Raw genomic sequence first — 72,089 nt, 5'->3', positions numbered from 1 at the left:
GCAAGTTGCAGCAACGTGGACTGACTGTGAACGCCGCCACCCACGATACACCTCGACCCTGGAGTGGTGGCTCCTCTGTGCCAAACCAGCAATCCGTAGGACACTTATGCGATATGGCAAGGACGTGACTGCGTGGCATCGACAGACCCTCGATTTTTACTACGCGGCACTCAGGGACCTCGACGCCTTACCCCCTTCCCCGGAGAGACAACATGACCAAAGCAGAATCAAGGCTCACATACTATCATTGACGAAGCGTCGACTAGAAGGTGCAGTAGTCCGCTCGCGACGGCACGACCGAACGGTTGCAGAGGAACCCACTATGCACCACGTTGTGGCGGATAAGCGCCGACAACGTCAACATTTAATCACACAACTCAGGACACACGACGGTCGCTTATGTACGACCCAAGCAACCATAGTAAAGGCGGTGGAGGATCATTTTCGTCATCTTTACAAGGAAAGAACCGTCATTGACGAGGCCACTACTGAAGTGTTACAGCAGATAACACGTACTATCGACGAGGCTACCGTGAATGCACTAACAGAGGAAATCTCACTCGAAGAAGTCGAAGACGCCGTGGACAAAGGTGCTGCCAATAAATCTCCTGGACCTGATGGATTGCCCATCGAATTCTACCGGACTTTCCGTGACCTCATGATGCCTCGCTGGGTTATAATGTTCCGCGAACTTATGTCTCCAGACTGTGTTGTGCCGCCAGCGTTTGTAGAAGGTCTCCTCATACCAGTACACAAGCCAGGTGGAGGGCTATCGATTAACGACTATCGGCCGCTTACAATGTTGAACGCCGATTACAAGATTTTCACCAGGATTATGGCGAGCCGTATTAAGACGACTTTGCCGATGATCCTCGCTCCAGAACAGACGTCGCAGGGGGGAGAAGCCAACATACACACGGCCACCGGTGACTGCAGGGACTTAATAGCGATCGCTTCTGCGTGCCGTCTGAGAGCGGCGATCGTCTCCGTCGATTTCAACCGCGCCTTTGATAGAGTGCACCAAAACTTCCTCCTACGAGTGATGGACTGTATGGGATTCCCCCCGGGCCTCATCGACACCCTACGGCGTCTTTGGACCGCAGCCAGCTCACACGTCCAGGTCAATGGAAGGACGGTAGGACCAGTACCCATTAAGAGGTCTCTACGACAGGGTTGTCCCCTTTCTACCTACCTTTATGCAATCGCACTCGAGCCACTCCTAGGGGGCCTTAACCACCGCCTATCTGGTATCACGCTGCGGGACGTCACCTTTCGCTATAGGACATACGCTGACGACCTGCTACTGCTGGTTCGTTCCAATGACGAAGTTCAAAGCGTACTAACCTGGATTGAGCGATACGGACAGGCCGCAGGCAGTCTTCTGAACATCAACAAGTCGGCGGCGTTGGACATTGGGCGTGGTCTCGGACCGGAAGCCCTCGCTCCCCTCCCACCAGTTTCCGATCTGCGATATTTGGGCATCACGTTCAAGAAAGATGTACGTCAAACAGCTGCAGCAAACTACCGACGGTTATTACAGATCATACGCGCAATGGTGCGACAGAACCTGCTCCGGGACTTGAATCAGCTACAACGTGTTGAATACTTGAACCTCCACGTAGCATCCAAACTCAACCACGTGGCACAGGTCCTCCCACTACCGCTGCAGATAGGTCGCCGGCTTCAGGCGGCCTTCAGTTACTACGTTTCCGCAGGTCATATCTTTAAAGTACGATACGACACTCTTACCCTCCCAGTGCACAAAGGAGGGCTGGGATTGGTCAACGTCAGGGCGAGAGCAGCTGCCCTTTACATGAGCAACATGAGGAAACGATGGAAAAGTCAATATACCTCTCTCACGGGTCGTTTACTACAGGTTGTGATGCCAGCCTCTAACGTCCCGCCGGTGTCGGTTGCGCACGTCGCACCACAGCTCTCCCATGTGTCGACCTTCATTCTTGATTACAGCTATGTCAGCTTGAACCTCTCCGCCACACGTCCACCGAAGGCGAAAGATTTTTATACTAACCTTCTGCGGGCTGTTCACCATAACGTGGTGGAAAACAAGTACCCTACGGTTCACTGGCCAAGAGTGTGGAAAACGATACACCACCACTTTCTGTCATCCACGGTGCGTTCGAAGTGGTATCAGATCGCCAACAAAAAATATGCCACACGCCAGCGACTTCACACTATCGGACTGGCAGACTCCCCTTATTGCCCAGATTGTCACCTTTTGGATACTGATGAACATCGTTTTACTTGCGCATCATCGTCCGGAGTTTGGCGACTAACACAGAAGATACTGGCTTGTTACCTCCGGGTTACACCTGATATGATTGACCCGCAGACCCTACTCTGTCCCGATGAAACTTACTTTCCGGCTGCAAAATATCATGCGCTTACATGGTTCAAGGGACTTACCGTCGCCTACATCTTTAGCGACGGAGAGAAAGAGCAGCTTGATTACTGGTGGTTCCTACAAAATGCTCACAATGCCCTCGAACGCACACCGAAATACCGTACGCTCTTCGCAAATTATTTACGCAGCGTTTTCGTTAACCCCCCACTCAGCTGGGGAGTGCCAGGCTGTGGTTAATGTGCTGTGCCGCATCACACTAACGGCTCAACGTTCTGCCTTGTCAGCCATGACCAAAGGAAGAGACAAGCTGCTGCAAGGATACTGTTTTCCTTGCGGCACTAGCGAAGCAGAGTGCCTCCGTTGCCGATGCCCTTCAAAGGCGCTATTGGAGATTTCAGATAACGATGGCAAGGCTCCAAGTGGAACCAGTTACATTATTGAAGAACCTTTTAGTTAGAATTACATCAGTGGTTTATATTTTTATTTTTTTGATTACTCTTTTATGCCACCTTTGTTGTTGTAACACTTACTTGTAACACTTACTTACTAGAATTCTCATTTGTACACGCTCCCTAAATGTAATCATATAAAAAGATAAGAAAAAGTGGCGACGAATAGCCCTAACCTTGATTCCCATACTTCCCCTGGTCTATAGGCAGCTCTCTGGGGTGGGCTTACTCAGGAGCCAACGCCTGAAGTGGATCAGATTTTTTTTGTTATAGGATGACAAGTGGCGGTGGCACTTAGGTTTCTTTTTTATTTTCTTATTTTTTATTTATTTATTTTTTTAGTTCCAATTTCCTAATGGGCTTTTTAAGGGAAAAAAGTGGTCCAAAAAGGGGGTAGCGTCTAAAAAAAAAAAAAAAAATAATAATAAAAAATAATTAAAAAAAAAAAACAAAACAAAAAAAAGGGGAAAAAAATAAAAAAAAAACAATAGAAAAAAAATAACAAAAAAAAACAAAAAAAAACAAAAAACAAAAAAAAAAGTGGTAGCGTCTTTGATTCATAATCAAAACGTCATCTGTCCCGGGTTCGATCCTCACCACAACCTAAATTTTGATAAATAATCAGCATTGGCGGCCGAAGACTTCCGGCATAAGAAGTCAGCCTCATTCTGCCAACGGCCTTGTCAAAGAGGGCGGAGGAGCGGATAGAGGTTCAGGGCACTCTCTTGTCCTAGGGGTGGGAAATTGCCCCTAAAGGCGGAAGAATCAGCAATGATCAACGACATGAGGATGCAAAAGGCAATGGAAGCCACTGCATTAAAGACACGTAACGTGTATCCACAGGACATGTGGCCTGTAATTGAAGAAGTGTCATGATGATCTCTCCATTGGCAAAAGAATCCGGAATAGTCTCCCATTCGGATTTCCGGGAGGGGACTGCCAAGGGGGAGGTTACCATGAGAAAAAGATTGAATAATCAACGAAAGGATAGCGATCTACGAGTCGGGGCGTGGAATGTCAGAAGCTTGAACGTGGTAGGGAAACTAGAAAATCTGAAAAGGGAAATGCAAAGGCTCAATCTAGACATTGTAGGGGTCAGTGAAGTGAAGTGGGAGGAAGACAAGGATTTCTGGTCAGATGAGTATCGGTTGATAACAACAGCAGCAGAAAATGGTATAACAGGTGTGGGATTCATTATGATTAGGAAGGTAGGGCAGAGGGTGTGTTACTGTGAACAGTTCAATGACCGGGTTGTTCTAATCAGAATCGACAGCAGACCAACCCCGACAACGATAGTTCAGGTATACATGCCGACGTCGCAAGCTGAAGATGAACAGATAGAGAAAGTGTATGAGGATATTGAAAGGGTAATGCAGTATGTAAAGGGGGACGAAAATCTAATAGTCATGGGCGACTGGAATGCAGTTGTAGGGGAAGGAGTAGAAGAAAAGGTTACGTTACAGGAGAATATGGGCTTGGGACAGGGAATGCAAGAGGAGAAAGACTGAGTTCTGTAACATGTTTCAGCTGGTAATAGCAAATACCCTGTTCAAGAATCACAAGAGGAGGAGGTATACTTGGAAAAGGCCGGGAGATACAGGAAGATTTCAATTAGATTACATCATGGTCAGACAGAAATTCCGAAATCAGATACTGGATTGTAAGGCGTACCCAGGAGCAGATAGAGATTCAGATCACAATATAGTAGTGATGAAGAGTAGGCTGAAGTTCAAGACATTAGTCAGAAAGAATCAATACGCAAAGAAGTGGGATACGGAAGTACTAAGGAATAACGAGATACGTTTAAAGTTCTCTAACGCTATAGATACAGCTATAAGAAATAGCGCAGTAGGCAGTACAGTTGAAGAGGAATGGACATCTCTAAAAAAGGGCCATCACAGAAGTTGGGAAGGAAAACATAGGTACAAAGAAGGTAGCTGCGAAGAAACCATGGGTGATAGAAGAAATACTTCAGTTGATTGATGAAAGGAGTAAGTAGAAACATGTTCCGGGAAAATCAGGAATACAGAAATACAAGTCGCTGAGGAATGAAATAAATAGGATGTGCAGGGAAGCTAGGACGAAATGGCTGCAGGAAAAATTTGAAGACATCGAAAAAGATACGGTTGTCGGAAGGACAGACTCAGCATACAGGAAAGTCAAAACAACCTTTGGTGACATTAAAAGCAACGGTGGTAACATTAAGAGTGCAACAGGAATTCCACTGTTAAATGCAGAGGAGAGAGCAGATAGGTGGAAAGAATACATTGAAAGCCTCTATGAGGGTGAAGATTTGTCTGATGTGATAGAAGAAGAAACAGGAGTAGATTTAGAAGAGATAGGGGATCCAGTATTAGAATCGGAGTTTAAAAGAGCTTTGGAGGACTTACGGTCAAATAAGGCAGAAGGGATAGATAACATTCTATCAGAATTTCTAAAATCATTGGGGGAAGTGGCAACAAAACGACTATTCACGTTGGTGTGTAGAATATATGAGTCTGGCGACATACCATCTGACTTTCGGAAAAGCATCATCCACACAGTTCCGAAGACGGCAAGAGCTGACAAGTGCGAGAATTATCGCACAATCAGCTTAACAGCTCATGCACCGAAGCTGCTTACAAGAATAATGTACAGAAGAATGGAAAAGAAAATTGAGAATGCGCTAGGTGACGATCAGTTTGGCTTTAGGAAAAGTAAAGGGACGAGAGAGGCAATTCTGACGTTACGGCTAATAATGGAAGCAAGGCTAAAGACAAATCAAGACACTTTCATAGGATTTGTCGACTTGGAAAAAGCGTTCGACAATATAAAATGGTGCAAGCTGTTCGAGATTCTGAAAAAAGTAGGGGTAAGCTATAGGGAGAGACGGTCATATACAATATGTACAACAACCAACAGGGAAAAATATGAGTGGACGATCAAGAACGAAGTGCTCGTATTAAGAAGGGTGTAAGACAAGGCTGTAGCCTTTCGCCCCTACTCTTCAATCTGTACATCGAGGAAACAAAGATGGAAATAAAAGAAAGTTCAAAGGATATCAATGATACGATTCGCTGATGACATTGCTATCCTGAGTGAAAGTGAAGAAGAATTAAATGATCTGCTGAACGGAATGAACAGTCTAATGAGTACACAGTATGGTTTGAGAGTAAATCGGAGAAAGACGAAGGTAATGACAAGTAGTAGAAATGAGAACAGCGAGAAACTTAACATCAGGATTGATTATCACGAAGTCAATGAAGTTAAGGAATTTTGCTACCTAGGCAGTAAAATAACCAATGACGGACGGAGCTAGGAGGACATCAAAAGCAGACTAGCTATGGCAAAAGAGGCATTTCTGGCCAAGTGAAGTCTACTAATATCAAATACCGGCCTTAATTTGAGGAAGAAATTTCTGAGGATATACGTCTGGAGTACAGCATTGTATGGTAGTGAAACATGGACTGTGGGAAATCCGGAACAGAAGAGAATCGTTGCATTTGAGATATGGTGCTATAGACGAATGTTGAAAATTAGGTGGACTGATAAGGTAAGGAATGAGGAGGGTCTACGGAGAATCGAAGAGGAAAGGAATATGTGGAAAACACAGATAAGGAGAAGGGACAGGATGATAGGACATCTGCTAAGACATGAGGGAATGATTTCCATGGTACTAGAGGGGGCTGTAGAGGGCAAAAACTGTAGAGGAAGACAGAGATTGGAATACGTCAAGCAAATAATTGAGGACGTAGGTTGCAAGTGCTAATCAGAGATGAAGAGGTTAGCACAGGAAAGGAATTCGTGGCGGGCCGCTTCAAACCAGTCAGTAGACTGATGACCAAAAAAAAAAAAAAAAAAAAATACAATCAACACGTTAGCTGCAACAGTTTTGGTATTTGAAGACTTTGTTACAGAGATGAAAAAGCAATTGCAACTTCTTTTGAGAGAATGGATGTGTCATATCCTCTCAAAGTTTGTTTACTGCAGAACAATGCGGCCAAAAAACGCGAAATTTTGTAATTAGCTAAGTCGATTCGACGGAAATTACAATTACTAAAAGCACAGCATTTTGTGTGTGTGAGAGAGAGAGAAACCTATCTCTCAGAGACAGATCAAGCCTGTTACTGAAACTTTTGAATGATTCCCAGAAATAAACAAATATGCAAGTAATTGCAAAGAAGTCGGTAATACTTACAACTCCGATGAATCTCTCTGCAATACTGAGTAGATGAAACACACAGATTCAGGAAAAAAGAAACACTTATCTTAAGTGCACTACCTATCAATTTAACCAAGCACACAGTACTTTAGGGGGAAATAATTTAAATGATTACCTTGCTTCCTGATTATAATAGTCGTAAAAAGTTTGAAATTTGGCGAATATTTAGTGAAAAGATTAAAAATTTATGTGGCAATATCATATATGACCAATAGAGGCAAGAAAAATAATGATGCAACAGGAGGAATAAAAGGCCCACACAGAAGGAAATACAGAAACCTTTTAAACCAACGTCGGACGAACATGATGCTGCTGCTATTACTGATATTGAGCATAAATAGTGGATCATTTATCCGCGCAGTAGATGTACTATGGCGATCTTCAAGAATTCTTTGAACAATTTGCACTGCTGACAGCATCGACTGCTACAGGAAATACTGCTCATATGAACGAAATAATATCATCCATTTCAAATCCCTAAGGAAGATAAGTTGATGAACAATAATTATGGAGACTATAGGTCAAGAATTCTACAATGCATCACACATGATAAATCTGCATACGCATGTTATAATATGTAGCGTGAATGACTTGTGACATGCTGATTTTGTGGTTAGAAAGCAACATTCTTGGAATACGTTTCAAATAACATTAAGAGTCATTGGTACATACTCCAAATTCGCTAGGACATTGTCTGTAAAAAACAAGCAAGAGATAGTGATTGGACTGGCGATGTATCAATTACTGCACGCTGGGGCGAATTATTGTCATGTAAATACTTACACCAATCGTATTGGTGATTGTTATAATAGATTTTTGAAAGCAGTGCTGGACCTTTATGTTATGCACTGATATGCAACTTTCTTCCATATGAAGGTATGTATCAAGAAGTGTGAATGTCTTTTCGTCTTCTTGTATCATACAAATGGGCACCTATTCTTTCACAAATAATTGGGCAGTGTAACCAAACATCGAAAAATAAACGTGAATCCAATTGACGTTCATGATGACAAATTTCTAAGTACTATGTACAGTCATATTTATATGGTTGCTAAGTGCAAACTGAAATTTAATGTACCTAGGTGATTTCGTATTCAATTCTAAATACAGTATTACACTTGAGAAATGATACCTGTTTGACTAATTAGTATGGATACTTACAGTAGGCAAAGTACACCAAAGTTATCCGAGAACATACAATTTTAAGCACAGCAGAGGTATCAAAATACGAGGAAGTTTCTAGATTGAAGATTTACAAAGAAGCATCAATCTTGACGTATTTCTCTAAGGACATTTCGTCAGATGTGAGGAGAACAATCTGTTGCTTTGGTAGTTTGGTTTCCTTTCATCATACGACAGTTGGGTGGTCATCAAAGAGGTGGTACGTGAAAGGCTCATAAGCCTTAGAGCTTCTTAGCATGAATGGTAGGAAGCATATCAGTAGCAGTATTTCCAACGATTTACCTACACAATTTTATATTCCTATATATAACTATTGTGTACTGGGAACAAAACTAGAAAAGTGCTAGAATACGCTGACAAAGTAATTAATGTGTTGGATGAAGCTTGCAGAGAGCACAATATCACGTACACTAAGAATACAGATCTGCCAGAACATCATGAAGCATAACAAATTTTTGCTGATGAAGCTAAGTGAATGCAAAGAAGAACAGATACAGATAGGAGAATGTGTTTTTCATTTGCCATAGACTAAACGATGCACAACTAACTATAAGGGAGTCCACCGATAAATTTTTGGCAAGTTATGGATGTCACGCGCTGCCCAATATATGTAACCCAAGAAGATTTAAAAACATGCATTCAGTCAACATTGACAACAAAGAATAAAGAGATGATAACCCCGGACTTCATTGGCTGCAATACTTTCGTGCATAATTACAACGAAAGCAAAACTTCCAGCTGGGTCATTTTCTGATGGATCGGCAGTCATCTTCCGAACAGTGGAAAAGCCAAAATGTGCTGAAGAACTGTTTCAGGAGGTGAAAAGGCACCAAAAGATGACGGAATCCGTCGCTATCGGAAAAGAACTGTATTTAAAAGCACACTGATATTGACTGGGATTGTTGATACTTCTAGCAATACTGCTCAGCAGTCCACTTACAACAGCCAGTCTGCTTAAGTTCTTCATACCAAGAAATCGAAGAGTGTTTGCGTCAAATGCATTCGCTAAAACGACTCGGAAATCGAAAGAATGTGGAATGGTAAATATTGATGTTGTGGGAGATACTGGCACTGACAGAGTGGCACGAATTACAAAAATAAATAAAAAGAAAAATAAAGAAAAAGGGAAGAGTATCTGTTACTGTGGTTCATTTGGCGACTTACACCCAGCTGAAGTGCATTACTCACTACCAACTGTTATGTGTCGTACAATTTTCTTTTCTGCCAAAAGTCTGATACACACACGTGTGGCCATTTATGTCTATGTTCCTCATGATGTTTGCAGAGAAGAGTTACATATAAAAAGGAGGCACTACAAATCCATTCACCAACAGTGCTTCAGATATGATGTTGTAAGCTCTGACTTTAAAAGTACAATACCTAGTTCTATGTAATAATTACGAGTAAATTCTACTAATTTATTTGAGCAAAGGATGTTGTAGTGTCACATCGATTGGTTAGGAAATATCAACAGTATTCCTAAGTTAAACTATAAACTGCTAGAAGGAGGTAAAACTAAGTGAATACTCCACGGCCACGACAATATTGGTGATTTAAATATTTATTTAAAATTGTTTTAGAAGGGTTGTAGGTTTGAGAAAAATATTTTTATGCTTAAAATTGAAACATGGACAACAAAAGGGTCAACATCTGTGAGTACCTATTAGTTTACTCAAAGGAACAAGGTTTGAAACCGAATCTTGATCAATTTTGTCAGTCATCAAACCAATAGAGATACTGCTAGTTAATACACTTCACCTCAAACGCGATATTGCATTGAATGAATAACATACCGATACATTTCTTTCGCACAAGCTATGGATTCCTTCGTACAGTAAGTCTGGGATATAAAGTAGTTGAGATACTAGCCAACGCCTAATACCAGCCAGTACTTCCCATACAGTAGACAATCTGGAATTGAAGATTGTAGACAAACATGGGTATCTCTTCGGCCGCCATCGAGAAAAAGTCAACAGTTCTTGCTTCAAGCAGCACGATGGTGTTATGGTATAAGATTTAACGTCAGTCTACCTGGATGTAGTAACACTCCCTAATTTGAAATCCCACAGTATTTTGTCTCAGTGAAGTTGCCCCAATGGACTCTGATGAATGCATTGGACAACAAAAACATTTCTGTACAAAAAATGTGTTTGAGATGAATTTAGTAACAGTACTTTACTTTCAGAATTAATTTTAAGGCATTCAGTACCTTGGTCAAGAGCTTTTAAGATAGAAGTATGGCCACCTACTTGTTCCCTGCCCTGATTTAACACACCTTTAGTAGAACCATCATCTATCTTACTTAAAATTTCTTCTTTGTACATATATATTTCTCTACCTTTACCTATAATTATTTTATGATTCGCTATTTACTCCATCAATGTGTTCTGATCAACCTCAACTATACTAATTCGATCATCGCAGTAGTAAAACACTACTCTTATCTAAATTGCAGTTCTCCTCTATTTTGAGTTGTGAGATAGACAGAAATATTCGAAATACATACTTTCACTAATGTGATCATTTAATTCATAAATGATACCTAGCCCTATGTTGTTCTTTGCGCTCCGTTCATTTAGTTTCTAATGTCTTACAGCTAGCTGCCGATTGTTCTTATGTTTTCTACTGTTAACCTATACTTGTTCTAGATGTTTTTTCAGCTCACTAATGCTGGCCTTCTGTTCTCATGAAGTTGTCTCTAGACCTTTCAGTGATATTTTTGAAATAATGCTTCTTATAACTGATCGTAACTTTTAGCATCAGTCGCACTTAATTATGCCTAGGCAACTTTTTGAAGTGAAGTAACTTGCTGCATACTTATCTGAAAACAGTTGGAGGAAAATGGGACAGAATTTAGCTTTGACAGCTTTTCATAATCATTGTTTGTGTCAACTCAATAACTTTGTCCAGAATGGTCTGCACTTACAGTATCAGTGACACAACCCAATTCCTAAAACGGAGCACTGTCGTTGCGTGTCCTTGTAACTTTTGCTTCAGTAATTACTCTCTTAATTACATCATGAAAAAGGTTCGGTACACTTTCTTGAAGCTCAAAGGAATTCATGATGCCACTAGTATTCACTGACGACTAAGGAGAAAGACTAATGGTTCTCTCAACACTTTTTATCCCTTTCCTAGTCTTTGTTTCTATCTGGTGAGCGGTGTCTTCATCAATCGTAAAAAATATGTTTCTATGTGTGTATGAAAGAGAATCAAAGCAAACAGAGAGAGAAAGAGAGATATAAGATGTCCTATTATGCTACAAGGCAAGTTAGTTCTCCACATTTCTTCACACTATTACAAGAGATTATCAAGGATAAATACACAAAAATCACACAGACTACAGTTACTTGTCTCCTAATCAAAAGGGAAGCCAAGCAAATCTCAGAAGTCAAATTTTACACCTACGTCCCCATAAAACAGTAAAACGTTATCCACTCAGTACCACTAATCATCAGTAGCATGCAAGCCACAAGGTCAACAGGGAACAACCAAGAAAGTTAGTGTTCATGACTCATAGAACACCATCCAGAACATCAAACCACAGAAAATCTTCGTAGTTCACGTAATCCTAAAAATTTATTAAATCGATAAAATTTTAGGTAACATTACTTCCACTGATTACCACCCACGAAATACAGAAGATGACTATGAACTTCACTGTATAGAATAGTCTCCCTTGAACCACGAGGGTTGAGTGAGGCTGGGGATTTTGATACGCATTTCCAAGTACACCAAAAGTTCCAGCTGCAAATTATGACAATATCACTAACATTAAAAAATCATTTTACAAGGGCACTGACAAAATGCAGTATTAGGAAACAGCCCACATAATGAAAAGTATGAATACAACTGCACTATTACAAATCATCAGCGAAACTACATACAAAGAAAATCAACTAAACAAACACATTTCCTAGTAATCAATAGCAAAATAAAGAGTGAAATGTCTCACGATAACCTGAATATATCCTAGAAAAAAATTAGAAAATTCTAAGGAACGGAGCAGCAGAAAACCCTAAGGGAAAAAGCAGCATATAGAGCACAGTGTTTCAACTGTCATCACTATCTCATTCTTCATCACAGCTCTAATGCTGTTCACTATGTTGTTCAGGTTCAGTGTCGCAATTTTCGTCTCCAGTTTCCAAAAGCTCTCACTGAAATCCTACGTAACTGAAATGTTATCTCCTCAGAAAATATACATGGAATCCTGTCTTAGTATACATCACAGCACAAAAACCAAATGCAAGTTAAAAGCTTATCCGAAGATATTCAATATGAGGACTACTTATTATGAACTAAACTTCCCCACAGATCCGTACTGATCATCACCAAATACAGACTACAGGAAATCTGTTAGTTTATGGTGCTTACTATCCCATCACTCCAAAATTACTCTCGTCACTTCTGTTTCTTTAGCAGAAAATTTAAAACCACTAAAATTACTTGTAACACATGAAAGACAATTGATAATCTTGGTTTGACTTACAGGATCATTGAATGAATAGGATGTAAGACTACGTAATGTGAGGTATATCAAATTCCAGAGATTTAGAGTTTCTAGATCACAGTATAGCAACACTTGGTGGAAGCATGTATCGATACAATACTTGAAACGGTATAGAAAATTTCGAAGATAATACAGTAGTACATTACACACTGCATAAATAATAATCACCAGTAAAATGTTCTCACCTGAGTTATTCAAGGAAAAAATCCACACACTGAATAAAATCAGGGTCTACATCACTTATTTTCTGTATTCATGTATATTTAATTCTGAGATAGTGAGCTATTTGAAGTTAACCACAACGCTAACTAGTGAGTCCACAATAAAGCACAAAATTTCTGAAAGTTAAGAAATCCAGTCACTAGTGAATTTGACGATTTCCCATGTAAATAATCCAAAGGTGCTTGGACGATAATTAATCTCGACAGATTTCATGCAATTGAAACCATGCTGACAGCATTTCACAAATAAATAGTCAAAGGTTCCAATGAACCTGATAATCTACATGTGAATAATCAGAATATTACAGGTATAAATACTCGAAATGATGGGAAAATGAAAGCCTATCATCATATTGAAAAATGTTACAAACTATTCAGTTCAAGTGTTGTAAGTTTTGTCATGACATTATCCCATTTTCAGCCACCGGTCTCTGAATATACTAATAAGTTTTGAAAGGGAACTGTATTTCTCTAGGTGCTACAGTCTGGAACCGCGCGACCGCTACGGTCGCAGGTTCGAATCCTGCCTCGGGCATGGATGTGTGTGATGTCCTTATGTTATCTAGGTTTAAGTAGTTCTACGTTCTAGGGGACTGATGACCTGAGAAGTTAAGGCCCATAACGCTCAGAGCCATTTGAACCATTTTGTATTTCTCTTATGCATGAATGTGTGTCTAGTTTCACCTTCTAGAAAAAATTCGTAGAAGTTAATCCATTTGATATCTGTATACTATGACGTTAATCATTCAGAAAAATAGCTTTCAACTCCTAACAAACAATGACGAAATTTGTGTTGAAGATACTGATCTGATTATGCTGTTCCCTCAAACTGCGTGTATCAGTGAACGCCTACTAGGGGACTTATCTGATAGCTGTAAAGCAGGACAATGTGTGGTGAAGTGAGGCAAATCATTCCTTAGTGTGCTGGAATAGTAAAAAGGGAAAGAGACTCCACAAGCAAATCTAGTACTGAGGCAGGCATATAAAGCCATGTGGTTGCAAGCAATACATACATTTCCCCCCAACTTGTACTTTATGCACAGTACCATAGTAGCCTAAAACACCAATTTTGTTCAATATGTTTGACCTTTACTAACAACTTACTTTTTAAATGAGTACTGATGTGTATGTAGGATACAGAAACAAAAGAAAACATCTTTTGCACAATCTTAGCAACATTAACGTATTTTCCATAATGTTTACACCAAGTGGAGTGTACTTTTTGACCACCACAAAAGTTTTTACAAATACAAATATCGATAACTGTCTTTGATTTTCATTCAAAACATACATTTAAAGTTATATAGATGTGTAAGGAGGATCCTGAACCTGAAAACATGAATATGACATTTGTTGTAAAAAAGCACATTCACTCTCAAGACCAAATTTTTTGATTGATGTTTTAATGAAAAGTTCAGAACATTTATGAAACCCAATGTAAGACATCATTAAAAACGGTAAATATTAATTTTTCAAAATTTCAGGATGTAAAGTAGCAGATTATGATATGAGAAATTTCAAGAGATGGGAGCGAAGTACCCCGTCCTTGGTAGGGCATGGGTTAATCAAACTAAACTTCTTAATACAATGAAGAGACGAACGCAAATTATGCTACAAAAGCATTTTAACGCTCAAAATTCAGAACGAGGTAGATAACCGTATGTGGTTGCTTTTAACTGGCGTCTAATAGCACACAAAAATTATTTATAATATCTTCCAGTTGAGAGAGAGACAGTATAACTGTCACCAGCATTCACGTATATGACAGTCGCAAATGGATGTCGTCACCTACTTGGCAACATGGTTCCGAACTCGTCACAGATAAGATCTTTCTTTACAATTTGTCAAACACAGTAAGCAAGAATTCATTCCGTATTCACGTGCTTGATTCACAAAATTAGACTGTCCGCAAGAAGCGAAAGTAACACACTTAAAGTGCACACATTAATCTAAAAGCAGGGACCTCTCCCTAGTAATGGAACCGCATGGTGACACATACGACCTGCATCGTTCGTCTGAAAATTAGGACCGAACGTCCACATTACACAGGAGCCTCACTGATAATGCGTTCCCGACGAACCACACAGTCCCAATCCGAATTTTAGTGGATGACTAAGTTTCGACTCCCACACAGCAAAGAATATGAGCTCCAGAAAACAAACCACACGAAACTGCCCAGAGATTCTGAAGGACCTGACTGGAGTCTCCGTGCACTGTATTGCTTGTGCTCTCATGAAAGGAGTTGATCCGACACTTCACAATATCAACTGTATATGTATCATGTTTGGAGGTGACGGTGCGCAACCAGTCCAGTATTTTTCGATGAGAGTCGATAATTGGCTAAAAATCGCTTCTAGGCAACCCAATTATCAATATCAATAGGCATTAAGCCCGCAAGCTAACAAAATCCGTATAGGATTTAGACCACTGTCGATATGGTGCATCGTTTCAAACTCTACGAGCAGACTAATACATAATCTAAAATCTTTACCGGCGTATGGTATGATCAGCATCCTAGTGTAGACTTAGGAAAAACAAATCATTCTATTTGAACCACAAACCGTTTATTTAGCGCATGTTGTTCCAGTCAAGAGAACTGGTTTGTGGGATTGAAGGGACCAGACTGCTATGGCCATCGGTCTCAGGAGAAGTATCAGAAAAGTCTGCTAGATACCCACCAAATTGTGCAAAATTTTCTTATGTGCCATTAACGTTGCGAAGCGATTTTCGTGCAACAGTGAAAGAAATGTTGTGAACAGATGTTTGTTGGCAGCCTTCAATGGTAATCAATGTCGGACGTTTGTGAAAAGTATAGAAAATGGAGTACAAGAAGAGCGTAAAAAAATTATTTGCACTTTGTTGGCTGTGAATGTGGAGGCGAAAAATTTTTAGGACTCGTGAATGATCTGCAAACTACCACGACTGACCATTAGGAAAACGGTAAAGCAGTGATTCCCTCGTTTTAGGAAACATTATTGCGTATTAGGAAACGTTAGCAAACCGTTGCTCTACTACCGTTGAACAGTAATTATACCTGATACGGCGCATAAAACACACATTTTAAGTTCGTACATCAACTCAAACACTGTTAGAAACCATAGAAGGTAATTAAGAGGAAACCTATAAAATAAAATCTATGTATTTTTTCTTCTTCATAAGCAAACAACACTGACTCCATTCATAGCGATTTCACAGCATTTTATTAAGTCAGATCTTACCACGGGAAAAAATTACAGAAGTGATTTGTCTTGGTAAACGCAACTGTGTACTACATTACATGCAATACGAAAGCTTCTAGTGGAAATGTGGAGCAACGTGAAACAAAATTTGTGATTTTGAATTCAGATTCTGTATCGCGCGTATAAATTTACTGTGTTAACTTGTGATTCAATGGAGAAACGCACTGCAGCTTGTAGTGTTATGGCTTTCCCCAGTCTACTATTTCACTTGCACATGATTCAGAAGGGCACACTAGACACACTAAAATGAAGTATTATGATTTTGTCCATTCGCATTCTCTGACTAAAGTTTGATTCAGTGCGAACATAAAGCCTTTCTGAAAGTAGTTGTGTTTCTGGAGAGCTTCGATTATTGAGACTGGTGCAGTGAGAAATTTAATCCCATCTCGTACGTCAAAGCGAAGCTGCCGACCCGTATTTAGTTTGATTTTACATGTGTAGCAATGCATATAAGTAATCTGAGTGTGCCCATACTTTCCGATTAAATCGGTGGAGCAGGATACTGCTGAATTTGTCTCTCCCGTCGCACTTCGTTAAAAGGATGCGGATATAGGTCAAGCCATGAATGTGACGAGATGAATGTTTCTCTTTATTGGAATCTTTAGAAATCACCATGCGAGATGTATATTCCTCCCACACTACAACATCAAGCAACTACTACATTGTAAACGATCGTCATAAGGTCAGGCTTCACGGTGGGCTGTTCCAACGCTAGCCGATCAGACAAGGGTGCCTGAGGCGCAGGTTGTGTAGGCAACCCGCAGTGCCCACAAGTGGACGTGCTTGCCCTGCTGCTTAGGGGTGGGCTGGCATGCTGTAACAGACTGCTCTACGACTTACAAGGATAACACAGTAGGTGCCTTAACCCGATCTCCCAGAAACTTCACTAAGTGTAAGTGGAGTCAAAATAGGTGAAGATGTACTACATGTACCTTTTGCTCTAATTAACAGATCAAATGAAACCATGGATAGCGTCACGGTTTCACACTTTTGAGCGTTGTGCTCGTAACCAGATTATTATTTATATTTCTGTATTTCATTTAGCCACTCATGTTTGTAGAAGATTACTCTACGAAAGTTTTCCAGTGTATGTTGGAATAACGATGTCCTTATTCGTCTAGTAAGAAAATTATTTGAAGTTTTTTTCGGTGAAATTCCTATAGTCTATTCTGATTCGTAATCTACTATACATGGTTTCCATGAAATTATTGCCATCATGTAAAATCTTAAGCACCGTTAATTACGTTCCTTTCCCAAATGAGACTCACGTGAAGTAATGTGACTATGGGAAACCTGCCTTTGCAAAACGCTCGTGGTGTTCAAAATTACTGCTAGAATGTATCTGTCACTGGTATCACCCACGAGAATGCACCAATACAATAAATATAAGAACAAATAATAAGAATTTAAAAAGCTTATAACCCCCTGATATCTACCAAATTCACTTACTGTGAAACCCAGTTGCATCTTTACAATTAACAGAACACCCTTGTGTCCCCTAAATTGATAAGAAACATTTATATAGGAACCTTCCACGAATATGGGTAGATAAATCCGGTTTCGAAGGGGGGGGGGGGGGTACAAAACTCAAAGGCTGCGGCGCTAGTCACTGTACCTCCGTTAAGAGAATTGCGAGTTGTAAAGGCATCTAAACTACGTCAAAAACTTGAACGCCGTTCCCTCAGAAACGATCGAGCAATTTTTCAACAGAAGAAAAGCAGAAGAAGAGAGCAAAGAAGGGAAACAAGAAATGGGAAAGGAAGAAGAGAAAGACGAAAAATCGAAGGAAAGGAAAGGAAAAAGGAAAAGATAAAAGATAAGAGGAAAAGGTAAGAGAAAAAGTGAAAGGAGAGTGTAGAGATGGAGAGGGAAGAGATAAAGAGTAAAGCGACGAGAAAGACAAGAAAAGTATAACACAGAGGCATAGAAAAATTGTAGGTTTCCGCTCGTATTTACACAGTTTGCACCAGAAATATCAAACATAGAACACCTGGGCAAAATGAGAGAATGTTCACGACATCACAGAAAAGGGAGAAAAGGCAGTCGGGAAAATCAATGAGCAGGTGAAATACAAAAGAATGAAGCTTCATGAGTTGGGGTTGAAAAGAGAAACCATATAGCTGCGTTTGGTACCAACGATAATTAAGAGGCAATGTTCGGAGACAGAATGTCGACCTTTCGAATTTTATAAATTCTTGGGAAGTGAGCTGGGCTACCAGCTCAGTGATTTGTACGACACTCCCTAATACACAAACTGCGAATTAACTGACTGTTTGGTTCAGAATGTAATGAAGAAAGAAAATTAATGTGTGGAAATTTACGGTTGCACTTGTAGTTCGTTCTCTAAATTACAGATGATTTTTATGGAACAGTCGCAGTCCATGATGTACATGAGTGCTGCCATCACAGTATCTGCTTGTAGGAGCTGTACCGATAAATAGCTATTTGCTATAGTTAGTAGTGAAACTGAGGTGCCTTTTGAAGAGAAAGATTTAGTACACAGAACCTTAGAAATGCTTTCAGTCGGAATGTTCAAATGTTCAAATGTATGTGAACTCCTAAGGGACCAAACTGCTTAGGTCATCGGTCCCTAGATTATCGGACCCACATGCAAGATGTGGAGACAGTGACGGAAGTTACTAGCCGACACAGCTCCAGTGGGACTGCGTGGGCCGTACTTGCCTTCGCCTTTGGCGAAATACACCGCACCGCTGCAGGTGCTTTTTGCGACTGACGAACGGATGTCACCAACGTGTTCAAAAGGCCAGCAGATTCCACAGTCGGCTGCGTTTGTACGGACACCGTGTGGCCTTGAGGCTGGCCGGAATGCTTCATAAGCATGCTGGAATAAACACCTGTCAGTACTAACACCGCTCCACAGAACGCTCCGGCGTGAATCAGCTCCATCCTATGCCATTCTTCTCGCCCATCCTGATGCGTAGCGATTCTGGAATAGGTGGGGTAATTTCAAGCTACTAAAACATCTTTCACTCCATCAGAACGGCAAGTACAGAGATCGTATGTAAAATATGTAGTTGTACTGTACCACTAGCCGCCCAGGGTTGCGGCGTGGTCTACGGTGTCCTGTCACGGCTACTGCCACCCCCCCCCCCCCCCCGGCGGAGGTTCGAGTCCTCCCTCGGTCTCGGTCGTGGGTGTGTCTGTCATCCGTAGCGTAACTTAGTTTAAATTGGTTTAAGTAGTGTGTAAGCTTAAGGGCAGATGACCTCAGCAGTTTGGTCGCATATCGCATAAGGCCTTACCACAAATTTCGAAATTTGCACCAACAGCAGTTATTTGATATTGCATTATTAGGCAACAACGTTCCAACCACTTGGGACCGGTGACCTCGCTGTTTGGTCCCCTCCCGCAAATCAACCAGTAAACCAATCCAATTACGTCTTTTCCACGGCTGTCGCATGAAGGATACCAAGTACCACTTGTGCATGTATAGGACAGGGCACCAATATTCATATCTTATTCCGTAGATATCCGAACTTCATTGTCTGGTGTTATGAAAGTAAACAATTAACAACTAACCATAGTAGGGGAGAGCAGGGGAAAATGATCTCTTTAAAGTGTTGCGCGCTATATTCTGCTCAATATTCAAAATATTCTCAAGTCTATTGAGTATAGGATTAGCATGCAGGGTATTTCAAAACTATACCTACAACGTTTAGGGACAGGTTCCCTAACGAAGACAAGAAACAAAAGTCGACTAAATATAGGTTCTAAAACGTGTATCTTAAGAGTTATGAGCACTTATTCATCTTCGGTACTATGAAACAGATCTCTTCTATTGCAAAGAGTTTGCTTTCCATATTTTTGGAGGAGACAGTGTAGACAAAAACAAGAAAAAAAAGCCCAGTTAACATTAGGTCTAAAACGCACGCTTGAAGAGCTAGAAGCACTGTTTCTTGTCCGCTAATGTGAAACATATTTCTGCACAACAGGTGCTCATAGCTCTTAAGGTCGGGTTCAAGAGCCGGAGTTTACTATATATTTTTTTCTTATTTCGGTTTAAAGAACCTATCGCTAAAGTTTGTCTATTTGATTTTGAAATTCGCTGCATAATTCACCTTTTAAAATTTTGAAACTTCGATGTAGTTTAGAATAAATGCGTAAATAACCCTAAAGGGTCATTTTACTCCTGATCTTTGGCGTGAAATGTTCCTCAGGACTATGATCTTCAGTTTATTGCCATCGTTTTTATTTCTTTATTTATGTGTTATAAATGCATTCACATACATGTATATGCTAATCGATTTGGGTTTTAGACGGCACTTAGATAAGCAATATTTCACATAAAATGCGCTTACGTAAAGCCGAAGACGTTTTTTCTTATATCATCACCACCTGAAAAACTAAAGTATTTCGGTCTGTTATTGAAAAGCACAAATTAGACAAAAATAAAAAAAAGCTCCTTACATATTCAGTTTCCTTTGTCTTGCCAAAAGATCTGCTCTTATAAAAATCACAAATGAAATCAATATCATCACCCACTACGGAACACTGATCCTGAGCACAATTTTCACAGTCCTGACGCGTAATCCAACCTTCCCCACTACAGAACGGCCCCACAGGTAAAGTTAGTGTCAATTGTTCGCACAGCGTAATTGCAGGGGCTGCTCAGCCTTACTACCGTCCAGTGCTCAGTTTTTGGTCCGCAATCTTATTCTGTTTTAGGCAACCCAACGAAGAATACTTCTGGCAAAACCGTCTACTGTGGGCCACCTGAATTTGCGCTTACAGTGACCTGACTGACTAACTTCCGTGATAATTATTTTTCAAACGACTCAACGTATCGAAGTTTATTCTTAACAGTTATTATTCAGAACAGATTATCCTGAAACAGCCTTAAAAGCTTTTCAGACTGTTTCTGACCACCCTGTAGTTAATTTGTAAGAGTCATTCGGTAGGGCGGATAAATATTTACACTACTCCATCTGTTTGATTAAAATCCACTTGGCTATAAATTCAACGAATTCGTGCTCTCCCTGTAAGAGGCAAACTGGTGTATAGTATTTAAGTGTGATAGCAGTTTCCTCTTTTGGGAAACATACAAATTACAGCACCGGTCTCGTTGTGTGAAGCTGCACTCCACATTAAATAAGTTCGCAAGTCAGTTTTGGTTTACTATTCCTCCAGGTTTAACAATTTCTAAGAAACATCGTCATCCAAAGGTCTCCTTTCTTCCTTCACTCCTCCAAGGACTCTACACAAATCTGTCGTTAAATACAGTTATTATTGTAATTATAAAAGATTTCTGTGTCTGACACATCTCTCGAACACTGGAAGTATTGCAGAAACCTTCGCATACTTAATCAATTTTCCTCTGTTTTAGTTACTTTTTCATCTACCATCTTTTCAGATGTAAAGTATTGTACAGCCAACACAAGTTTCTATTTTAATCTCTTCATGTTACCATTGTTTTCATTTTCACCTGTTATCGTATTTTCTTTGTACCTTCTGAAATCTTACCAAAAGATATTTCTGAGTACATTTCTATTATTCAGAATTTTCTATTACTTCCCTGCTATAGTATGCCTGAAACTCTGGTTTTCTATCTGAAAACTGTTTGACGAATTTGTTTTCTTTGCCTCCATACCTGCCACATATTTTGGTGTGTACGCAAGTACCTATGTTAAATAACTGTCCCTCTTGTCAGTTCGCGTGTTCTTCAATGACTAAGCTGTTGAATGTATTACTTAATTTAATCTGATGTATCTCTCTACTATTAAATAAACTTTCATAACCTGAATTTCTGATTTATTGGCGCATAAGCCTGTTTCTTTCTAGCTTTGTAGCTAATTTTTGGCGCCACTCTCCAGATCTACTCTCAATGGCATTCCGTAAGTTAATCGATCAATAAACCTCAGACATTTCAGGAAGTTATATTTTCGTGGCGAAATCAGTGTAACACAGCTACACGCCCTTACCACTTATATTCTGACAACAAGGTAAAATACAACGTAAATTTTATCCTGCATTTGTAATGAATTACTTGGCCAACTTATTCCAAATCACGAAGCCATTTTCTCGGAATCCAGTTAATTTTTCTAACAAGTTTCGATAGGAACTTCACACAGTGAGCTCTTTTGTTGTTAGATTGAAGTAAGTCGGACGCTTTCTTGGATGACTTAACCAAAGGGGCTGTTTATCGCAATTTATTCGTTATCATAATGACCTAAATTTTTACGAGAGTCAGAGGTCAAGATGTTTGTATGTACATCAGTCGACCGTGTGTCGAAAATACGAACAACCCTGCCTGCTGTTACCCACAAATAAAATAACCTAAGCCGCAATCTGTACACCAATCACGAAGTGAAAATTTGAGTCATCTTAATCTCGAATGGATTCCGAGGTGAAATTCCATCACAATTTTGTTGATTAGTTAGTGCTTATACAATCAGATAGGCGACAGAAAAATTCCTGTGTTGATATTTTTGAATGCATCGGGAAATTGGTCAAATGATTTTGTTACTAATATGCCTCATTTTACCTACGCAACTTCTTCGTAGTCTGAGGTAGAACATTTCAAAGCTACAGCAATGTTGTCCAATGCAACAGCGATAGAGGTAAGCATTATTTAGAGTTTCGCATAGGAACAGCCTGAAGGAATTTTTTTTTTTTATTTTCTCTTAATCCGACAGTGCCTCTCAAGTCATACTTTTAACCAACAATCATACTTACGAGTAACGTTAATTTCACTTCATGTGCCTCCTAAAGTTTAACACGATCTCAGTGCACTTTTCAAAACAAAATCGAACTACCTTCTTCTCTCTCTGTGTGTGTGTGTGTGTGTGTGTGTGTGTGTGTGTGTGTGTGTGTTAAACGCCTTCTTCTAAAAGATGGACAGACAGTCACGCTTCAGGGTGGAGCACAATTTTAAATTAAAGGTTTTAACAGTTTATTTATTGCCTCATGAGGGAAGCGAAGGTCTCCATTATTTATTGTAATTGACGTTCTTCGTTTGTTTATCTTATATAAGTAGGAAGTAATTACGTGCCAAACAATGTGAATAAGTCATCGACGAAATTAGTCGATTATTTCAATTTTAATAGCACAAGGGTAATTGGTGCCACCTGCATTCATATATATAAATACAGACAGAGAGGCAGCTTTCAACCTTTCTTTCCGAAGAACGAGTGAGGTGCAGAATCGTTCAGTAGGTCTATCCACTCGTAGAGGAGGACAGCCACAGGCAGGATTACTTAGGGGCTTCTCGGGAACACAGTAGCCAATTCTCACTGGCATGGACCACGTGCAGGAAAAGGATCTTGAAAGGAATCTGACCTGGACTGAGAGTGGTCAGTCCGTACTGAAGCCCAACATTCGCCACCTGTACCTTTTCGGCCTCTGGCCGCTGTGTGAGTCAAGACTGTTCAATCTGTACACATTTTATGGTTTCATTCTGGGCCTCTGGAACCTGACAGAGTGCTTGCTGACCATTTACTTTGCCTGGGGAGACATGGACGAGGTGACGCTAGTGATGATGTCATCTGTTTCCAACTTGAACGGCCTGATCCAGATGATGTTCTTCGTGTACGACAGGCGGCTCTACAACTCACTTGCCCGCCACGTGGCCGCTCTGCTCTCTGTCCAAAGCGACGTCTGCGACAGGCATCCACCATTGGCGGCCATCTTTCGCAGTTCCCAGAGGCGAGCCTTCCGCCTGTCCCTGGCGCTGCTGCTCTTCATGTTCTCTCAGTGCTTCGTGTGGTTCCCCATGCCCAGGATCGTATACCCAGAGCAGAGGCTCCTGCCCTTCGCCCAGCACGCCTGGGACAACAACACCAACTTCTACGGCCTCTCGTACTTCGCCCAGTGCGCGGCAGGCTTGTGGATGACGCAGATGAGTTTCGGTATTGACTGTCTCCTGGCGTCGATCATGATCCTGCTGGCTGCGCAACTGGATATCCTCGCAAGACGAATTTTGGCTCTCAAGAATGACGGCTACAACGAGACATTCGAGTATTCTAAGAAGAGGCCAGGAGCGAGGTTCAGTGACACAATGTACAGTGATTTGTGTCTTTGCGTCGAAAGCCATCAAAAAATTCTCAGGTACGTACTGCAGCACGTTGCAAATCGTATGTACTGTTCTGATGCATACAATCATTCAACAAACTGCACAAGATATCAGAACCACGTCTTAGGCTAGTAACAGTAAGTAATAGGATGAATATTTTTCTCTATGCCAGACAAAATTACGTTTTTATCAGTTGGTAATCTGAAGTAAGGGTTAGACTTTTATCAAATTTTCTGAACATCACTGACAGATCTTCAAAAGTGAGTTCAGCTTCTGCTTGTCAAAAATTAAAAAAGTAGTATTTGAAATAAGTAGATGAATAATATGATTAAGTGAAGCTAGTTTGTGTTGGTTGCCATTATACCATTTTACATAAAAATGAAGATCAAACTAGGCTTTGTGTCTCTGATTCACCTGATTTCCCAGCTTTTGTTGGCAAACTTCTATTTACCCATGAATAATGAGATGTTGTATACAGGGTGTTTCGGAAGTGATGGTTAATATTCAGGGATATGACGGGAATGATTATTCGAAACAAAATCGTCAAGCAAACATGGGCTCTAAAACGCATGCCTTAAGAGGTATGAGCAATCCTTGATCTTCGATAGTGTGAAACAAATCTCTTGTACGGAAAGCTCTTTGCGTTCCAAATTTTAGGAAGTCGTAGTACGTCCAAAACAAGAAAAAAAATCCAGTGACCATGTGCTCTAAAATGTATATCTCAAAAGTTATGAGCACTTGTTCATTAGGAGAGCTGTTTCAAACTAGCGAAGATGAACAAGTGCTCATCGCTCTTAAGGTATGCATTTTAGAGCACATATTTACTGGACATTTTTTCCTTGCTTTGGTCTGTACTACCACATCCCAAAATATGGAAAGCAAAGAGTTTACAGTAGATTTGTATCGAAAATGAAGAAAATGCTCATAGCTCTTAAGACGTGCGTTTTAGAGCCCTTGTTTACTTCAATTATTTGTTTCAATTGACCATTACTGCTATGTATCTGAATATTGACCATCACTTCTGAAACAATTCCTCAACCATTCTCACTAACAGAATAAAACTTTATTTTACCGTATGTATGTCATAAACTGTCGTTAGCGAAAAGATAAAAATTGTTTCCTTTGACAAATTCGAAACAGATTTAATTTACGGGTACAGTTAGTGTCAGTTGTTCCCATAGTGTGTCAGTTGTTCTCATAGTGAACGACAACGCACTACGCTGCTCAGACTTTGGGTCGATTCGATAGGTTCTACCGTCCCATGTCCCATTCCTGTACCGCTGTCTTGTTCGGTTTTAGGAAACCAAACTGCGAACACGTTTGGTGAAATCGTCTGGGGCGGACCGCTTGAATCTGCATGTGCAACGGCCTGATTGGATAATTTAAATGCTATTTAAATCGGAAATGGTGCAACGTATCGATCTTTTTCCGTAACAGTTATTTCTCAGCACAACCTACCCCGCGACGAGTTCACAAGCTTTTCATATGGTTTCTGACCCAAAGTTGCAAATAAATCCTGTACAGAAGTAACATTGTCACGTACTAGTATTCGTTAAAATACTTACTCTATACTGTAAACATTTTGTCTGTAAATATTTTGTCCATATTATACAAGACATCTTGAGGCCAATTTGTAAAGTATTTCATTCTACAGCTGATTGAATTCCGATACAACTAGAATGGGTATCCCCAGCCTCAAGCGCTCTTTTCTATAACAAACATTAATCGTTGAATCAGTTCTTTATGTATATGACACACTCTTTCTCGAATGTAACAACAGTAGATGAAAACATGTTTATTCATAATCATAGAGGTATTGAAGTTTCCTATTGTGGTGGTAATTGACTACAGAGAAGGAATGAAACAATTTTTCGGTAAAGTTCCCCTGTGAATATTTATACCATGTTAGGTACTCGTACCCACAATATATTTAATTTTTTCATTGAAAGTGTGCTTCTCAGTGTTGGTGAACATATTAAATAGTGCGCTGTACAATATATGTCAATGTAAACTAAATAAACCTCTCCTGATAAAAACTGCACTGATTACTCTATCGAATTTTCTGTCAGTTTTTCCGATTGTCTTTCTCCCGATGCGATCGCATTCTTCGCTATTGAAACCAGAGCCATCGGAAAATTATATTATAATCTTTCATCGTTTACTCTTTCCCAGTATGTCTTTGACTACGCTCGTAACGACAACTTTCCCGTTTCTATTTCTTAAAAGATGTTAAGCGTTTATCGAAATCAGAGTTGCCTGCTATAGACAATGTGTTCATAATCGTAATGGAGAAGACAGGGAACGATGTTGCACTAAACAAAGAAATCAGCTCATTTACCCATTTGTGTCAAAGGGTGCCGATTGAAATACATCTGGCACATTCCTTTTCAGGGCTCTAGGAATTCCCTTGGGAAGTGGCTAAAACAAACAGGAGCACAAAAAATGGTTCAAATGGCTCTGAGTACTATGGGACTAAATTGCTGATGTCATCAATCCCCTAGAACTTAGAACTACCTAAACCTAACTAACCTAAGGACATCATACACATCCATGCCCGAGGCAGGATTCGAACCTGCGACCGTAGCGGTCGCGCGGTTCCAGAGTGTACCGAACAAGAGCACATAATGTGTTACTGTTCCAATATCAATGCAATAATAAATGACCTACCAAGCTCCAAATCTATTACTACACAGCTAGAAAAAAGGAACACCTGAAGTGACAAGATCATTTTGTTTACAGGGCATGGTACAGATAGAGCATCATTGTAGGCACATATGATAACAACCTCAGACAAAATGAAGCACAAATGTCACAGAATAGTGGACCTAACTAACGCATAATTACACAATGAAACATCCCTCCCCAGTCTGACGGCATTGCAGGCACCTATTATCGCATGCAAATGATTTTAAAGGTGTTGATTGGCAACCTGCAATAGATTGCCGCAAGCATCAAGCTACTAACACCTATTGCTGCTATTCCGCAACGATTCTTGCAGGCTCTGGAGAACTAGTAAATTCCTGTTTCACCATGTCCGATACGTTTCAGTGGGCGCGAGATCTATCTGGTGAACAAGCTAGCCACGGCAGTTACTGCACACCACGTAAAGCTCGTTGTGTCCTGGCAGCCGTATGCGGACGGGCATTATCCTGCCGAACAAGCATATCAGCTTGTAGAAAAAAATGACAGTAGCATAGTGATAACCTGAGCAATATACGGGGAATTGACTATTTTACCCCACTGTAATACCAAACGCCAAACGTGACCTCGAGTTGTAATAGAGAGCGGCCCAAATCCCACGAAGTGTGGGGAGGGCCGTATGTGTCGTGGACGAATGCATTGTCGAGAAGATCGCTCACCAGACCTACCCCACACAAGTGCGCGTCCATCAGTCACATACAGGCAGAATCTGCTCTCATTACTGAAGACAACAGAGTTCGACACCACTCTCTAGTCGACTCTTTCATGACACTGCACTGAAGTGGCAAAAGTCGTGGGATACCTCCTAACGTCGTCTCGGACTTACTTTTGCCAGGCGTAGTTTAGCATCTCGACATGACATAACTCAAGAAGTCGATGTAAGTCCCCTGCAGAAATACTGAGTCATGCTGTCTCCAGTGCCGTCCATAATTGTGAAAATTTTACCAGTGCATGATTTTATGCTCTAACTGACTTTTCGATTATGTCCCGCAAATGACCGATGGGATTCATGTGGGGCGATCTGGGTGGCCGAAGCATTCGCTCGAATTGTTCATAATGTGCTTCAAACCATTCTCGGACAACTGTGACCCGGTGACATGTGGCATGTTCATAAAAATTCTATTGTCATTTCGGAACAGGAAGTCCATGAATAGCTGAAAATGGTGTCCAGGAGGTTCTATTGGACCAGAAGACACAGTCCATTTCAAGTAAACACAGTCCACGCCATTATGGAGCTAACATTAGCTTGCACAGTGACTTGTTGACAACCTTGGGCGATGCACCACACTCTAAACCAACCAACAGCTCTTACAGACTGAAATCGGGACTCATCTGACTAGGCCACGGTTCTTAGTCGTATAGGGTCCAATCGACATGGTCACGAGCCCAGGAGAATCTCTGCAGGCGATGTCGGGCCGTCAGTAAGAACACTCGCGTAGGTCGTCTGCTCCCATAGCCCACTAACACCCACTGCCCTAACGGCACAGGCACTAGTAATTCTCCGGTGAGCAGTCGGCTAACAGTGACACGGCAGGTATAACAAGTGCTCGGATTTGTCCCCTGGATGCTGTTTGCTCGGTGTCCGCTGCTCGCATGACGCGTCTATATATTGTCATGCATCTCTTCTAGGTGGACATCCAGCGGCTGGTCTATTTGTGTGGGAATGTTTCATCGGCCACTGCTGAGATCATCGACACCATTTATACGTTGCTGCGACGAGTGCCACAACCCGTTGATACGTGAAACAGCTTCCCGCACGACCACAAGGCGATCTCGTTCAAATGTGTGAAGGTGTTCCTAAGCAGTACTTACTCGTCAGTAGAGGATGGTTGCAGCCCAGAATAAATGTTGCAGTCACTATTCACCTCCAATCTCAGAACGATGACTGCATTTAGACTCAAAACAGAGGATGCACAAACACTCTGCCTGAGCACTGTCTAATCAGCGATTAACGTTCTACAACGACCAGTCAACCCGGCTGCATGCCCGAGAGACCTTCAAGCGTTCAAAAATGGTTCAAATGGCTCTGGGCACTATGGGACTTAACATCTCAGGTCATCAGCCCCCTAGAACTTAGAACTACTTAGACCTAACTAACCTAACGACATAACACACATCCATGCCCGATGCAGGATTCGAACCTACGACCGTAGCGGTCGCGCGGTTCCAGACTCAAGCGCCAGAACCGCTCGGCCACCAGCGGCCGGCCCTTCAAGCGTGACAAATACATCTACATCTACAGGGATACTCTGCAAATCATATTTAAGTTCCTGGCATAGGGTACATGGAACCACCATCTCAAGTCCCTATTGTTCCAATCTCGTATAGCGCACGGAAAGAACGAACAACTATATCTTTCAGTACGAGCCCTGATTTTCCTTATTTTATCATGGTGATCGTTTCTCCTTATATAGGTCGGTATCAAAAAAATATTTTCGCGTTCGGAGGATAAACCTGGTGATAGAAATTTCATGAGAAGCTTCCGCCTCAACGAAAAACCCCTTGTTATAATGATGTTCACCCTAAATCCTGTACCATTTCAGTGACACTGTCTTCCCTATTTCGCAATAACACAAAACATGCTGCCCTTCTTTAAACTTTTTCGATGTAATCCGTCAGTTCGGTCTAGTAAGAATCCCATTCTGCGCAGAAGTGTTCTATAAGAGAATGGACAAGTATAGTGTAGGCAGTCTCCTTAGTAGATCTGTTCCATTTTCTGTGTCCTTCCAATAAAACGCAGTCTTTAGTTAGCCTTCCCCACAACATTTTCTATGTGTTCCTTCCAATTTAATTTGTTGTTAGTTGCAATTCCTTGAAACCGAAGTTTAACGGATTCCATGTAGTACTCATGTGGATGACTTCACACTTATCGGTATTTAGCGTCAATTGCCAATTTTCGCACTGTACAGATATCTTTTCTAAATTGTTTTGCAATTTGTTTTGATCTTCTGATGACTCTATTAGTCGATAAACGACAACGTCATCTGCAAACTACCCAAGGGGGCTGCTCATATTGTCTCCCAAATCGTTTATATAGGTAAGGAACAGCAGAGGGTCTATAACATTAGGAATCACATCTGTTTTACTTGATGACTTTCCGTCAATTACTAACACTATAAACACTATATATCACTAACACTATAACTCGTTGGTATGCTCATATTTTTCCCTTGTGACATTGCACACATTTCTTGACCGTGCTGCATATTTTTCAGCTTTGTATATGACCAGGAAACAAACTACTTCGTAAGAATAACACAACGGATCCCATATTATTACTTGTGATATATTACTTTATGGCTATCTGTCTTCATAAAGAAGTTAACTTCGAACAAAAGAGCCTTTGATAGTTACCTGATGATCACATAGGAGGGAGACCAGGATTCTGCTTAACAACAGTTTTATTTTCTTCTGTTACAGTTTCGTGCCTCATCTCCAGATCACAATGAATCCCGTCGCTATGACGTCGTTCGGTTGCAGCGTTCTTATTATATGTCTAGGACTGTTTCAATCAACATTCGTAAGTTTATTACAATATGTCGCTAATGCAATAGTGACGCACATTAAAATCGATGACTTCACAATTATTTACTAGTGTATTTACTTACATAAGGGTTCGAATGATGCAAATTTTTGACAATTATTTTTTTCTGTTACACTATTTAGTAAAGTGACACCAGACATTCCTGTCATCGTTTTTCTTTACTTTACTACTGTAACACCCGTGTTACAATGTTACTAAGGAGCAAATTCAGATATTTCACAAAAATCTGGCAATTATTGTTCATTATAAACACAGTTTAGTCATACCTTCCACCAACATCCATGCGTTCTTTGAGTACACTGTATCACGGAGTTGCACAAGCAGAGTATTGCAACACGCTTTCAGGTTAGTTCGGAAATGAGCAGTCATGTGAGGATGTAGGCTATTTCAGTAACCTTACAGACGTTTTCAGGAAATAATTTCTTCAGTGAGAATAGCTAACTCAGTTACCGTGGGTGTTACGGTGCATTTGGTGTGTGGCTGTGTCATGACAGGTAGTGTTGTTTGCTGTGTATGTCCTTTTCAGAGACGGTTGTGGAACGAGGCTGTTCGATGGAGGATGTCAAATTAAACACCTTTCAGGTCAAATTTTCAACCTTATTTTATTTGACAACAAGTTTCAGCGTTATACTACGCCATCTTCAGGCCCCTGACCGACGTTCTGTAGGAATCTACCTCGGTTTTGATCAAAAGGTCGGCAGGAAATACTTGAAGTGATCACTGTAGCAAGTATGTACTAATTCCAGTATTACTGGCCCCTGTCTCTATCACAACCGTTGTAGATTGCTCCTACACGTCAGTCTGGGGCCTGAAGGTGGGGTGATATAACGCTGAAACTGGTTGCCAAATTAAATGAGGTTGGAAATCTAACTGGTGAAAGGTGTTAATTTGACGATGTTCTTTGTTGTTCCCACTACTTACTGCGGAAATTGTCATCAGTTTCACCACATAACAACTGCCTCGGACCAAACTTTGTGTTACTGGGGAAAACATATTTTCCATACTTTCCGCTGATGATACAGATCGTGATAATTGCTGTATTGCGCACGCTTTCTCGCCTCTTTGTACTGTTTTGGTTTTGCGCGTAATGATTATATTGACGGTGTCACTCTATGAAATTTACTACTGTCCTATATCTTTGTCGATTTTCTAAGAGAAGAAAGCTCCCTTGTTGTTGCAAGTGGTAAGTTCCTCAGTAGGCGCCGTAGACTGTGTTGTTTGTTCTCTGCCAAACTTGTTGATGCGAGTACACGATATTTGCTACGACTTTGTCTGTGGAAAATCTACTAATAAAATTTTTTTCAATACCCTGTTAGTCAGCATATACGAATCACAACGTCTCAATCTCTCTGTATAGGAACGCATTCATGAATGATACAATACTACAAGGACTGTACGGGGGTCAGTCATTTGATAAAGTAATGTGCATCATAAAAATTAAGATGTTAGTTTTAAACTCCGCATTTAAATAATTGCGACTGTAAACATTTTCCTCAAACACCGTATTTTATAGTATGAAATGGAACTATAACATTATACAATTCTTCTATTACATTAGCAACTCGGAACGAAAAACTTTCGAGTTACTAGTGGAGCCTAACATTACCAGTTACTTGGTAACGTTGGTATGAATAAATCCAGAAAATCTCAGTGACTCAAACGAATACAGATGAATCCTGACATTCTCCCACTAATCTCCTTGATACTGATGCTGGCAGTTTCCTCCCAACCCTCCTCCCTTTTCTGTATCTTGTCTCGAAATGTGTTTATTGTGTCATAGTCAAAGTAATTGTTTCTAGACGCGTAGAGCTGAGTAGCTGGTTGTAACAGAATCTGGTAGAGAAATCCTCTCCATTAGAAATCGTAAAACAGACAGGAACTGACCATCGTAGATTCTGTTTAGTATCTGAAAAGAAATTTACGAATCTGTGATATTTTTAAGTTTCTTTCGTCCAGTACTTGTTACGGTAAGGTATATGAGCATTCATATCATTTTACTACTACCAAACAATGAACTGAAATCTTTCTACTGCCCCTATACATTTGCCTTCTGCCTTACGTTTGATACTAGAAACCGGTTGAACCATCTGCATGGAAACTATCCTTTTGACCCCTACTTTCGAGACATATTTTATTCAAGTAATACCATAATGGGAACGTAAGTGCACTATTAGCCAAACATTCTTCACGATGTTAGCCACTGTTCAATAAATTGAAAGTTACTTTCACTAGTCGCTGAAACTATATGTGGAGCGACCACACTTTCCCAAAAATTGTACTGAATCCTTTTAATGTTACATTAGATTAACCATTATATCGTTATTTGTACGAGAATTTAAGTAAGTCTGCAGCAAAGACAGTGCTTTTAATGTGTCACTACAGTTCATGCTACCCTCATCCCCAAATTTGTTGCAAATGGCAGTACACACGTGGAACCAGCCAGGTGCCTATTCATACGCAAATTCAAGCTGATGGCATAGCGGCATAGCGGGAGGAGATAAAATTGCAACGTCTCTGAGTTATATTGGACAACAAGGTTGGATATTTTAAGGAAAGGTGGGTGCCGTATGGGCAGTATAAATCACGTAGCAGGCAATGATGTTCAGAGTATTGGAATATACACTACTGGCCATTAAAGTTGCTACACAACGAAGGTGAAATGCTACAGACGCGAAATTTAACTGACAGGAAGAACTGTGATATGCAAATGATTAGTTTTTCAGAGCATTCACGCAAGGTTGGCGCCGGTGGCGACACCCACAACGTGCTGACATGAGGAAAGTTTCCAACCGATTTCTCGTACGCAAACAGCTGTTGACAGGCGTTGCCTGGTGAAACGTTGTTGTGATGCCTCGTGTAAGGAGAAGAAATGCGTACCATCACGTTTCTGACTTTGATAAAGGTCGGATTGTAGCCTATCGCGATTGCGGTTTATCGTATCGCGACATTGCTGCTCTCGTTGGCCGAAATACAATGACTGTTAGCAGAATAAGGAATCGGTGGGTTCAGCAGGGTAATACGGAACGTCGTGCTGGATCCCAACAGCCTCGTATCACTAGCAGTCGAGATGACAGGTATCCGCATAGCTGTAACGGATCGTGCAGCCACGTATCGATCCTTGAGTCAACAGATGGGGACGTTTGCAAGTCAACAACCATCTGCACGAATAGTTCGGCGACGTTTGCAGCAGCATTGACTATCAGCTCGGAGACGATGGCTGCGGTTACCCTTGACGCTGCATCACAGACAGGAGCGCCCCCGATGGTGTACTCAACGACGAACATGGGTGCACGAATGGCAAAACGTCATTTTTTCGGATGAATCCAGGTTCTGTTTACAGCAACATGATGGACACATCCGTGTTTGGCGACATCGCGGTGAACGCAAATTGGAAGCGTGTATTCGTCACCGCCATACTGGCTTATCCCCCGGCGTGTTAGTATGGTGTACCATTGGTTACACGTCTCGGTCACCTCTTGTTCGCATTGAACAGTGGACGTTACATTTCAGATGTGTTACGATACGTGGCTCTAACCTTCATTCGTTCCTTGAGAAACCCTACATTTCACCAGGATATTACACGACCGCATGTTGCAGGTCCTGTATACTTTCTGGATACAGTAAACGTTCGACTGCTGTCCTGGCCAGCGCATTCTCCAGATCTCTCACCAATTGAAAACGTCTGGTCAATGGTGACCGAGCAACTGGCTCGTCACAATACGCCAGTCACTACTCTTGATGAACTATGGTATCAATTTGAAGCTGCATGGGCAGCTGTACCTGTACATGCCATCCAAGTTCTATTTTACTCAATATACAGGCGTATCAAGGCCGTTATTACGGCCAGAGGTGGTTGTTCTGGGTACTGATTTCTCAGGATCTATGCACCCAAACTGCGTGAAAAAGTAATCACATGTCAGTTCTATTATGATATATTTGCCCAGTGAATACCCGTTTATCTTCTGCATTTCTTCTTGGTGTAGCAATTTTAACGGCCAGTAGTGTAATTCTCAAAATTGCCTGACATGAAATGTCTGTTGGAGTAAGAGAAACTAATCCTCAATATTGATTCATACACCTATGATAACAAGTGACGCAACACGAAGGAATCGACAGAATGGCACAGAAAGGGGTGAATTATACTGGCACTAAAGTCTTTGGTCACTTACCAAATAGTATCAAAAGTCTGACAGATAACCAACAAGTATTTAAGAAGAAATTAAAAGAATTTCAGAATGACAACTCCTTCTACTCCATAGAGGAATTTTTAGATATAAATTAAGAAAAAAAAGAAAAAACACAAAAATATTAAAAAAATAAAAAAATAATAAAAAACAAAACAATAAAAAAGTTGTTATATTAACTTAAGTATGTTAAATTAACTTAATTATGTCATGTATTGGAAAATTTGACTCGTTCCACATCATTACGAAATATCGTATTCATGATCCATGGAACTAGTATTAATGTAAAAAAAATGTGTCTCTTTCTGGAACGGAAATCAGTAGATGTGATGTACATATATAGACAAACAAATGATTATTATTTCGCAAAGAAATGGATAGCTTATTCAAGAGAAAGCGCTTCATAAACTGAGCAAGTCAACAACATGTTGGAACACCTCTCGCCCTGATGCAAACAGTTATTCGGCTTGACGTTGAATGACAGAGTCGTTGGATGTCCTCCTGAGGGCCGTCTATCTCTCTCTCTTTCTCTCTCTCTCTCTCTCTCTCTCTCTCTCTCTCTCTCTCTCTCCTCCCCCCCCCTCTCTGCCTCCGTACAAGGCATGATCTACTAAATACGAATACTGTCTTGTCCACATCTGTAATGATTAACCTTAAGCAGTTCATTCAGACAAGCTTTGGGTGAAGATAGTTCAGTTTTACACTTACGTTGCCAGGAGTAGAATTGCGTTTCAGAGTGCTATCTGTGATGATTGTTTCTAATTCCTCAATAATGAACATGTCAAGGCTTTTATTAAAATAGTGAAGTGTGTACAAACTAACTATACAACTTCAAATCAGCAATCAGTGTCGTTTTCGTCTAATGCTGTGGTAGAATTTCTTAAATAATGATGACTGTAATAGTTTACATTTACAGGAGCTTTTGAAAGGAATGTTCTTCTGCATGTGATGATGTAATTAAAAGAACAAGGTGATGTGACCAATATTTATACGTAATTTGCATATCCTTCAATTAAAGAACTTAACAATACATCACTTAAGCTGTCAACTACTTCATGCTCTAGGCTATTGGCGGTGGAGAACGTTACTTTCAGTCTATATGACATTAGCAGGTTTACTATTTTTTATATGTCAAAAGCCGCGTGGGGTAGCCGCGCGGTCTCAGGCGTCTTGTCACGGTACGCGCGGCTCACCCCGTCGGAGGTTCGAGTCCTCCCTCGGCCATGGGTGTGTGTGTTGTCCTTAGCGTAAGCTAGATTATGTAGTGCTTAAGCTTAGGAACGATGACCTCAGCAGTTTGGTCCCTTATGTATTTGTGGAATCGAGACTGCCTCCCTTTGCGTCTGTTTTTCTAAATTTGTCTTTGACCTAAGAATTTCGTTAGTCATTGAAATATATACTGACGTTCTGACATATGTCTGTGCAGCCTTTACTGAGAGTAATTTGGTTGACAGCTGTCCTGGGTAACGTAATGTACTGTCTTATTCCTGTATGCTTTGAAGCGACGGCGCAAGCAGGCAAAACAGGCGCCCAGTAGTCGTTGTAATTACATACACAGATCCTAATAGGACATGGAAATATTATGAAGATGCTCTGTCAAGTGTACTTAGCACTGATGACTATTCCCAGATCATTATCTAACTGGTGCGTAACTTTCTTTCGATCCTTTTCTGCTTCTTCGGCACTGTAGTTGGAGAATCATTACGGCAATCTGCTGTTGTAATCTACAGTGTTCGTTACACAACCTCTGTGACATTTTAACACATATTATACCTAACATTTTAGTATCGATTCTCAAATTCTGCAAGAGCAACAAACCTTTCTATGCGTTCGTTCTTTTATAGCTGCATTATTAAGTACAAAAGCTGGTTTGAGTCCTCGTGAGCAGAGATTTCTTGCCACATCATCTAAGTGTTTGTTCTTACTGCTATACGTCCACATTACATAAATATAAATATAAAATAGCAGTAATAACTGAACTACCCAAGTGTTCTCCGAACTATGCAAACACTGCCAGAATTATGTTTTCCTTTTGTTGCGATCATGGGCCGCTTCACATAGGATTACAGAATTTTCGTAAATGAATGAGTGCTACTTTATCCTTCACATAGAAACAAAAATCGTAGAAAATCTGGAAAAAAATGGAGACGCTGGGAGACGTACTCGTCCCTTGAAGATTTCTGACTGATATTTATATCACAGCACACTCCAGCACACACTGGATTCAGTAAGTAAAGAAATGGCTACTCGACATGAGAAATAATTCTCGTGCGTTCTTGTCACCGTCGTTTGTACCAATAACTGCAAACACAATACACTATGTAGGGAAAATATTGTGGGCTACGCTTACAAATCAGAAGAATGTACTAGAATACTAACGGCTTGTTACACTACATAAATGTGCGAATTGGGCCATTAGACAATGCGTCCCCGTGATGCTGGCGCTGTATCCTGTAACATCCCTCTCTTGTCACTAACCGCTACATTCTTTTGCTACAGAGATTATTTACAATTTTTCGCTTGCCATGCACTGTTCTAGCGTTAATTCCTAGCTTGTAAATACTTCTATTATATGGTTGTATGATTATTAGTCTGATCAACGGTCTTGGCAGTCTACCCGCGAGCTTTACTCTAAAGAAAATTTTAAATGAAGCAATGTCACACTACATGATTGCCCTGTGGTATTTCTTACTTGAGAGAATTTACGTATAGAACCACTTAAAACTTCTAGGCTTAGAAATGACATTTTTTTCAGCATTTACCTTCCAACAGCTTCTATTGGCGTGCTTGTTTTTTTATTCATTTTATTTAGGCAAAAACGTTGATAAAATCTTGAAAACTCTGTACGTTTATTACCTGCTCGCATCTGAAAGGCAGATATATTCATAGTTCAACAGTCAGCGATGTAACTCCTTCTGTTCACTCTTTTCGTTGACCAGTTTATTCCTAGTACCTTTTGGTTGGTATGATGTTCTCCTCTGCATATAGGTCTATTTCCTATACATCTAGTCTATTTCCTTCAGCAGATACGTATGCCACAAATTGTCAGTAGAATAGTTATTTCTGTTTCAGCTTTAACCGATGAAAACCACCCAGATACACCCATTATTTCATAACGACTCATCCAGACATTTATTATCTTCTTAGCTGTGCTCGGCTGTGTCTGATTTTCACTGTGTTCTATTTCAACCTACTACTCAATCTAGGTTAGTCAGAAAAGTACATACAGCTGGGTATTTAACCCTGCTCGTCATTGCCACTTTGCCCCTATCTATCAAGTTTATTTTGTCAAGCCTCTCCCTCTTCAGGCATCGGCTCCTGTCAAACTAAACTTTTCACACTAGCTTTCCCACACATACTGTATATCAATGAACGTGGATTTCCGTTTAGACACCATTAAAATGAAAGCGGCATCGGTAATAGTGCAATGGTTGCGTGTCTTCAAGAAATCATAAATTTCCAATACATAGCTCGAGAGGATAAAAAGAAACCGTGCACACACAAATCGGGACTATGTCGTCGGCAAAAATTTGATTACCACCGACAGAATTTTGGCAGTGCCACTATCTGACCAAGAAATTTTCAAAACAGTGACTCATCGTTTACGTGTCAGATACCTTCTTCGGATCTGATCCACTACCAAAACTGCTGGATGTTCCTGTTCTGCAACAATAATTCACATGTGTTACCGCTTCTGCAATCTACGGTGCGTGTAAGTACGAAAACGTGAACCACATGGAAAACCAGTAGTAAGCAAGGAAGGGTATGCTGGAATGTGGGAGGATATGAACTTCAAGTATATACTATAAAAAGGTTAGAGGATGTAGATAAAGAAAAGTTTGGAGATATCATATTATGAACGATTTGTCAGAGCACTAAAAGACCTAAGTCGAAACACGGTTCCTGGAGTAGACGAAATTTCGTCAGAATTACTGGTAGCCTTGGGAGAGCCACCCGTGGCCAACTATCCCATCTGATGTGCAAGGCGCATGACACATGAGAAACACCCTCAGAATTCAGGGTATAGAAAAGCCGGTTCCAAAGAAAGCAGGATTCGAACCTGCAACCGTAGCGATCGCGCAGTTCCAGACTGAAGTGCCTAGAACCGCTCGGTCACTGCGGTCGGCGAAGTGTGTGGTAAAAATCGTAGACCGAGACCAAGAGGTGAGTACACTAAGCAGATACAAAAGGATGTTGGATCAATAGTTATTCGGAGATGAAGAGGTCAGCAAACGTTAGGGTAAATGCATCAAACCAGGCTTCGCCTGCTTAAGGAAATTCAGTTATCATTGTTTATTTCTCTTTCGCATCACTGCCACATAATGAAATGGAATACGAATTTTGTAATATTCCGTTTGAAATATTGCTGATAGAGGTTACTATTCATTCCCATTTACCTTTTGTAATTGGCTATGTATTCTATTCTCTTCAGAAGCATAAATCAAGCCTTATCCAGTATCTCAAAACAACTGCTAAAGGTTGTATTTCATCCAGGACATTTCTGTATAACTTTTCATAATAAACATGTCTTTTACGGCCTTAGTACCGATACCATACTCCCAAGACTATATGGTAATGAGGATGTGCGACAAGATTGATACGCAGGTGATCACATTTCCCTCTAAATTATGTGTATTAGTAGTTCCGTAGTTACAAAAATTTTCTCAATTTTGATGTTATTGAACTACGAAAAACTATCATCTGTTCTCTCAGTCATCTTAAAAATATTCTCTAACTGCATAGTACGATCGGCATGTAGATCTCAAAAATAAATATACTCAGATCATTGGCTTTCTGTTATTTACTACTGTTTCCACTCTTCACAACTGAACGCGAGCACGAACGTTTCTCACTAACTTCCCTGTGGCCTGTGGCTGCGGGACGTCGCACAAAGGACACACTTGTTGCACGGTGGAAGACAGACGCCACGAACGTCGACGACACGCCTGGAGCAGCGAGAAAAATCTGCAGTGCCCGAGCACTGTCTCAGTACAAGGCATTTTGCATTCAACGCTCATTACACACACCTCATTCTTTCAGGATTTCCACCCTTAACCCGGACAACTCATCTTCCAGACATTATTCGTTCTACAGACCCCAGAAACCCCCGATGTATTTCCTGGTACATCAACACCTCATACTGCATAAAGACTCACCTTTTCTATAACAGGGGACCATTCAAACGCTGTCTCCTTTGTTATCCATAACAAATCTTGTGTCTCGGAAAATCTAAAAATGCTTCTGATAAGCCAATATTTCATAGCCACCATGTCAGATCATTCTTCCACAACTTTCCACACTTTCCTATTGTTATCCACTGATATTTGGGAAACTCATATTCTAAAGTGCCATCGTTCCATTTCTGAACAATTTCTTTTCCCTCCAGGGCCTCTTGCAGATATACTCCCCGTATCCATGAATTATATGCAGAATTCAATTTTACTCCATGTATTACTGCAATATTTCCATTTTAGGCAGTCTGACCAAACTTCTATCAGTTTCTTTCTCAGTTTTTGTGCCACATTGTCCTCCGTTTCGAATGTAACTTAACCCACCGCCTATTTTTTTTTTTTTTTTTTTTTTTTTTAGGAAAGGATAGCTGTGGTGTCGATAAGTTCATCTTTGATCCTGTACAAGATGCGTCTAACGAACCATACTACATACATTACTTCAAATATCCCCGAGATATCCGAACTTTTTCTTCCTTATCCTTTCCATCCCGATCCTAGAACCTTTCTTTCTCCCCATCTAAACTGATAAAATAATCACTAACATTCTCTCATTGTTTCATTGATAATTTTTTTTTTCGTTTACTGTTATATTCGTCAGCGTATCATTATTATTCTTAATTTTTCTACATAACATTGAATCTATGAATCATGCCGTATCGTAGTGGCTTGCGTGCCTCAGAGACACAGATAGCGGTACAATAGTAGCAGCAATATTAGAGGGGTGTCCGTTGAGACGAATGACGAACATGTCGTTACTGAAGACGTGTGTCAGTCTGTTCAGTAGTTGCAGGGCAACAGTCTGAATGATTCACTATTCTAGCCTTGCAGCGTCAACCAATATGGCCTCGCTGTGCTTCCTGGCCTTGCGAACAGCCGAAACCAAGTTGAAACGGAAACTAATGTTGTTACTTTGTCTGATGGTAAGAATCTCTGCTGTGTAGCTATATATTATGGCATATTCTTGGTTAAAATGTTGTCGAATGAAAATAACCCCCTATTCGGAGCTGAGATAGGGAGCGACATAACTTTTATTCTGCTGGTCGGTGTGTGGGATACTAGATCCGTTATTCGAGCAGGTAGTTTTCAAAGTTTAAAACGTAAATATGTAGTCTGAAGTTAGATATCTTGGGTTCTAAGCAAACAAGGGAAAGCTGGTGTCGTGGGTGGTGTATAAAAGGGCTATACAAGGGAAACTAACTAAAAGCGATTTGATCGAAAGGAAAGAGGACGTAGATGAAGATGCAGTAGGAGGTATGATACTGCGAGGAGAATTTGACAGAGCACAGAGAGACTAAGCCGAAACAAGGCGGCTGGGCTACACAACATCCTTGACTAAACTACACCAAGAAGAAATGCAGATGATAAACGGGTATTCATTCGACAAATATATTATACTAGAACTGACATGTGATTACATTTTCACGCAATTTGAGTGCATAGATCCTGAGAAATCAGTACCCAGAAAAACCACTCTGGCCATAACAACGGCCTTGATACGCCTGGACATTGAGTCAAACAGAGCTTGGATGGCGTGTACAGGTACAGCTGCCCATGCAGCTTCAACACGATACCCCAGTTCCTCAAGAGTAGTGCCTGGTGTACTGTGACGAGCCAGTTGCTCGGCCACCATTGACCAGACGTTTTCAATTGGTGAGAGATCTGGAGAATGTGCTGTCCAGGGCGGCAGTCGAACATTTTATGTATCCAGAGGTGAGTTCAGCCCCCTTACCAACAGCACTCGGCAGACTCGGACGATGCCCCATCCAATTGCTAGCCAAAGCCGCCAGAACATAACTTCGGTGATATGACGAGAACCGGTGTTGCCACTGTGGCAAGGCCGTTCGCTTAACAGAAAGGGTAGGTCAGGTGATGTTGAAGGAATCTCATTAGAAAACGAAACACATGAAGTAGTAGACGAGGTTGTTACTCAGGCAGTAAAATAACTAATAATGAAAGTTAACATTAGTTTAGTTTAGTTGTGTCATGTTCCATAGATCATTTTCACCATTATTTTATCGATATGATGTGGAACAAGTCAGATTATAATATATAGTTATATATAGAACTAATATTAACATTACTGAAATTTTTAGTTCTCCACATGCATCTACATTTAGAGGTAAAACTTTTTTACCAGTTCTGAAACAGAAATTTGTTTATGGAATACGAATTGTCCAAAAGAAATGATTTTAAGCTATATTTAAAACTTCATCTGCTACCTGCCAGACACTTTATGTTGTTGGTCAAATAATCAAAGGTTTTTGTTGCTGAATAATGTATTCCTTTTGAGCAACTGAGAGCTTCAATAATGGGTAGGTAAGGTCATTTTTCCTTCTAGTGTTGTACGTATGAACATCACTGTTCTCCGCAAACTGAGATGGATCATTTCTAACGAATTTCATTAGCGAATATATGTACTCTGATGGTACAGTTAAAATACCTAACTCCTGGAATAGATGCCTACAAGATGTCCTTGGGTGAACAGCACTAATTATTCTCACTGCTCTCTGTTGTGAAATCAATACTTTATGTCTAAGTGGTGAGATACCCCAGAAAACCGTTCCATAAGACATTACTGAGTGGAAATATGCAAAGTACGTTAGGAGACTGATCTGTTTATTACAAGGCTAGCGATTATTCGGAGAGCGAAAGAAGCTGAACTTAATTGTTTGAGAAGCACAGTAGCATGCTTCTTCCAGTTCAAGTTGTCAACAATGTGGACACCCAAAAATTTGAAGAAATCTACCTTTTTAACTGCTCCCTGTTCATATGCTACATCAATTGTCGGTAGAGAGGATGTATACATACTGCAAGTGGCAAGAAAAACTCTTGTGAAGAGAAATTTTTTAACATGCATTATGGATTTCAATCTTAATCTGGAGATATTTGACTGGAGTACAGCCATGTAATGAAGTGAAACGTAGGTGACAAATGGTTTAGACAAGAAGAGAATAGGAGATTTTGTAATATGTTGCTACAGAAGAACGCTGAAAATTAGATAGGCAGATCACAAAAGTAATGAAGTGTATTGGGGATATAAGAAATTTGTGGCGTATCCTGAATAAACTAAGAGGTCAAAAGACCGCCAGTTTAAAATTGGAGGGAAGGGTGCGAGGTAATGATCGTAGAGGGAGACCAAAATATGAATACAGCAAGAAATTTCAAATGAATACAGGTTGCACTAGTTACTCGGAGATAAGGACGCTTGCACAAGATAGAATAAGATGGAGAGCTGCATCAAATTAGTCTCGGGACTGAACCCACGATAAAAACAACAGCAACAACCACATGGTACTTCTCTGACTCTCTAATCACTCTACAAAGCTCTTCATCATACCCACTAGGAAAATGGGGAGAAACGTTTACTTCGTTCATCCGTCGAATCCTTGATTTCTCCAACCAGTCGAATTAGTTTACACTACTGTCAGTGCTACTTTCTCAACTATGACCTGAGTCATGTGACCCAAGGATCTCAGTAGGTGGTCAAAAATGGTTCAAAAGGCTCTGAGTACTTTGGGACTTAACGTCTCAGGTCATCAGTCCCATAGAATTTAGAACTACTTAAACCTAACTAACCTAAGGACATCTCACACATCCAAGGCAGAGGCAGGATTCGAACCTGCGGCCGTAACGGTCGCGCGGTTCCAGACTGAAGCGCCTAGAACCGCTCGGCCTCTAGCGACCGGCAGTAGGTGGTCCCCTACTAGTATTCTGCCTGCTCATTTCTTCTCCACTACCTGGCGCTGAATGCAGTGCAGTGAATGACATGGGTTTCATTCTGATCAAAGAAAACTTACTTCTTTTACAGGTATAAAAGCGTCTCTGGCTTTCGTAACTATCCATTCTTGAGATATCTCCAACTTGGCCTTGATCACAGTCCCTAATACGTTATCTGTTCATGTACTTGCCTTTTTCCGTTTTTATAAATTCTTGTAACACTTAAAATTCCTGCCCATCTTCTGCACTTATTTGTTTGTCGTATCACGCCTTTTACAACTAAGGTTATCGACATATCTTCTGCTTCACGCAAATCTACCAACTCTGTTGGAACGGAATTCAACTTTTGTAATTCTTGTTTTAAGACTTCTATCCGACCACTAAACCATTCCTTTTTACCCTTCCTTCAATTCGTTCTACTTACTCTCTCCGCTTTTTCATCAACATATCCAGAATTATCTGTATATATTCCTGCATTTAAAAAAAAATTCTCTTTATCTTAGTTCCTTGATTTGGGTTTCACGCTACTTCTGTTAGTATTGAGGCGAAGACTGAATTTTAATGTTTTATGTTCTCATCACTTAGAAGCGGCCCGCTACGAATCCCTCCCCTGTGCTAGTTCCTACAACCCACAGAGCCCAAGCGCTATACAGCATCTATTATTTGTTGCATGTGTAGCAATCTCAGTCTTCCCTTGCAGCATTTACCCTCTATAGCTTCCTAAATTATAACGGAAGCTATTCCGTGATGTCTCAGCACATGTCCTATCACTATATCCCTTGACTTGTCGGTGTTCTTCACATGTTTCTTCCTCCGCCGATTCTAAGAAGACCCCTGTATTATCAAATGTCAAATAGATGGATTCTCTTCTCTTGAGGTTTTCAACATAGTCCATGATTTACTTCCATTTACCTGTGTGCTGTAAGCGTACATTCTCAGAAATATCTTCCTATTTTTTTATGGCCTCCTTTCTTCGTCCATCACGTGTTACTTTGCTTCAAAGGTGACAGAGTCCACTAACTTCCTCTCTGTGGTCACCAACTTTTACGTAAAGAATCTCGCTATTCTCACTCTTCAGTACTTTCGTCTTTCCTCCGTTTACTCTTAGTCCACATTCTTTACATTCTATTCACCATATCCTTTAATTCTTCTTCATTTCCACTGAGGATACTAACGATACCAGTGAACCTTACCTATGAAAGCCCTTCACCTACAATTTTTCTGCTACTCTTGAAACTTTTGTGTATTTATGTCTTAATTTCTTCGGATAAATATAGCCCTGTGTTACGCCCTTTTTATGCGAGTACTTCGCTCTTAGTCTTTCTGCCTTAAAGTTCCTTCTTGGTACTTGCACATATTGTATATTACCCAACTTTCCCTAGAGTTTATTCCTATTTTTTCCAGCATCTACCACTATTTTACACTGTCGAATGCTTTTTCTAAGTCGAATCACATGAATGGGGCTTAATCTCTCTTAAGCCTTGCTGCCATTATTAATCGCGACGTTAGAACTGACTCTCTGGTGCCTTCATCTCTCCGAAAGACGGAATGATCCAACAGCTCCACAGATTTGTTTTCTCTCCTGGACATTGTTAGAAGTTGGGTGCATGATCTTTTAAGCTGATAGTGGGATGGTACTCGCAATTATCAGTCCCTGCTGTTCGTGAGATTGCTTAGGTGATATTTTGCAGAATCTGATGTTACACCTGCAATCTCATAGAGTCTACATACCAACTTGGTTATTTGGATGCCACTTCCCCCAATTATTTAATTAGTGTCTTCTGCCTTCTTTGCTCTCAAGTCTTCCAGATCTCTACTCTTTCGTGGATCAGTTAAAATATTATCAAAAAATTTCTTCTCTTTCCAAAGATTTCCTTCCCATTGCCTTCCTTGTACCAATGTTTGCCTGTCGAAGTCCGTTACTTTTTAGTTTCACCATCAATTGAGGTAATAATTATCACAGTATCTATACCCTTACGGAACTTCAAACGTATCGAAAGACTCCTTAGAACTTCAGTATCCCTCTCACCGTATTGATCCTTCCGAAAGATTCTTGTAAACTTCGGTCTAGTCTGCATGAGTGCTAAATTGTGTGCTGAGTCAGTATCTGCTCCTGGTTTAGCCTCAGAATCCAACATCTTATTTATGAATCTCTGTCTATGATATAATCGTGCCGAAACCATTGCGTCCATAGGAGCCCTTCCCATGTATACAGTCTCGTCTTGTTTTTGAATAGTCATTAATAGTAGCCGAAATTAATAACATAACTTGTTTCGTCTCTCTCTTTTCTCGCCCTTCCTAGCAGGCCCTCATTCTCCCTTAACTCTTTTTTAATTCCTTCCCGTACTACAGTGTTCCAGTGTCCGATGATTGTTAGATTTCCATCTCTTACCACAACCTGAATTACCCGTCTGGCTATATATCTAGCTTTGTCCAGTCTGATTTTGACGTTGGCATTTTTCACTAAACTGTTGTTGGTTATTACTGAACTGTTCAAAGTAACTTACTCCCTTTACTGTATTCCAATTCTGTTCCAGTTACACCATTTTTCACTGATGTTTATATCATCGTATATTATTCTGACCGAAAGTCTCTCTCTTCCTTGCACTTCACTTCTTTCTGCTGGCGTTATCCCGTCTACTATGGGGTCTGCTTTTTCAGTCAAGGAAATCCTTAAGGAAGTTTTGTGCAGCATTGCTTTGTGAATAGTGTAAATTCGCCAGTATGTTCTCGTGTTTTAACAGTTTGTGTATTGTATTCCCTGAGGCTAATTTCTAGGTCCAGCCCAGCATTTGGCTACAAGAGAAGGGGAAACGGTAAAAAAGCAACAGTCAGCGTGGCCGGTATATCAGTTCAGCATTTTTAAGCCATCTCGGGTGGCGAGCACCCAGTTTTGCAAACTGCAGTGCACGAGCAGGTGTTCCCTTTCACTTCACTTTCCTAAAAATATCTTATCGAATTGTCACATTTCTTTTCTATCACGTTAAAACTTATGATACCTCACGCTCCGACGTGTAGAAATTTAAATTTTTATTGGTTATTTTGTCTATGTCTTACGGTTCCCTCCTCCTCGACTATCCTCTCCCGGAACCTCAAATTTGAACTAATTTGATATATTATCTCTGTACAGACATTATCTTGATACATTCTGAGTTACATACCACATGTCCTTTGGATATACATTATTGGCCTTCATTGCACGGGTCCTTGGCCTTCTGTTTCCTCGTGCCGTTGAACATTGATAATTCTTCCGCTTTTTAGGAGAGATTTCCCACCTCAGGGACAAGATGTTGCCCTGAAACTGTGCGTGCTCCATCGTCATCCTTTACAAGTCCGTTGGAAAATCTTGAGTGACTCAATATTATACAGAAAGACTATATACGCCATTAATGATGATTTTTATTCAGGTACAAGCAGTGCCTGAGATCGGTCGTGGGACCGAAGAAGTTCTGATAGCTCGTCACAGACTTTTCCCCTGGATCTCACGTCCAGTCACCGTTATGAGTATGTTACTTTAAACAAAATCACTGTTTATTTCACTCAAAGTACCCGGTCTTGTTTTTCCTTGAGATAACAGTGTCCTCAACGTCAAATGTTCGTTAAAGTATAAGCTTTGCTCACCATCTTATTTCTTTGCTTTTCAACATCAGTGACATTTTTGTTTTCTACGGTAAGTTGAAAATTGTTCGTCTGAAGTTGTATAACCTAAAAAGACTGTAGGCTCTGATCTCTGGACTTCCTTTTGCAGAGCGAGGACTTCAGTGTGGTGTTTAAGTGTGCATCTTTCCTTCCGATTCCGTGCTCTCGCCTGTATCTTTACTGCTGGGCAGCCAACAATGTCACGGAGCAGGTAAGTACCGGACCAAGAGGAAGCAGACATATCTGCTTCTCTCTAAGGGTAACAACACAAGTACGTAGGCAAGAAGCATAATACTAATAGGAAAAATAAATTAATTTTCATAATTCTCTTGAGAGTTCAATCGAGTTACAATATTTCGTCTTTCCTCCACTCGTCTTGCAGAATTTACTTCAAATTTTGTCTCTCCGGTGGTATACTGCTGTATTGCGCAATTTCCTACCATGAATAAGTATATAAATATTACATGTACCAAAAGCGTCCCAAAGATGCTGAAGCAATTCAGCTTGAAAACTCTTGATGACGGAATTGTCCCGAGAAAGTCTGTTAACAAAGTTTGAAGAATTGGTTTTAAATTATTACTCTACGAATATACTTCAACCCCCTACGTATCGCTCACATAGGGATGACAAAGATTAGAATAACTACTGCACGCATAGAGGCATTCAATCATTTTTCCCGCGCTCCATTCTTGAATGGAACAGGAAGAAACCCTAATAATCATCCTTTTTTTAGAGTAAGGAATTGCACAGTTTGTATTAGATTTATGACGTGAAGCTGCAATATACTTTTCTGTGCGTTAGCTACAGCATTTATCATTTGTTCATACACTGATGACATAACCACAAACACATCTGCTACTTTCAGTACTAGTTCACACAAGCTTACAAATGTGGCTGCTCCTTATCACACACCTCCATAAACCTTTCAGGTTGTCTTCGTTTTCTTTCATCGTACTTACCATTACACTTATCCCACTTAATGTGGATCTTGGTAGTGCCACTTGGTCCTTAGTTAACGTCAAAAGATCCTTGGAATTCATCTCCATATACTCTATGTGTTCCTTGTAATACGTAGCATTAGTCTGATGTAGTGTTCCAATCATTATTTTTCGTACCTCACCGACGAATTTGAACATGTCTCTTTCCTTTCTTGTCTCGTATCTTGTTAACCGGTCTACGACCCTCTGTAAGTCTTATCCTTTCTACCTGATGTGTCATCTGGTGGTCTAGCAAACGATAGTTTATGAATCCTACACTGAATTCTTCTGACGTGTTTCTATATTTTTTATTGCTAACTCCCATATCTTTCAGCCTTCGGAAAAGGTTGAGTTATATCAACTAAATTTACGTCCGTTACAGTCCTCCTTGTGTTACTGTATATTTCTACTTCTTCTAAATCATCACAGTACAATCCTGAAGAATACCTATTTTAGTAGATCTTACTATGACTCATAGTAGCAATATTATTATCATTAGTGCTGATAGTATTCTTCCTGCGTGTGTCATACCTGAAATTAGAAATATTGTTTTAATAAGGTGACATGCACCTTTGTTTCTCTGTTTCCTACTATTTTTATGACTACATTTTGTGTTCCTATTCTAACTGCTTCGTGTGGCCCATGACACTGTTCATCTTGTTTGATGGATCTTCCAGGTCTTACTGTTTCATTGTACAGTAAGGCTTTATCATCTACTCTGAAACCTTTTGGATTTTGAGGTTTATCACACTGTTCCTCTTTAGCCGTTTTGTTTTGTATTATTGATTATCTTGCTGCATTATGTGTTTCTTACATTCAAGCTTACATTTCGTTCACATATTACTCATAATCGCAATTTACTTTTCTGATTCTTATTTTGATGTTCCTGGAATGTTTATCCTTCTGACATAAATCAATTCAAACTGTTTGTAGTCCATACTACTGTGTGGTGTAGTATTGAAAATGTAAGTTGCGTATGATACTCACTTGTCCCATGCAGGTTGGTCACCCGTCACGAAGCATCTTGGATACTGAGGCAGTTTACGACGTAGTGCATCGTTTGCCTTTGGATGGTATGCTCTTATGTGCTTCTTACAAGTATGCAACAATTTACAAACTCTCTTGAAAATATCGCTTAAAACATTTGAACTACTGATGGAAATCCACATCTCAAAAAAAAAAAAAAAAAAAAAATGGCTCTGAGCACTATGGGACTTAACAGCTGTGGTCATCAGTCCCCTAGAACTTAGGACGAATTAAACCTAACTAACCTAAGGACATCACACACATCCATGCCCGAGGCAGGGTTCGAACCTGCGACCGTAGCAGTCGCGCGGTTCCGGACTGCGCGCCTAGAACCGCGAGACCACCGCGGCCGGCCCACATCTCAAAAACTATGTGCCCTACAAATGCTTCTGCTGCCTCAGCATCTTCACGTTCTATTAGCATGGATAACGTGGACTTACTTAAGTTGTCTTGAAAAGTTAACACATTTCTATTACCTGTGCCTGACATGTCTAAAGGGCCTGCAGTGTCTATTGAACACTTTGCGAGTACACTTTTAACTGTATTTTTTTTATTTCTGGCAGTACTTTTTCTTTGCCTGTGTAAGCCTAATCTTTTTGCATGACTGATATTACATATGTATTCTTATACATTATGTTTCATTCCTCTCCATTTCTTGCACACTTTTATCCTTTCGAAGGCTCTTTTCATGCCCCGGTGTCCTCCCAATGAATTATCATGCATTTTTTGTAGTATCCACTGCTTTTCCTTGGGGCTACTGATACCGTCTCTACACGTCGTAGTTCAGTCCTCGCTTGGATGTGTTGTATGTTCCCTGACCGTTCTTCTTCTTCTTGCCTTCCAGCTGAACTTTGTCAGTATAGATACTCTCAGCTGGGCGTATCCTACGAAATGTCTGCACTGGAATTCAGTCTACCCGGCTTGTAAGTCACTTCATAGTCACAATCCTCAGGTTTACGTCTCCTCTTCAGAAGTCTTGATCTAGGAACCTTTTACACTGAATATTCATGTTAACGGCTTAGTCTGTTATCTGTGTAAACTGTCGTCCATATATGGACGGTCACAACTGCTGTGCTTCAGTCTCGAACCGCGCTACCGCTACGGTCGCAGGTTAGAATCCTGCCTCGGGCATGGATGTGTGTGATGTCCTTAGGTTAGTTAGGTTTACGTATTTCCAAGTTCTAGGGGACTGATGACCTCAGTGCTCAGAGCCACAACTGCTGTAATGCAAATACCATAGCCAATAATTCTTTCTCTGTGGTACTATAATTTATTTCCGCACTGTTTAGAGATGTAGATGCATACACACTGAGAAAATCTTCGCCAACTTTTTTGCATTGACCACTGGTAGAGGTAAACTGCTCACCTCTGTTGTCACTGTGACGGATTTTACAAAATCTGGTACTGAAGCGGTGGTGGGTTAACTAGCATCTCCTTCAGTTTGTCAGTCAGTCCATTCATATTTTACGCCTTTCTTTAGCAGTTTGTGTAGAGACCTAGCCATTTTGCTAAAATTTGCAACAGACGGGTAGTATTACTTGATAAATCCTAGTAACACTTTGAATTATTTCGTTGTCATCGGCTGTGAAAACAGCTTAACTTCTCCCAGCTATGCCATGTGAGGTGCGATCCCTTTTTGTGTGACACAATGACCTAAGAAAATCATTTCTATCCTTAAGAACTCACACTTACCTTGTTGTAGATTTAACTTCTGCTCTTGCAGCCTATCAAAACTTAAGCCGAGCTTCTCATTATATTCTTCAGGTTTCTTCCATAACACACTCTGTCCTCTAGGTACGCGAAATATTGAAACGTTTTAGACCTGCGGAAACATTAGTCACTGGAAACATCATGGACCTCCTTCCAACCCCATTGGAACTCGTTTGTACAGATAATGTCAGTAGTTTAAGCTGAACGCATTCTTCAATCAGTTCTTGTCGTTCGTCAATATTTGGTAGTCTCTGCTTGCAAGATCTAGCGTCGAGAAGCAGAATGGTTTACAAAAGTTAATAATTAATTTTTTTCCGACAGTTTCGGTTGAAAAGATGAGGATTTTGTTGAGGTGCATCGTGGAATATTCCCGCTTTAGTCCCTATAGTTTCATGAAGTGCCAATCGGTGGCGACACAATACTTCGCCACTGAAATGGAATCTGTAGCGGAGATACATCCGCTGCAGCGGGCTGTCATTGGGTACCTTTGGTGGAAAACCGGAGCACCGCAGATATTCATAGTGGCTTGTAGAATGTCTACAGAGACGTGTCATTGAACAGATGCACGGTGAATTGTTAGAAGAGGTGTCTAGCATCATCGCAACAAGGTCGCTCAAATCTGTCTGGTCTCCCGCGTGCCGGCTGCCCACACACATCGGTGACTCCTTCAGTGTTGGAGCGAGCAGACACTTTCATTCGAGGTGATCGATGAACCACAGATACCTCGCTGCACAACTAGACGTCTGTGTAGGTAGTCCTGACACACTCGTCCACTCAAACGTATGTGCCCGCCGGGTTCTTCGCAGGCTAACAGAAGAACATAAAGAGCAATAGAGGATCATCTGAGGGGAATTTCTTGTGCATTACGAGGCTGATTGTGACTATTTTTAGTAAGATATTGTTTGGGAGGTGAAAAAACGACAGTCCATGGAGCGGCACCACGCCAGCTCTACTCTGAAAAAAAAAGTTCAAAGCCGTAGCCTCATTCGGTAAAGTTATAGCGACAGCCTTCTGTGGCTTTGGAGGGGTTATCCTGCTTGATGTCACCCCTCATGTTGCAACGGTAAACTCTAAGATGTATTCTGATAACGACTTCAGCGTGTTCGTCGGCGCAAAAATCTAAAAGAACTTATCACTCTTCAAGACAACGCAAGGCCTCCCAAAAGTCTGCGCCCCTGAGATGAGCTCACAAAGCTGCGTTGGACTGTTCTTCCTTACCCACACTACAGCCCCAATTGTGCACCTTGAGACTTCCATCAGTTGAACTATTTCAGCACACAGTAGTTGCTCCTGCAACATAAAAACACTTAAATAATTAGTAAATCTGATTGAGCGCAAAATCTTCTAATACTTAGATCCACCAGAGCTTGCAATAAATAACTTATGATGACATCACTTATTTTCAAGGGAAGAATTCAAACCATCAAAAATGTTTACTTATCAATAAGAAAAGGAGGCCAGAATGAAGTATATTGATCAATTTTATAGCTAGAAGCACCTTGCGTGTTACCAGGTTTATTAAATAGTTGCACCAAATTGCTATAGCAATTACCAATGAAAAAGCATTACGTGCACCCCATGGCCCTGCACCCAGTGTATCCCACTATCTCCCCTAGCACCACCGTCCTCAGCCATTTAGTTAACTGCTCCAAAGTTCCTCTAGCGATCAGAATCCTGAAACTAGCGTGAGGTGTAAAAAGACAGTTACACCCATTGAAGCGAAGTCAACCGTACCACAATTCAGAACCATCTAATCGTCAAATAATACATAAAACTAAATGGTACTTATGTCCACAGGCGGAGGCTGTGTCAGCTGCAGCATACAACTGCTCATGGATGGACGCGAGTGAGCGTTTCAAGCGTGCCATGAGAATCCTCGTCAGCCGCGCACAGAAGCCACTGGTTCTGATGGCTGGATACCTGTACCCGATCAACAGGGAGGCGTTTCTCACAGTAAGTGTGTAGGCTTGATGGCCTGAAGTTACTGTGTACATTGCAGACAATGATCGGGGGTTTGACTCTGGAGGGGCTGGGGTGTCACTGTCAGTTACCACTTCCCTGTCCAAACAAGAATAAAATTATCCACCACCAACACTCATTAAGCGCCAGACCTGCCTAAGATTTTAATATTAGGTAATAACAATAATTTCCAGAATATTTTAGTACAGTAATTAGTAACATTAATAATAATAATAATAATGATAACAATAACTTGAATACATTGCTTTAGCAAAAATTACTATGAATTAGAATTCAAAGAAGTGTAGTATTTGAAAAGCATTCATCTGATAATTTGTGAACTACCCATGTATGTCATATAAATATGAGACTGTTATAACAACAAAAAGTTCTCACAACTTTCACAAGGACACAATTTACACGTTACAGAACTGAAGTGAGCACTCATCATTATCAGTACTTCACTTAGCACTACGACCGTTAACGGAGGTTTACAGATTAAGCTCTGTGAGAGCGTAAGTGTTGGAAATGCAGTTTCTTTCAGCTGTTTCGAACAATCATGTTAGAGAAGTCAGTCATACAGTAGGATTTTCTTAGTGGAGAGTCTAACATCTGACTTTTTGTCTTATTCAATTTCCTTTCGTTTGGAGATTGTACCAGATGGTTATAACTAAACTTTCGCCGTCCGAGTATTGTAAACATCACAAGAGCTGAAACATCGTAGGTACGTTCACTAATCGGCTCACTTACGGAATGTTCTGTAAAAAATAACAGTCCAATTTAACGCTACCGAATTGAAAATACGGCGCTGTAACGTTGTAAGCAGTCAGAGTGTGGCGCGAATGCAGGAAAAGGGAAGGAACGTTCAAACACATGATAACGTTGGTTTAGTAAAGTTTATTAAGATATGGTAAAAAGTTCCAACATGTGTTTAGTACGGTCTCCTGACTCAGCAACATGCTATATCCATAACACGGCATGGTCGCAGTTGCTCTCAGCACATGCGATGTAATACGAGCAATACGTCGTTCTAAGCAGTCCTTCAGATCAGGAAGAGCTGGGATACATGCTGATAGAAACGATCTTTAGGATGTCCCTTAATCAGAAGTCACATGGATTTAGGTCGGCCGATCGCCTGCAGATGATGGGAGCATTACCGAAGGTTTTACGGAGCAAACTTTTCACCTCCAAAGCGACATGTGGAGTCGCCCTGTCGTGCATGAAAACATTGTGTGGACACCGTTGCTGAAAGTGCATGTTACACAAAGAGATCCATGTAACTTGCATATGTCACTGTGCACCCAACAGGTCCGTAAGGTGTCATCTTCTATATGAAAAACTGAGTAAGAGTAAAGGAGCTTGTCAAACCATTCTACAAACTCAAATAAATTGACTGCAGTGGATGTTCATGCATAATATATGGCGGAGCAGAGCCTCATATGCGACAGTCCCATGCATTTACAGCACCGTGCACAGCAAAATGTGACTTGTCCAGCCAAAGAACATTCCCCAGCCACATTTCATCCATTTACATGTCTGACAAAAAAGACGAAACGCAAAGTCGCTGTGTTGTACCCTATCTTAGGGTTTCATTGGGGCACATGCTGAATCTAGTATGGACGAAGTGGAAAACGTGCGACAAATTTTCTTATGTCTTAACCAGGAAATGACAATTCCTGTAACACAGTTCTACCACTGGCTACAGAATTTGAGGCATGTGTTGCATGTTCAGCTATAGCTACACCATACTTATTATCGTCATGGGAATGGATCACCTTCCTTTCCCTGCTGCATAATCTATGTATTACCGTAAAGTTCCTCCTGGCGAAATTTGTTTCTGAAGGAGGCTAACATAGCATACACTCTTTGGCGAATCAATTGTTCTGTTGATTGATTTATGACCGCCTGGATGTTGATTTACGAACCCTGGCGACGACTGGTACATCTGAGAAATACTAAGATGACCTCCTGCCCCTCCTCCTTCAATTCCTCTTCATTCGCTTCAGGGAAATCCCTAACACCAACCGCATCCCTGGGAAATTTCCCAGCTCTCCCATTCCCAATTTCACTCCTCCCCTCCACCATATGGAAATTGGTGGGAAAAATATTCAGTCTCATCTGCAGAGGAAGGGACTCCTGACAGGGAATTAAAATGTGTCAGTAATATATTGCTGCATATCCTTTATTTGACCACCATGCAGGGGACAAAGCTCCTCCTTCATTGCTCTTTGCAAGACCTCCACTCTTATGACGTCATGTCAGATCCTACTAGTGGATACTGGTGCTGATGGTCGTAATCCTTACTGCATCGATCCCAAACCAGTTGGTTCTCTGGATATATTAAGTCATTTTTGATTGATCAGTTGCTTATTTTGTGGGAAATATCTCAACAGGTTGAACGACTTTGCAGAATGTTGTGATTAGTGGGAGGAAAACTCTTTATGTATATGAGGTCTTGTATGCACAGATGACTGACTACAAAAGCAGCTCCTCCACCACCACAATCTATATCCATAAAAAGAAACTTCAAATCGCATCTTCATAACGACCACAAGGCAGGTGTCCGGGGAACTGCAGCTGTGCTGGCCATTCCCTATTCTCCTGTGCCTGCGGGTCAGCAGAGAGGCTTGCACGTAGGGCTGTCCTGTATGCTGCATAGACTGGAATCGCCCCAGTCCCCAAACAAAGTGTCACTTGATGGTAACATGCATCTGCTAATAACTACGAGCAGATGCACGGCCTTAGGAAAATAATTCTCTTATAGCACTTAGCTGGGACTATTGCGACATTGTGTTATGCTTCCCAGTGAGTCCAGAAGCCTCATGCCCAGGTGTGTGGACAACTAGTTAGCAGTCCCAGTGCCCCTAGCATTGTTGGTGGGATCTACTGACTCACGATCACATCATAAACAGTGACACAGCCCATCACCATGTGTATAGACAGACGAAAGCAGAACAATCAATCTCATTTCAAAAACACACGCCATGTATTGGGAGTTTAGTAATTAGAGATGTTTGAGAACAGAAGCACCCTCCTCCAAACGTTGCCCATAACCTATACGATCACAAAGACTGTCAAATGCAAACTGGGCAATTTGCAATTCACCCATATAGAGGGCACCTTCTGCACCGCCACATTGTCAGCAAAATTTCGTGTCCTTCGATACCTGGGAAACCATCTCCATTCTCTCTCAAGTTGTTACTTCATGTTTGTGTGTGTACTGACATGTCCAAACATGCAGAAGGAGGTTGTCATCCACACTCGGAATACTATGTTTCTATTGGCTAATGCTGGGGCAGAAGGAGAGCTCGCACAATTGTGATATAAAAATTGTGGGAGATGCATCAGTTGGGCTACCCTATCAAATTAATTATTTAGCAATTTACAGGAGTCAAACAGATCACTTATAATACTCACTGTCGCCTTGTAATGATCCTTCTTCATAGTAAAACAGATTTTCAACGTTGGAGAATCACTCACATACATTAGGTTTTTGACCTAACTGCAAAACTCTTCGCCAATATAATGTGAGCTGATGTCATAAGATTGGAAATATTGGCAGTGAGTCATTTCCCAATAGGGCGGTGACTTGTCCCCCACATACTGATTAAATAAAGAAAATGAAGCAATATTACATTGATACTTATTTGAATTTCGTGTCCTGTAATCCTTCCTCTTCACTGTAGAATCTTTCTCCCACCAGTTTCCAGGTATTGGAGAGGAGGAGTGAACTGGGGGTGGTGATTGGAGGACTGGGGTTTCCCAGAGGTAGAACGGTTAATTAATTGATCTGTTTAATTAAGTAGTCAGTTTACTACATATCAAAAGTACGCTGGTATTGGCGAGGTGGAGGAGGTTTGGGGATTTCTCTCAGGGATCTGTAGGGAAAGGGACAAGGTGAGGCATTGGGGTTTCTCAGAAGGCTGAACTGTCCTCAGGGGTTACAAATCAACTCCGAGAGGGACATAAATCAATTAACAGAGCAGTAGGTTTGCCCCTGAATATATGCTTGTCCCTGAATAAACACAACCTACTCAAACAAAATGTGGCAGAACGAACTTCATCCTTCTACCAAACTAATTCACCTGTTTCTTCAAATTTCATTAAGCATATTCTGTAGCCCATTTACTGAGAAGTGTCCTATTAGGAATTATTTCTGTCTGCGATGTTTCCACAATGCAGCGCTGCAATTGTTGCCATTTTGAGTCAAATATGGTTCGCACATCTATAATTATATTTTTCGGGGCTATTACTTTACTCTGTGCTAGTTAGGTGAGAAGTTGATATACGTAAAAATACGTTTATCTAGTTTATAGAAATAATAATAGGTCACAAAGATGACAGCAATTATTATTACAAAGTTGTTAATTTACCACTACACACCTTCACCAATCATCAGTATAATGTTACAGATTAACAATATTTTGTTGAGTTTATGATAATTTTAGCTATTCCTTTCAACTTATTCTTCCAGAAACGTCTACAGGTATCAAAATAAGTACCAATAATGGGTAAATAGTTTCATCATATGCATGATACGCCAGTTAGGCACTTCATGATTGGCGTAATTTATCAAAACTAGTAGGATAATGAAATGTCACCAAAGACAGATTCTGTAAGCTCAAATAGACTAAAAATATTCGATGATAAGTCTTGATAACAAGTGAGGAAGCGCAGTTTATTCATATTTCAAAATTAGCATAGGTAAGCGTCTACTTTAATTTAATCTTGCCATGTATGCCAAGTGAGACATCTATTGTTCTTCAATCATACTTCCATGGTTACAATTGACAAGATGGGGTATTCAATCCCTAGTCAGTTTCATGTCTGTACGCTATGTGGTTTCTTTACAGAGCTCCAATACTTCCTTTTATTCATGGTAAAGCAATGAAAACAATTCCATAGAGCGCAAATATTCGCTTGCGCACCATCGCTAATAACTCTACTTCACGGAAAATTGTGAACAGAAGATATCATTTATTATTTTTTGTATCACATGAGACTAGCCCCTTGAACAATGGACCTTGCCGTTGCTGGGGAGGCTTGCGTTCCTCAGCGATACAGATGGCTGTACCGTAGATGCAACCACAACGGACCGGTATCTGTTGAGAGGCCAGACAAACGTGTGGTTCCTGAAGAGGGGGAGCAGCCTTTTCAGTAGTTGCAGGGGCAACAGTCTGGATGATTGACTGATCTGGTCTTGTAACACTAACCAAAAAGGCCTTGCTGTGCTGGTACTGCGAACAGCTGAATGCAAGGGGATATTACAGTCGTAATTTTTCCCGAGGGCATACGGCTTTACTATATGGTTAAATGATGATGGCGTCCTATTGGGTAAAATATCGCCGGCCGTGGTGGCCGTGCGGTTCTAGGCACTGCCTCGGGCATGGATGTGTGTGATATCCTTAGGTTAGTTATGTTTAAGTAATTCTAAGTTCTAGGGGACTGATGACCTAAGATGTTGAGTCCCATAGTGCTCAGAGCAATTTTTTTGGGTAAAATATTCCGAAGGTGAAATAGTCCCCCATTCGGACCTCCGGGCGGTGGCTGCTCAAGAGGACGTAGTTATCAGGAGAAAGAAAACTGCCATTCTACGGATCGGAGCGTGGGATGTCAGATCCCTTAATCGGGCAGGTAGATTAGGAAATTTAAAAAAGGGAAATGGATAGGTTAATGTTAGGTATAGTGGGAATTAGTGAAGTTCGGTCGCAGGAGGAACAAGGCTTTTGGTCAGGTGAATACAGGGTTATAAATACAAAATCGAATAGGGGTGATGCAGGAGTAGGTTTAATAATGAATAAAAAATAGGAGTGCGGGTAGGCTACTACACACAGCATAGTGAACATCTTATTGTGGCCAAGATAGACATGAAGTCCATGCCTCCTACAGCAGTCCTAGTTTATGTGCCAACTAGCTCTGCAGATGATGAAGAAATTGATGAAATGTATGATGAGATAAAAGAAATCATTCAGGTAGTGAAGGGAGACGAAAATTAAATAGCCATGTTTGACTGGAATTCGAGAGAAGGAAAAGGGAGAGAAGGAAACATAGTAAGTGAATATGGATTGGGGGTAAGAAATGAAAGAGGAAGCCGTCTGGTAGAATGTTACACAGAGCATAACTTAATCACAGCTAAAACTTGGTTCAAGAATCATAAAAGAAAGTTGTACACATGGAAGAATCCTGGAGATACTAGAAGGTATCAGATAGATTATATAATGGTAAGACAGAGATTTAGGAACCAGGTTTTAAATTGTAGGACATTTCCATGGGCAGGTGTGGACACTGACCCCAATCTCTTGGTTGTGAACTGTAGATTAAAACTGAAGAAACTGCAAAAAGGTGGGAATTTAAGGAGATGGGACCTGGATAAACTGAAACAACCAGAGGTTGAACAGTGTTTCAGGGAGAGCATAAGGGAACAATTGACAGGAATGGGGGAACAAAAAACAGTAGAAGAAGAGTGGGTAGCTATGAGGGATGAAGTAGTGAAGGCAGCAGAGGATCAAGTAGGTAAAAAGACGAGGGCTAGTAGAAATCCTTGGGTAACAGAAGAAATATTGAATTTAATTGATGAAAGGAGAAAATATAAGATTGCAGTAAATGAAGCAGGCAAAAAGGAGTACAAACGTCTCAAAAATGAGATCGACAGGAAGTGCAAAATGGCTAAGCAGGGATGGCTAGAGGACATATGTAAGGATGTATCGGCTTATCTCACTACGGGTAAGACAGATACTGCCTACAGGAAAATTAAAGAGACCTTTGGAGAAAAGAGAACCACTTCCAGAATATCAAGAGCTCAGGTGGAAACCCAGTCCTAAACAAAGAATTAAAAGCAGAAAGGTGGAAGGAGTGTAAAGAGGGTCTATACAAGGGCGGTGTACTTGAGGACAGTATTGTGGAAGTGGAAGAGGATGTAGATGAAGATGAAATGGGAGATACGATTCTGCGTGAAGAGATTGACAGAGCACTGAAAGCCCTGAGTCAAAACAAGGCCCCGGGAGTAGACAACATTCCATTAGAATTACTGACGGTCTTGGGAGAGCAAGTCCTGAAAAAACTCTACCATCTGGTGAGCAAGATATATGAGACAGACGAAATACCCTCAGGCTGCAATAAGAAGATAATAATTCCAATCCCAAAGAAAGCAAGTGTTGACAGATGTGAAAATTACAGAACTATCTGTTTAATAAGTCACAGCTGCAAAATACTAACGCGAATTCTTTACAGACGAGTGGAAAAACTGGTAGAAGCCGACCTCGGGGAAGATCAGTTTGGATTCTGTAGAAATGTTGGAACACGTGAGCCAAATCTGACCTTACGACTTATCTTAGAAGAAAGATTAAGGAAAGGCAAACCTATGTTTCTTGCATTTGTAGACTTAGAGAAAGCTTTTGACAATGATGACTGGTATACTCTCTTTGAAATTCTAAAGGTGGCAGGGGTAAAATACAGGGAGCGAAAGGCTATTTACAATTTGTACAGAAACCAGATGGCAGTTACAAGAGTCGAGGGGCATGAAAGAGAGGCAGTAACTGGGAAGGGCGTTAGATAGGGTTGTAGCCTCTCCTCGATGCTATTCAATCTGTAAATTCAGCAAGAAGTAAAGGAAACAAAAGAAAAACTCAACAAAAGCAAAACGAGGATAATGGAATGTAGTCGAATTAAGTCGAGTGGTGCTGAGGGAATTAGATTAGGAAATGAGACACTTAAAGTGGAAAAGGAGTTTTGCTATTTGGGGAGCAAAATAACTGATGATGGTCGAAGTAGAGAGGATATAAAATGTAGACTGGCAATGGCAAGGAAAGCATTCCTGAAGGAGAGAAATTTGTTAACATCGAGTATAGATTTAAGTGTCAGGAAGTCCTTTCTGAAAGTATTTGTATGGATTGTAGCCATGTATTGAAGTGAAACATGGACGATAAATAGTTGGACAAGAAGAGAATAGAAGCTTTCGAAATGTGATGCTACCGAAGAATGCTGAAGTTTAGATGGGTATAACACATCACTAATGAGGAGGTATTGAACAGAATTGGGGAGAAGAGGAGTTTGTGGCACAATTCGACAAGAAGAAGGAACCGGTTGGTAGGACATGTTCTGAGGCATCAAGGGATCACAAATTTAGCATTGGAGTGCAGCGTGGAGGGTAAAAATCGTAGAGGGAGACCATGAGATGAATACACTAATCAGTATCAGAAGGATGTAGGTTGCAGTAAATACTGGGAGACGAAGAAGCTTGCACAGGATAGAGTAGCATGGAGAGCTGCATCAACCCAGTCTCAGGACTGAGGTCAACAGCAACAACATCACATGAGAAAAATGTTATTTCTCAATTGAGCGTAGCTTTAATTATTCGCCAGTTACATCGCAATTTCTACTGAGGCCAGTCCTGTGATACACTCTGTGATCAAAAGCATGCGGACACCTGCAAAACATACGGTTTTCATATTAGGTGCATTGTGCCACTACCTACTGCCAGGTAATCCATATCAGCAACCTCAGTAGTAATTAGACATCGCGAGAGAGCAGAATGGGGCGGTCCGCGGAACTCACGCACATCGAACGCGGTCAGGTGATTGGGTGTCACTTGTGTCATAAATCTGTAAGCGAGATTTTCACACTCCTAAACATCCCTAGGTCTACTGTTTCCGATGTGATAATAAAGTGGAAACATGAAGGAACACGTACAGCACAAAAGCGTACAGGCCGCCCTAGTCTGTTGACTGACAGAGACCGCCGACAGTTGAAGAGGTTCGTAATGTGTAAGATGCAGACATCTATCCAGACATCACACAAGAAATTCAAACTGCATCAGGACCCACTGCAAATACAAGTACAATGATAGTTAGGCGGGAGGTGAGAAAACTTGGATTTCATGGTCGAACGGCTGTTCATAAATCACACATCACGCAGGGAAATGCCAAACGACGCCTCTCTCGGTGTAAGGGGCGTAAATATTGGACGATTGGACAGTGGAAAAACGGTTTGTGAAGTGACGAATCACAATACACAATGTGGCGATTCGATGGCACGGTGCGAGTATGGCGAATGCCCGGTGAACGTCATCTGTCAGAGTGTATAGTGCCAACAGTAAGATTCGGAGGTGTTGGTGTTACGGTGTGGTCGTGTTTTTGATGGAGAGGGTTTGCTCCCCTTGCTTTTTTGTGTGGCACTATCACAGCACAGTCCTACATTGATGTTTGAAGCACCTTCTTGCTTCCCACTGTTGATGAGCAGTTCGGGGATGGTGATTGCATCTTTCAACACGTACGAGCTCCTGTTCCTAATGCACGGCCTGTGGCGGAGTGGTTACACGACAATAACATCCGTGTAATGAACTGGCCTGCACAGAGCCCTGACCTGAATCATACATAACAACTTTGGGATGTTTTGGAACCCCGACTTCGTGCCAGGCTTCACCGATCGAAATCGACACCTCTCCTCATTGCAGCACTCCGTGAAGAATGGGCTGCCATTCCCCAACAAACCTTCCAGCACCTGACTGAACGTAGCCTGCGAGAGTGGAAGCTGTCATCAAGCGTAAGGGTGGGCCAATACCATATTGAATTCCAGCATTACCGATGAAGGCCGCCACGAACCTGTAAGTCATTTTCAGCCATGTGCCCGGATACTTTTTATCACATAGTTTAACACATAAAGGGTACAGGAACGCTTGACGTGTTTTCCAGGAAGTTAAAGGGGGTTTGGCGTAGCAGTGAGGTGGGTTCCACACTCCATTCCACTTCATTCGACATTGATTACTGAATGAATCATTTCACAACCTAATGTAAGGTCGATTTATTTACATTCAATAAACACTATTTCATAGGACACCTTTATTTTATTTCCATGCATTTAATATCCTAGGCTAGTATCGGCTTAGAATTATGGGCCAGAGGAGAGAGTAAGCAAGGATGCACTGAACGCCTACATGGCCAACCTTGCGGCGTATTACGAACAGAAAGGAATAAAAAGCCATCACGGAACTTCCAGACGCGTGGGCAGGGAAATACAGCAGCCAGTTTCTCAGGTGAAGACCCAGATATCCTGTGCGGTAACCCCTACTCTGCAAGAATGGGTCCTCAATTTTCTGGGCGATGGAGAGACGCGTAGGAAATGTATAGCTTCTTTAAAGGGAGGAGGCGCTCTTTTTGTACATAATGTGATGAAAGTTGCGGGAACTAATATTGTACAGCACTATAGGTACTGATAGAAAAAGATGTAGTACGATTAATAGTTACTCCCCACTGAACCAAAGCTACAACTAGGAGCACCTTATGGTTCCCAGGGAGATGCCATTGGAACCAGGCACTCGACAGAAACCTATGTGAGCACTCTACGAAAACAACGAAGTTGCTGAAAAGATATTGTGAAGTTAATTACAAGAACTACGGAAAATCTACCATACTCTCCATGTTCTATTACACTGAATGTAGCATCACCGTCAGCAGGTCATTCCGGCAGCTAGTGTAACGCCATCCCTTGGTGTTAGAGCTTGCAACGCTGCTTCGCAGCTCGACTCATGCCTTACATAAGTCGCCAACATAGCTCCCCTTGACTGTATCTTCCTGATAGTAACTGGAAGTTCTGAGAGGCACTGGATCGTGACAAATAACAAAGACATGAAGTAACTTACAAATCCTCATGGCAAATTTAAATATTCCTTTCTCTATGAAATGTTGCTATGCACAGTTGTATGTGGGCAAAGTGTTCTGTGCTTTGTAATGTTTTAAGGAGCTTCCTGCTTCAGAGTAAATGGTTTCCTCTTAAAAGATCTCTTGACACGAAACGTTTCCCTCTTTTTCTCTTGCTCTGCTATGTTGTGAAGAGAGGGTATTGTGGTGATCGTGCTGTTTGGGAACTAAAAGCAGGGGGCTCTTGGAGAACCTGAGTAGTTCAATGGAGTGATAATCAATGCCAAAGTATCTGCTTTTGACTGGAGGTCCATTAGCAAGCATTCCATTTCACTACATACACAATTGCCTTCACATACCATCACAGACATAAGTCTAATTAATTTAAATCTTGGAATCATTGCGGTCACTCATTAGACTGTTCATTCCATGTAGAAGAACATGTAATTCTTCTTCACTTTCACTCAGCAAAGCAATGTCATCAGTGAATCGTTTAATTGATATCCTTTCACCTTGAATTTTAATTGCACTCCCCAAACTTTCTTTTATTTCGGTCACTGCTTCTTCTATGTACAGATTGAACAGTAAGGGCGAAAGACTAAATCAATATCTTACACCCTTTTTAATCCAAGCACTTATTAGTCTGTGTTGCCTCTCGTACATGTCGTATACGGCCTGTCTCTCCCTATAGCTTCCCATATTTTACTCATAATTTCGAACGTCTTGCACTATTTTCCATTGTCGAATACTTTTTGCAGGTCGACATACCCTTTGAACGTGTCATGATTTTTCTTTGTTTCACTTCCATTATCATTCGCAATGTCAGAATTGGCTTTCTTGTGCCTTTACCTTTCCTAAAGCCAAACTGATCGTGTCTAACACAACCTCAATATTCTTTTCCATTCATCTGTATATTATTCTCGTAAGAAACTTTCCTAAATGAGCTGTTAAACTGATTGTGTGATAATTCTCACACTTGTCGGGGCTTGCAGTCTTCATAATTTTAGGGATGTTAATTTTCCGAAAGTCAGATGATATACATTTTTCACACCTACGTGAATAGTCGTTTTGTTGTCACTTCTCTATCCATTTTAGAAATTCTGATGAAATGTTATCTATCCCTTCTGCCTTATTTCATCTTAAGTCTTTATAAAATAAGTAAAATAAATAAATAAATATATTGTTATTTAAATATGTTAATTATTCTATCTGTTTGACGGTGATTGTGATTGCAATTGCAATTAATATTTTGCTTATCTGGAAAGTGGACGTTTAATTATTCGTTATCAGACGCTTGACAATGGCTTTTTCGTAAAGGCAATGTTACTCGTAGTTGACCGTGAAATAAAACTGAAATAATCGGACTTCGTAATTAAATCGTTTCCAAAGACTGCTGCGGTAGGTGCGGACTCATAATCTAAATCTCAATATTACAATAATTTGCCAGCCATGCCAATACGTCGTACAGAGGTGATTGTCTACTAAACATAAAGAAGTTACACAGTTAGTTAAATCAGATATATTCAATGAATAAACCTACAGTTCATAATCCTACTTACTTTTATAAATATAAATTCTTTACAGAATCGAGTGCCTAGTGTGGTTGCAACTCGCAGTATTCTTCTATAACATGAAATATGGCGGTGTGCCAGACAATAAAATAAAATACGTGCTTCTCGCACCACTTCAACCAGAGCTCTCTTTTTCTTAATCAAACATAAGAGTAACGTAATTGTGCTTTTATTTTATCAGCGACACAGCGCTGCAGTTGTGTGCCATAGGCTTTATTTATTTGTCACTGATTATTTACTTAATTAATATTTCGCGTTTCCACGGAAACTCACGCTCGGCATGCAAATGTGCCTTTATATTGCCCCCTGAATTGCGAGGCGAAAGGACACACCTGCAGGCGAGCAATTCACCTAAAGGCACAAGAAAATCTAAGTTATCTACAACTATTTACATGACTTACATTACACATTATACACATTATATACAAAATTTGAATGACGCGGGTGCGCCGTAAAAGTTCTAATGTTGGCAGATAGAGTGCGCGCATGCGCAGAGGCGTCTGTGTAACTGCGGCACTGCCGTTATATCGTACAGTTAGATCACGCGGCACAGTATTGCAGATCATATTGTTCGTGTGCGCGCGTTTTTCAGTCGTTGCACAAAGAAAATATTCAACCAAGATTACATATGAAGACTACATTCTATGACAGGTAACTTAGTTTTAAATTTACAATATTTGTTATAACACAATACAACTTAGATTGTTGAATGTTCTTAGTTACATAGTATTGTTTTGAAATACTTCAAAGAAAAATGTCCGTATTTTTCAGGTGCGTTGACCTATACACATCGTGTCGTTATTACAGTTCATATTCATCCGCTGCACAATAATTTTTTACAGGTTAGTATCGTCGTGGTAAAGTTTTTTGATCACAGTAACATCGTTGTATAACAACGTGATTAATATATAAGCGTGTCCATTTCTCATTTCCATTATAGTCGTAGTGATGCAGTTCGTTGTGACTAAAAGCATTGCTTATTACAGATCAGACGTGACCCATCGAGTAATTGGTCCACGTGCAGTTCGTTTTTTACATTCCGTGGAAGCTTGGCTGCAGAACCTCGGACGGCACATAGCTGGCGTCGATCCTTGGACAGTCCAGGTAAGAGTGTCCGTCACATTTCGAGAACATTTAATTCCCTGAAGTTCCAACCAAAATTCTTCCACCCGTCGTGTTGTTTCCTGGACAGGCACTTTGTGTCCATTTAATCCAGTTAACATCTTGAAGTTGGGTACTGTAGTAATGTCACTAGACGATGCACGAATTATGCACTTCACATTTTCAGTTTTTTGCTGAATATAGCTCACCTAAATGTTCGTAGTTATTAAACAAGGAAATCGTTCATCGCGTTTACATAGATACGCTGCATAATGAATGGCATTAACAGTTTCTTTCACATAGGTTTCCGCGTAGTTGCAGAGTTAGTAATGTTCGTTAATGTCCGTGAACAGTGGCTCACTATGCAATGTCTTTTTGGCACTCGTTTTGTTCAAATTTTTACATAGTAACAGTTACACTATCCATCAGTTAAAAAAATAAGTAATTATACATACACATGTCACATATTTTCTTAGCATAAACATAATATAGTTGCACATAAACATGTTTACATCATCATTACATCGCTATAGGTTATTACATTGTGTCAGATTTGATTTCATGAATTGCAGATATTTACATCCTCTTTAGCTGTTTTGCTGGGATATTATCGATGTTTTTTGTGATGTCATCTGAAATTAAGATAGGTTAGACACAACATTCATTACATCAGTAGGCAAGACCAGGCGTTTTCACTACTCAATAAATATTCAAAATAGTAAGAGAGAGAAAATGTTCGATTCCTCGCGTTTTGTGCGTGTGTGTAGAGTGTCTGTGTGGCCTTGACTACTGATAGATGCTTTTCGTGTTGAGAGATGTGCGTCTAATCTATTTCTCAAAGTAAAAGATCGCTTCACAGATGACGTCTGTCAGTTCGTCAGGTGTCACACCAAGTCAGTGGTACCTTCAGTAACAAATGTTCCGTGAAAAATTAATATGTCATCCACTGCTACGTAACCATAAATTTTACTTTAATATTCCGTCTTTCAGGTGGAGGCGCGCGCTGAAAGAAGAGTTCTTCTGTCTTCAACTGCGTCACTGGAACCGCTGAAATGAAAATTTCTATACTACTTATTATCTGTGTTGTAACAACAGAGTTTTTCGAGTTGCTTAGCAATATTTTGATGGGTATGACTTTGACATTATTCAGCATGAAATGCTCTAAGATCTCGGTGTGCGTATAGCCCAATAATTTTGTTAGTTCTAGGATGTTGTAACAGATACGCACCAGGATGCGGTATGTTAACAATTATATAAGGTCCTTCATATAGCAGACGCCACTTAGCGTTGCGTCGTTTGAGTGCTACAGATTTATGATGAGTACGAAGTAGTACAAGCATTCCTACCTCGAATTTTTGTTTTCTTTTTATTATGATTCTGTGATGTTTGTTTCGTATTTGTGCGTGATGTGTCAATGTAGTCAATACTTCTTTTATTTTCTGTTCAGGTGTGATTTCCTTGTCTGACAACTTAGGTAATGGTCCTATCCACTGATCGTTCTGTTTGCAATTGAACATGATCTCGTTAGGTGTGTAATTCGTATCGTAAATATTTAAGTTATTGTGTACGTCTTCGAAAAGACTTAGGTAGGACACCCAATTAGTATGTTTTGATGAAATATAGGTCCTCATGAAACGGTTTAATTCTCGGAAAAGTCTCTCAGTCGCGTTACATTGTGGACTAAACCTCGAAATAAATATACTTTTAATGTTATTGTCCTTCAAGAAATTTCTCCATTTGTACCCAGAGTAGTATGCTGCATTATCTGATAGAATTGCTTTAGGTTTTCCCACGTGCGTCAGGTAATCACTTGAGAATCTTCGTATTATAGCATTTACGTAGCTTATGTACTATGCCCCAACAGAACCAATCAGTCCTGTCACGGTCGCCAATATAAAATAAATAAAATAAATAAATAAATATATTGTTATTTAAATATGTTAATTATTCTATCTGTATGATGGTGATTGTGATTGCAATTGTAATTAATATTTTGCTTATCTGGAACGTGGACGTTTAATTATTCGTTATCAGACGCTTGACAATGGCTTTTTCGTAAAGGCAATGTTACTCGTAGTTGACCGTGAAATAAAACTGAAATAATCGGACTTCGTAATTAAATCGTTTCCAAAGACTGCTGCGGTAGGTGCGGACTCATAATCTAAATCTCAATATTACAATAATTTGCCAGCCATGCCAATACGTCGTACAGAGGTGATTGTCTACTAAACATAAAGAAGTTACACAGTTAGTTAAATCAGATATATTCAATGAATAAACCTACAGTTCATAATCCTACTTACTTTTATAAATATAAATTCTTTACAGAATCGAGTGCCTAGTGTGGTTGCAACTCGCAGTATTCTTCTATAACATGAAATATGGCGGTGTGCCAGACAATAAAATAAAATACGTGCTTCTCGCACCACTTCAACCAGAGCTCTCTTTTTCTTAATCAAACATAAGAGTAACGTAATTGTGCTTTTGTTTTATCAGCGACACAGCGCTGCAGTTGTGTGCCATAGGCTTTATTTATTTGTCACTGATTATTTATTTAATTAATATTTCGCGTTTCCGCGGAAACTCACGCTCGGCATGCAAATGTGCCTTTATATCTTCCAAACATCCCTTGAATTCTAATACTCGATCTCCTATCTCTTTTAAATCGACTCCTGTTTTTTTCTTCTACCATATAAGAGAAATATTCCCCCACTTTGGGGTCTTCAGTATACTTTTCCACCTGACACTCTCTCCTCTGCATTTAACAATGGAATTCCAGTTGAACTATTAATATTGCCATCCTTGGTTTTAATTTTTATTTCTGTATCCCTCAATTCCTCTGAACACTTTTGTACGTCCTTTTTTCATCGACTGAAGTATTTCTTCGGTTACCCATGGCTTCTTCGCAGTTACCTTCTGTTTAGCTATGATTTCGATTCCAACTTCTGTGTTTGCCCTTTTTAGATATGTCCATTCCTTTTCAACTGTACTACTTCCTAAACTATTCTTTATTGCTGTATTTACAGCCCTAAAGAACGTCAACCGTATCTCGTCATCCATTAGTACTTCCATATCCCATTTCTAGGCGTATTGATTCTTCCTGACTAATCTCTTAAACTTCTGCTTACTCTTCATTACTACTATGTCCTGATCTGAGACTACATCTACACCCGGATACGCCTTACAATCCAGAATCTGATTTCGGAATCTCTGTCTGACTATGATGTAACCTAACTGAAATATTAACGTAACGTACCGTCTTTTCTAAGTATACCTTCTCTTCTCGTGATTCTTCAACAAAGTATTTGCCATTATTAGCTGAAATTTATTACAGAACTCAGCTAGCCTTTCTCCTCTCTCATTCCTTGTCCCAAGCCCATATTTTCCTGTGAACTTTTCTTCTACTACTTCACCTAGAACTGCATTCCAGTCCTCCAAGAGTATTAGGTTTTCGGCTCCCTTTGCATACTGATAAATTTTTCAGTACCCTCATATACTTTTCTATATCTTTATCTTCAGCTTGCGATGTTGAAACATGTACCTGAGCAATTGCTGCTGGTGTTGGTTTGCTGCCGATTCTGATGAGAACTACTCTCTCGCTAAAATGTCACTGTGCGTCCTACCTTCCTATTCATAACAAACCCTGTTCCCGTTATACCATTTTCTGCTGCTGTTGATATTAATGCTATACTTATCTAACCAGAAATCCCTTTCTTGTTACCATTTCACTTCACAGAACTCTTCTATACGTATATTAAGCCTTTGTAATCCCTTTTTACATTTTCTAGCTTCCCTGCCACGTTCAGGCTTCTGACATTCCATACCCCGACTAGTATAATGTTAGCCTTTCGCTTGTTATTCAATCTGTTTCTCATGGTCTTCTACTCTTTGGCAGTCCCCTCCCGGACATCGGAATGGGGAACTAGTCAATTACAGCCCACATGACCTGTGGATTCATATTATGTCATTAACGTAGTAGTTTGCATTGCCTTCTCCATCTTTCTGACGTTGATCATTGCTGTTTCTTCAACCTTTACGGACAGTTTCCCACCCCTGGGACGAGAGATTGTCCTGAAGCGCTGCCCGCTCCTCAGCCATGTTTGAGAAGACCGTTGACTGAATAAGGACAACATCTTATAGCGGAAGTCGTCGGCCGCCAATGCTGACTATGAATCAAAGTTTAAGCAGTGTAGGGTTTCGAATGCGGGATGGAGAACGCTTTTATTATTAATCAGAGATGGTAACCCTAAACAGCGGGGCTACCTGATGCCATAACAGCCGTTAATGTAGCACCATTCGCTGCCGTTTCCGATCGTCGCCCTAGCAGTTTGTCTACGCCATCCCTACTTTCACGGAATTACGAGTTACGTTGACCATTGTACAGTGAGTAACGGATGGCCTGTCAGGAAGACAGTGATTGAAAACCTCTTTGATAACACAGTTACTCGTCGCTACTGATATGAGGGTGACCGTAATGCATTTACCCTGCATTAACGCCATCAGCTTTCACGTCACTTATAAGGAAGAAATATCTGTAGTTCGAGAATGAATAAAACTAAGCTCGAATAAAAGGCATAGATGCTTTCTCATCTAAGTGAAAATATTTGAAATTTCATATTAACAACTTTTCAATGGAAAATTTTTTTCTACAGTACCCACAGCTTGCCCTTTTAAGTGAGAATAGGTAGTTTGTGAATGCATACTTATGACATTATAAAATGCACAGATACTTTTAATATTGTTTATTTTGTTTCTATCTTAGTAAACCAGGTACTTACGTATTCTTCCTGAGACATTGTTAATTTACTCATATATGCACAGTCAAAAAATAATATCTATGATTTAGTTTTTTATTTTGAAGTTAACATTATTACCTACAAAAACAAGTTATGTAAGTGGGACTATACAGAAGTGAGTATCAAATTATGAATATACTATTCTTGTACCAATAAATTAGGAAAGAATTAACTCAGATTATTGTAATCATGATACGAAAAATTAAGTTGAAAAAGAAAATAAGAACATACTGTTCACCTGTGACAGTTATAAGTTTACTTTATAACACTGCATGAGTGTAAGATCTTGAAATTAATCAAAGAAAGGAAAAATACTGTTTCTTCAACATTATGCTCACTGAATAACATTACAGCTGAGCATTCTGATCTTTCCTAGTTTTCTTCATAATATCTCAAGATATACTATGATACAGTAATTTATCTTATTATATATATGGAGGTTAAGCCGAAATTTAAATGAAACTGAAAATACAAATAATCCACAAATTCATATATTAGTCTGTTAACATAGTCCCATTAAATTCAAGACATTTACCAATGTTAAAGGGATTTATATTATAAAGTGTCTACAGTGAAAAGAAATTTTATATATGAGTAAGTAAATTCAGCCTGTAAGGTATGACCACAGCAATGCTGTTTCCTTCCTTTCTGATCACACAATAACTTCAATTCTTTGCATTGTTATTTATGACCTTTCATTTCTCTTTCAGCTTGTAAATGCGTCTTACTCATACTACGCACTTTTGAGTCAAATGAACAAACGCTAGAGTCCAAACAGATGTCAGAATGACAGTCTCAGAGAATGTGGACACAATAAATCATAGATGACTTGGTGAGATCATTTTTAGGAGATTTGCATGTAATTCATAATAACACTCCAGAAAAAAATCTGTAAGTAATAACATTAGCTAGCAAGTATTGCTCTTTTTATGTTGGTTCTGGATTTCAGACCAAATAGTTTCCTGTATTGTCAGCTACAATTAAAACTAGCCATTGTTTAAGCACATGTTTGTATGTTTAAAATGGATATGCCTATTGTGAAAACAGACAGCAGTTGCAAATGAACTGCCACATTTGAAGCTGATTACTTCTGTTGGGTGTGATATG

The 72,089-nt window shown here is 40.4% G+C and overlaps 1 protein-coding gene across 1 annotated transcript; it reads left to right on the top strand.

The window, feature by feature from the left end:
* The first annotated feature begins 23,419 nt into the window (after positions 1 to 23,419).
* Positions 23,420 to 71,831, top strand: LOC124545814 (odorant receptor Or2-like). Its single transcript, XM_047124761.1, has 5 exons — positions 23,420 to 24,228; positions 30,314 to 30,413; positions 47,318 to 47,419; positions 52,719 to 52,874; positions 71,693 to 71,831. The coding sequence occupies exons 1-5, from the start codon at positions 23,420 to 23,422 to the stop codon at positions 71,747 to 71,749; spliced, it is 1,224 nt and encodes a 407-aa protein (XP_046980717.1). The 3' UTR covers positions 71,750 to 71,831.
* The last annotated feature ends 258 nt before the right edge of the window (positions 71,832 to 72,089 follow it).

This window comes from Schistocerca americana, chromosome 8 (genome assembly GCF_021461395.2).
Source record: "Schistocerca americana isolate TAMUIC-IGC-003095 chromosome 8, iqSchAmer2.1, whole genome shotgun sequence".
NCBI classification, from domain to species: Eukaryota; Metazoa; Arthropoda; class Insecta; order Orthoptera; family Acrididae; genus Schistocerca; species Schistocerca americana.
This window is presented reverse-complemented; position numbering and strand designations above follow the sequence as displayed.

Bases quoted from the DNA above. Each gene is read 5' to 3' on its own strand.
- LOC124545814 (XM_047124761.1), top strand. From the start codon at position 23,420: ATGGACCACGTGCAGGAAAAGGATCTTGAAAGGAATCTGACCTGGACT. The intron at 24,229-30,313 runs GTACGTACTGCA...CTTCTGTTACAG, and splicing joins AGCCATCAAAAAATTCTCAG to TTTCGTGCCTCATCTCCAGA. The intron at 30,414-47,317 runs GTAAGTTTATTA...TTCCTTTTGCAG, and splicing joins GACTGTTTCAATCAACATTC to AGCGAGGACTTCAGTGTGGT.